This window comes from Muscardinus avellanarius (assembly GCF_963383645.1).
Source record: "Muscardinus avellanarius genome assembly, chromosome: 13".
In the NCBI taxonomy this organism is placed as follows: Eukaryota; Metazoa; Chordata; class Mammalia; order Rodentia; family Gliridae; genus Muscardinus; species Muscardinus avellanarius.
In genome coordinates, this window is record NC_137799.1 from 3,523,301 (window position 1) to 3,593,328 (window position 70,028).

Genomic DNA, 70,028 nt, shown 5'->3' on the forward strand with positions numbered 1-70,028 from the left:
AAATATCCCCAGCCCCATGCGCTCGAGGTCGATCTCAGCTCCTGCGCTAGTCATGAGACGACCCCAGTGCGCACTGGCTCCTTAATAAACCTTTTGCTTTTGCATCAAGGAAAGTCTCTCGTGTTCTCTCTGGGCGTTGCTTATCCAGAGACTTGAGTAAGGGTCTCCTCCTTGGGGGAAAAGCCTTTCAAGACCAGCATCAGCAACTTAGTAAGACCCTCAGCAACTTAAGAATATCCTGTTTCAAGATATAAAAAGTGCTGGGGTTGTAGCTTAGAGGTAGAATGCCCCTAGGTTCAATCCCAGTAAGAAAGAAAGGAAAAAGGTAGGAAGGAAGGAAGGGAAAAAGGCTAGGAATAAAATGTGCCTATACGTCAATACCAAAGAGCAAATACTCCAATGAAAGGCAAGAGGTTATCAGAGTGGCTATCTTAAAAATCAAGATCCCACCATACACTGTCTACAAGTGTATAAAGACAAAGGTTGAACACGAATGGATAAAAAGACACGCAAACGGCAAGGCTCAGGAGCTGACGCAGCTTTATTAATGTCAGAGAACACGGATTTCAAGACAGAGAGCACTGCCAAAGATAAAGGCAGGCATCTCATAAAGATAAAAGGGTCAATTCATCAGCAAGACAAAATAATCACGAGCGTATGGGAGGTGTGTGCTCACCCCAGTGTGCCTGCGTCAGAAGCTGAGAGCACACTGAGACGGGGCTGGAAGAAGGAAGAGATGGTTCCATGATGGCAGGCAAAGATTTTAACACTCCTCTCCAGCAAGTGATGGAAGAGCTAGAAGGGAAAAGTCAATGAAGTATGGAGGATGTGAACAATATTATCAATTATGTTGACATGACGGGCACATATTGATCACCATATCCAACATCCAAAAATCAGATATTCTCGGTAAGTCCCCATGGTCTGCTCACCAAGACAGTCCACATTCCAAACTGTAAAAGAAATAAAGTGAAGTGAAAAAATAAAAGTCACAGAGTATGTTTTTTTTACCCCAATAGAATTAAATTAGGAATCTGTCACAGTAGCATGTCTATGGAAACCCCAACATGCTGCCCCAACATGCAGATGTCCATGTCACTTCTAAATAACTCATGATTAAAGAGGAAGTCGCAATGGAAGTTAGGAACACTTGATATTGAATAGTAATGAACACACGACGTATGAACCTTGGCACCGTGGGCAGGGGGAAACGCATGGTTTCAAGGTGCTTGCTTCAAGGATGGATGAGGATCTAAAGTCCTCAACCCAAACTCCTCTCTTAAAAGAAGAGCACAGTAGTCATAAAAAGAAAGAAGATAATAAAGCTAGGAAAAATCAATCAAAGAATTAGGAAACCAAGAACAGCAGAGAAACAAAGCAGAAAGTCAAGGCACTGAAAAGATGAACCGGTTGGCAAAACTCTAGCTAATCTGACAAAGAAAAAATGAGACACAGATCATTCATATCAGGAATGAAAGAATGATTATTATTTCAGATGGCACAGATATCAAAAAAGATAACAAGAATAATGAATATGAATAGAAACACGTCAAAGGACTCAACATTAAAAAAGCTAACAAGAGAATGCGATGAATAACCTTATGCCAACAGATATGACAATTTCGATAAAAGGACAAATCTCGAAAAAGGCAACTTACTAAAAATTATGCTATCTGGAGAGAATACCTGAATATCTATTTAGCCATTTTTAAAACTGACTTTTTCATAAAAACAAACAGCCTTTCATGCCCAGATGATTTTACTGGCAAATACAATAAAACATTTCAGGAAGATATAGCACCAAATTTATACAAACTTTTTCAGGGAACAGGAAGAGAAAAAGATTCCCAGTGGTTTTTTTTTTTTTTTTTCTTTTTTAAATGGGACTGGCGTAACTCTAACCCCCAAACAAATGCAGATATCACAAGGATAAGAAAAACCTCACAAACGACTATTGCTTACTGTTTCCATCCGTACCCTCTCTGCCATGACCCAGTAAATCCTACCATACAACTTAGAGGAACAAAGATTTATTTGCTCACAGTTTTTGGAGATTTCAGAGGTTCAGTCCATGTCATACTGGGTCTGCAGAGCTCAGGACACAGCAGCGGAAGCAGAGAAAGGGAGAGAGCAAATGTTATGCTTTCACATCACAGAGGCCAGAAGCAAAAGAGAGAATAAGGGGAGAAAGGACCTTATACAATCCCCAAGGTAACCATGCCCACATCCAACATGGCAACCATGCCCCACCTTCAACATGGCTGCCCAATTTCCATGAGGGTTAGGGGAAAATTCTAAATCCAAACCATCGCACTCAGGAATATAGTCTTTAACAAAATAGTAACAACTCAGGAAATCTCACAACTTATAAAAAGAATAACACAATTCAAACAAGTAGGGTTTGTTTCAGAATGCCAGACTGGCTTAGCATTTGAAAAAAATCAATCAGTTAATTCACTATAGCAGCAGAATAAGGGAGCAAAAGACGCAATCATTTCAGTAGGCGCACACACAGTAAAAGAATTTGATAAAATTAGACACAATAAAATCAATCCTGCAAAAACTTGTGGGAAGCCAAGAATAGGAGGGAACTATTGAGGAATGGTTCTGTAAAACGTATAGTAACATCATGCTTAACAGTGTTGAACGCTCTTCCCAGAGGACGGAGAGAGAGACAAGGGTTTCAGCTCTTACCATGCCCAGTCAGCATTTATTGTGGGCTCTCTATATTGAAAAAGGGAAAGGAAGAAATACAACCATACATTTCTGTAAAGAAGCAAACCCGTTTCTATTTGTGTGTGAAATAATTGTATAAACGTGCTAAGAAGCCCACAAAACGGCTGCTGAAACCAATAAGTTAATTTAGCAAGGGCATGGGATACAAGGTTCCAGAAATCAATCCGAGCTGTGTACATTAGAAAACAATTAGAAAATGAAAATTTAAAAATTCCTCATATAACAGCACCAGAGTCTATAAAGGGAATGAACTTAGAAAAAAAAAAAAAAGCCTCCTCGCTGGAAACCATGGAACCCCACTGAGTGAAATTAAAGACAACCCAGGAGAATGGAAAACAGACTTATCTACGTATCAGAGACCCCAACATTGTCTAGAAGCCAGATCTTTCCAAACTGATGTATAGATTCTGTGCAACTGAAGCAGAATTTCAGCAGCCATTTCAGAGAAATTTATAGGCTGATTTTAGAATGTATGTGGAAACACAACTGATTTAGCGTGGTCATGGCAATTTTTTTAAAAAGCAAAGTTGAAGGACTTACACTATATGATTTCAAAATTCACTATGGATCGTAATCCAAGGAAAAGTTTTCGCACATAAAGGCATTTGCATAAGTTTACCCACACAAAGCAAATACCTAATAAAAAGTACAGAAATGTTCCCAAGCACATGTATATTAAATTGATTTTCAATTAAGGTGCAGTGACAATTCAAGGAAGAAGGAAAGTCATTTCAGCAAAAGCTGCTGAAACAGTGAGAGGCGTCAATGAGGGAGAATGAACATCGATCCCTACCTCACACCATACACAAAAGTGAACTCAAATGGCATAAACCCAAGACTATAACAATTCTAGAAGAAAACATAGGAGAACATCTTTCCAACTTTGAGCCAAATATTTCTTAGATTGAATGTAAAAGGCACATACCGCAATCTATAAGTTGAGAAACTGAATTTTATCAAAGATAAAACCTTCTACTTTTTTGAAACACTATTAAGCAACCAACCAAATAAAATAAACAAATAAAGAGTATGGTACCAAACGGAAGACAATATTCAAACTACATATATGTGAAAAAGAGGTGCATCCATAATAGATAAAGAGCTTTTGTAGCTTACCTCGAGAGCAAAACCTCCACTGGATAATGGGCACGGTATCTGGACGCATCACAGGAGAGAATTAATATGCAGATGGCAAGAGAGTGCCCGGAAAGAAGTTCCACAGCACTGGGGTTGGGGCAGAGGATGGGCCGGGGAGAGTGTCAGGAGGCTGCTGGGCTAGTCCTGGCTGAGGCCCATGGTGGCTCCAGCTGGCCCGACTGAAGCCCCAAGTGTGATGGTGCTGAGGCCATTCTTAGAATTCCAGAAAGGTAAGGGGCGTGCCTCAGCCACACTGGAGATAAACCCTGAGTGGCCCGGGATTCAGCAACTAAGAGAAATTCAGAGGCAAAGCTGTTCGGTCCTTTACCTGGATGGAGGTGTGTGTGTCCAGCTTTGTATGGACGTGTGAGTTGTGCAAAGTCCTGGGGTCCCACAATGATACCCGCAGTTTTGCTGCAGCCGCAAGAACGAGGGACCAGAAACCTTCACTGTTACCCCACCCCACACTTCTCATTCGTGGTGCCCCCCTACTGCTCACCAATCCATGCCTTCTGGACAAACTTCAGAATAAAATGTAAGGCTGGTTCTGGATACGTGATCTGCACTGCCATTTGTGAAAATAAAGCCCCGCTCAAGGTCACAGGGTAGGGAATGGGCAGCGGCGCCTTCCACTGGGGCCGTGGCTTCTAGAATTCCAGAAGTGCTGCTTTCAGTTTAAGTTCCATCACTACGCACACTACACATGGCCACCGGGGTCTCTAAAGAGCATCTTCATCGAAAAGAAGACAGAGAGGGATGTGGAGGTGGAGAAGCTGGGGTCGTGCCCCTCGTCACCCAAATGACCCCTCCCTGAGGCCTCCAGACAAGACCCTCTCCTCCCGCTGCCCCATAACCACTCTCCATTCTCCATAAAGAGGAAGAGTTTCTGAAATGCAAACTAGACCCCGTCACCTCCTACCTACACACCAAGAGTAGCGTTTTCATGACAGCAGAATACAGGCCTTTCCCTGCTGGCAAGGCCCTGCGTTGGCCCCCAGCACTACTACCCCGTCCTCCTCTGCACCTGCCACGCCGTCTCTCCCTCCGGGCCTCACTCTGTCTCTCCCTTTCCCCAAACATCACCAGGCCTGGCCGCCACCCTGGGCCTCGGTGTGGGATGCTGCCCCTGCTCAGCAGACCACCTTCCCCCAGGCGCCCCCACTTGTCTCCGTCCCTGCGACCTATTCATCAGCGTCACGCACTTGGCCGCGGTCGATACCTGCCTGGGTCTCATAGTATTTGCCATTTATCTTCTGTCTGTCCCTGTTGGAAATGAAAAAACAGCCCTTCGAAAGGGACCCATGTTCTGACCCCAGGACCTGGGCCCGGGCCGTGAACGGGACCTTACAGAAGAGCTCTGTGCAGATGTGGCCCAGGTGAGGGTCTCAGGATCACCCTGGCCTCTCCGAGAGGATGAAAATTCAGTCGTGAGCATCCTCGTGAGAGGGATGCGGGGAGGTGTGCCACGCGGGGGCCCCACCCCAAGGTAAGGCTAGAGCAGGTCAGAGGCACCTGCCTCGAAGCCAGAGAGATGCAGCCACAAACCAAGGGACACCTTCAACCGGCAGGACCAGGGGACACCTGGAGCCGATGGAGGGAGGGAAGACCCTCCCCTGGAGCCTCCTGTGACAGCCCTGTCCACCCCTGGATCATGGAGCTCGGGCCCTAGAACTTAGACGAAATAAATCTCTGTTAAGTCATCAGTGGTGGCATCTCGTAGCGGCTTCCACAGAACACTAACCGTCCCCCAGGACACAGACCTTACTTGTTTGGCTTTGTCTCAAGGCAGCTGGAGCAGAGAGGCAAGAAAGAATAAACGAATATATATTAAATCCAATGGTAAGAAGAGCCACGAAGAAAACATAAGAGTGGAGGGCTGGAGAAAGATAGGGGTGGGCCAAGATGTCTCAGCTTTACCCTGAGGCCAGGGGCTTCCCGCCGAAGGGCAGGCCGGCCCCCGAGGAGCTGCAGACTGTGACTGGGAGTGAATGGGGCTGGTGCAGGGGGTGCGACCAGAGCCCACCGGGGTGGAGGACATCGCCAGCTGGTGTTCCCGCCGCTCAGGAAGCCTTTGAAAGGATCAGATCTCAAGGATCAGATCTCAAAGGAGCAGCATCTCGGGGACCAGGCTGCCGCAGGGCGAGCTTGGTGGCACTGGGCTGAGAGATCAGCCACCAACTGGTAGCAGGTGCCACGTGGTTGGACAGTTTGGCTGGGGGGGGTTGCTAACAAGTTGGGTGTGGGAGTTGAAAGAAAGCTGGGAGCCAGGCCCAGCTCCTGGGTGACAAAACTGCTGCCCATTGGGGTGGGGAAGAGCAGAGTGGGGCTGAGTACATCAAGCTGGCCTGGGGGCACGCACTGCACCCTGGGATTGCCAGGTCCAGTGAGCTGTCAGGAGGCTGCAGGTCAGGCAGGGCAAGCTGGAAGTCCCAGCATGCAAATGGGGGTGGCACAGAGAGGGCCTGATGTGCTGGGCTGATCAGCGAGCCACTCAAAGCTTAAGAAAGAGACCGCAGAGGGCCAGAGAGAGGTTGAGGCGCCGGAGGCAGCCAGGGCTTCAGGGAGGGGGTGGTGACCCCTGTCCAGACACTGCAGACCTGCCTACACGAGAGGGGACATTGGTTGATGGTTGGATTTGGCTACATGGCGTGGCTGCTGGTGAACTGGCCCAGATGCTCAGAGGACGGGGGCAGGGCTGTGAGTGAAGGGCCCTGATCCGCAGAGGAGCGCGGAGGTGAGGGAAGAGGGGCTCTTTGCTGGGTGGCTGAACACTGGTGTGTTGGTGCCAGTGGAAAGGGATAGGTGTGGGCTGCTGGGGTGGGAAGGAGGGCCAGAGCTGGGGCGGGGGGCGGGATTCTGGAAGCACTTGGGCCCCCTTGGATAAGGGGTTCATGAATTAAAGTGGGACCCGTGTACACACACTGGTGTGATTCCTCCCATTTGCTCTGCTGTCCAGGAGCGAGGACAGGAAGTGGGTTTGCCATGGCTGGTGTGGCCAGGGCGATGGCGTGGCTGGGGAAGGCCAGGGTGGCGCTCGACTGTGAGAGAGTGCACGCAGGGCAGAACCTCAGCAGGGCATCTGGGAGCTGCTGGCTCCAGACACGGCTGAATGCACCCGTGACTGTGCGCACATGCCCTCCCAAAGCTCCAGGGATTTAAGAGCAAACACGCGTGAAACTCCCAGCACGCAGAGGAGCTAAGCGCTGCAGTCGATGGGGGTCAGGCTGGGCTCAGACTTCACTGCTAAGGCTCCAGCTCCCCGTGACTGCACCCAGGAGCCAAGCTGGCCGCCCTTCCCTTCCGTGATGGCTTCCAAATAGAAGCAGCTGGCTGGGTGCATGAGTCCCTGGTCCCTGCTATCAGCCCGTTCACCATCGCCCCTGGGCCAGCCTTCCCTAGACCAAAGGAAGCCCACTGTGTCTGCCCTGTCAAAATAATAGGTTCTCAATAAACACATGCCATCAGCTCAACAAAGACCATCAGGACACCCAGAGAGGCTGAGCTGGCAGGGTGGAGGCCCAGGTGGGGAGGCCCAGGTGGAGAGGCCCAGGTGGGGAGGCCGGCTGGGGTGCTCAGCTCCTGAGCCATCCAGAGGCTCTGAGCACTTGGGTCCACCCTGGACAGCTCCGTAGGTTTCAGGCCCCATTTGCTAGGAAATTCTCAGAGAGGACAGAGAGTCAGTCCCGTTGCCCTGGCAACGCTCCCTGGCATTGCATGGGGCTTGGCGGTGGAAGGAGGCCTGTCTTAAAGGAGCACAAAGCATATGGATTTCTCCGGTGTCCCGAGGAGGCTCAGCAGGAAAGTGGCCACTTCCGGGTGCCCGCTGGCCCGTTCCATCAGGAAGGCAGCAGGGGAGGGGGCGCATGGGAGCACAGCGCCTGCTCTGACCGCCAGGAGCACAGTAGCCCTGGTGGCTGGCACCCTCTGGGACCCGCCCCAGGACAGCTCAGGGTTTCAGAGCTGTGGCGGAGAGGCAAAGGTACCCCCAAAAGGGCTGGGCCCAGGGAGAAACCCAGGAGAAGCCAGGGGTGGGGTGAGAGCGGCCACTGAAGCCACCGGGATCCAGAAGGTGGTCCAGTGGCCGGGGCCCCAGGGCAGGAGTTAACACAGACATCGTAAGCCTGACCACGGGGAACCAGGCAGGGACCCGGAGGCCGACAGGGACCACACAATGCCCAGCCTCCGACTGCAGAGTGGCCGAAGCGTGGTCCTGGTGGGCCCCTGGAGCAGGTACATGTAAATGCCGGGTACCAGACGGTCTTTGCAGACTTTCTCTCCACGTGGGCAGGTCTTCCGGTGAAGATGAACAAGCTGGAGTTGGCAGCCTCCATCCTCTTTGGCATTGACATCTTCAAAGCCAGGAATAATCCAGTACGGTGGCCCTCCAAGTCTGCAGGTTCTGGATCCTTCCAGCCAACCGACAGCAGACGGGAAATATTGGGGGGGGGGATCGCAACTGTAGTGAACCTATCCTGACATTTTTAAAAATAAATTCTTGGGAGGCTGAGACAAGAGGATTATAGGTTCGAGGCCAGCCTTGGCAACCTAGCGAGGCATGTGGCAATCTGGTGAAATTCTGTTTCAGAAACAAAAACCAAAAATGTCTAAGAGTGTCACTTAGAGGTAGAACATCCCTGGGTTGCATCCCCAGCAAAACACACACACACACACACACACACACACACACACACACACACCAATAAAAATTTAAAAGTTTAAAAAGCTGAAAAGAGGAAAAGAGCAGCCAATATTTAGTAAGAAAATAGATCAATCAAGTGGGAGGCTGTGCCTGGGTTAAAGGCAAACCCTAGGCCATTCTATATAGGGGTCTGGGTCTCTGAGGATCTGGGAATCTATGGGGAGCCAGATGTTGGGGGATGACTGTTTTTGTGGGGTTTTTTTGGTCCTGGGGATGGAACCCAGGAGCATCCTACCTCCGAGCTCCACCCCCAGCCCTATTTTTTATTCTTTATTTTGAAACAGGGTCTCGCTGAGTTGCAGAGGGCCTCACTAAGTAGCTGAGGCTGCCTGTGAACCGCTATCCTCCTGTCTCAGCCTCCCAAGTGCTGGGATGACAAGTGCGTGCCGCCATGCCTGGCTGGGGATGACTGCTTCTAAGTTGGGGAGTCTGCTTGAGGGGGTCACACACTCTCCTGCCAGGGCTCACTCATCCTTTCTCCTCCCCAGCCATGGCCGCCTGCCTGGCACAGGTCTCCTCCCCAGACACGGCTGCGGATCCCTTACTCCATTTTACTCGGCATCGAGGGGTTGAGCTCCAGGACTGTGACGGCTTCTGAGGGGGCAGGGCTGGGCTTGCACCCAGGGCCCCCGTCTCAGAGACCACCGGCTCACTGTGCCCACACTCCCTCCTCCAACCACAGTCCAGAAGAATGACCGCATCAGGAGCCAGCGAGGTCAACAGCGGTTACTCTGGGCTTTTGTGGCTGTTACTACATTTTTCTTGGTATGATGTTTTTTTTTTTTTAAAGCAATGCAGTAGTAGGTCTGTGTCATTTAGAAAAACAGCTTTATTGAGTTAGAATGCAGATACCACACAATTCGCTCATGCAAGTCAACCAGCGGTCTGGGCTCTCTTCCGCTATGGTGCTTTGTGAAATTGTGGTAAACCAGGCATGCCGTGCTATGCGTTTAAGTGCAGTTTTTAGTGTGCGTTGAGGACGTTCACTCACTGCACAGCCACCCCCACCTCCCATTTTAAGCACACCCTCGTTATCACGCCGGACACAAAGGTCGCCCCTAAGCATCGCTGTTCTACCTTGGTCTTTCAGGTAGATCCAGGCACCGCGAGTCTTTCAATGACTGACTTGTTCACTAGCGTTGTGTCTTCAACATGGGCCAGAATGTCCTCCCTTTATATGGCTGAGTAATATTCCACTGGATATGGGTATGTGGACAGACCCCATTTCCCTACCCATTCCTCTGTTCACGGATGTCTGGGCACCTCCCCTTCCTGGCTACTGTGAAAAACCTGCTATGAACATGGGTTTGCAAATATCTTGTTCCAGTCCCTGCTTCCAAATACCCAAAAGTGAAATTTCTGGGTCAGATAGTCATATAATTTTAAGTGTTAAAAACACTTCTTGCTGGCTATAGTGGTGCACACCTGTAATCCCAGTACTTGGGAGGCTGAGATAGAAAAACCACAGGTACAAGGCCAGCCTCAACCATTTAGCTAGGCTCTCAGCAACTTAGTGAGACCCTGTTTCAAAATTAAAAAAAAAAAAAAAAGCTTGGGGCTACAAGCTCAGAGGTAGAATGCTGCTGGGGTTCAATCGTGTGTGTGTGTGTGTGTGTGTGTGTGTGTGTGTGTGTGAAGTCTTGCTAAAATTGGATCTCTCTGAGGAAATCAACACAACCTTCCTCCTCGACCCATAGAGGCAAAACTCCAAAGATCAGGTTGGCGCCCAGCTCCTTGAGCTGTATCTGGTGTCCCCTCTCCTGCATGGGCGCATGTGGCATCCCCCGTGTGGTGTCCCCGCGAAGGCTGAAGGAGAAACGAGAAACTGCTGTGCACTCGGGTCCTCCAGGGTCCTTTGAGTTGATAAAATGTTTACTTGTTCCCCGCTGGAGAGACAGAAGGTCCCCACATCACTCATTCCCTTTCGACAGATGGGGAAACTGAGCGCCAGGACAAGACAGCATCCCTTCAAATGGAGCATGCTTTCCAGCCCCTCCATCCCCTCTAGTGACCCCTCAGAGGCCAAGAGGCCACAGGGTTTACAAAGCATCTCCACTGCACGAAATCAGAAATCTCCGGGTAATAGAGTGGGGCGGGGGGCACAGAGACAGAATTCCCTGCGGCTCCTCCCGCTTCCTCTCGGCAGCGCCTCTGCTCACAATCACCTGTGCCACCCCTGATGACATGCCCCAGCAGTTCCAGTCCCCTTCTGGCCCCAAAGCCCAGCCGCCCTTGATCCCTGGGTGGTGGTCTTCCCACCAGGACTCTGACAACACAGGCCCCATGGCCAAACCGTCTGCTCTGCTAAAGGTACAGTGCGCGGGTGCCCCGGACACTGCCCAGCGGATGTCTCCGCAGGCACCGGGAACGGAATGGGCATCTAGACTTCCCTCTGGACCACCCTAAGGGGCCTGGATGAGTCCCACGGTGCTCAGTGAGCCCGTCTGTGGCACGGAGGTTGGACCCCGTCTCTCTGCAGCTCTGCCTCCTACACGTGGAGTCAGGGACCTGGGAGACTTTCTTTCTTTCTTTCTTTCTTTCTTTCTTTCTTTCTTTCTTTCTTTCTTTCTTTCGATGGAAGCCAGGGCCATTCTACCTCTGAACTACGCCCCCCAGCCTTATTTTTTATTCTTTATTTTGAAACAGGGTCTCGCTGAGTTGCAAAGGGCCTCACTAAGTAGCTGAGGCTGGCCACGATCCATGATCCTCCTGTTTCAGCCTCCCCAGTGCTGGGATGACAAGTGTGCGCCACCTTGCCTGGCTTGGGAGATATTCTTTATAGAGTTTGTTTCCCAAAGACTGTAGACAAAACAATGAGAACAGACAAGGGGTGCTTCTAAGTGTCACTGTAACCCGGGCTTCCCAGGAAACAGAGGCGCCTGGGGGACCCCTCCCCCAATGGAGAATCCCAGCAGGAAACAGGGCGTAAGAGGTGCTCCCCAGGGTCCAGGGCTTTGAGTACAAGTTAAAGGAAGGCGGAGGGGGCACAGAGGGGAGGAAGGGTGCATCTCACCCCAGCTGGAGGGGTTCTCGGAGTAGAGGGGATATGAAGAGGGGCCGGGCCCAGGGGGCACTGGAAGGCCCCAGGCCTGCGGAGAAAACGCTCTGGGGCCTCTGATCAGGAAAGGCATCTGGGGCAGGAGAGCTGTATCACTACCCACCAGCAAGGGCAGGACCCTCAGAGGCAGGCGCCTACCCACCCAAGGGGCACGGCACCAGCCGAGCCTGGGGAGGGGGCCGCAGCATCCCAGCACCGCAGCACCCGATTTGCTTCTGCGTCAGCTCCTTGCCGATGGGGTGGAGGACAGCTTCAAGCCCCGGGGCCCTCCACTCACCCCCGCTGCGGGCAGCATCCCTCCAGACTCCGAGCCTCAGTTTACCCCTTTGAAAGGCTGCCTCTCAGGACCGGCGCGGCTTCTCTATCTGCATCTCCCGCAGTCACCAATCGGTCCCCAGGCAGCCCGCGCCTCCGAACTCCCCCCACCCCACCCCGGCTGCCTTTCCCCTCCGGTGCCCAGGCCGGCCGCCCCTCCGACCCGCCCCAGGGCGCGGCGGCCCCCAGGCTCCCCCGGCTCGGGCCCAGGATGGAATTTTCTGCCCCAGTTGAATTTCCCCCGCCTTTTTGATGTCACATCCTGTCTCGGCCTGCTTCCCCGCGGCCGCGCCCTCCCTCCGCCCCGCGAGCGAGGAGCCGCGGGTCCCTCTGCGCCACCCGCCCCCGCCCCTCCCTCCGTCAGAAAACTTTTGGCACCCACCGCAGCCGGGCGGCGCGCCTCCGAGCTCCAGGGCGCGCCGGTCTCCGCGGGCGCGGGGCGCGGGGAGCCATTAGCCGCGGGAGAGGAGGGCGCAGCCCCCGCCCAGCCCGCCCAGCCCAGCCCGGGAGGCGCCGCGCCGGAACCCCGGCCATAAATATGCAGAGCGGAGGCTCGGCGCAGCAGAGCCCGAGCGCCGCCCGCCCCGGGTGCTGATCGCCGCCGAGCCCCAGCGCGGCCGGAGCCGAGCCCCGCCAGCCCAGCGCCGCGTCCCCGCCGCCGCCGGCCCGCAGCACCCAGGCCCCGTCGGAGGTCGCCGAGACATGCGACCGGCCCGGAAGCTCCTCAGCCTCCTCTTCCTCATCCTGATGGGCACCGAACTCACCCAAGTACGTGCATCCAACGCCATTTTCCTTCTGCCCGGCGGCTCGGGAGCCCGCAAAGTCGGGGAGCGGCTCCGCGCGCCCCCTGCCCGGCGCTGAGCCCCGGGGCCAGGGAGGGGGCTGGAGAGCCGCGGGTCAGGGGCGGAGGGAGGGGTGCCAGCTGGCCGGGGACTGGCGCCCGACCCCAGCCCTGCCCAGCGGGGCGCACAGCTGTCCCAGGACTCCCCGCCCCCACTCCAGCTGAGAAGTTGAGGCCACCCACCCAGGGGTGGGGGGTCCTTTACAGCGGCTCTCACCTACGGTGGAGGTGCAGCCGAGCCCCCCCCCCCCCCGGGCATTCTCAGAAGCAGAAGGACCTAACTCCTGCCTCCCCAGCACACACCCCTCCAGTGGCCATCTCTCCCCTTGGGCACAAGGCTGTCCCCAGCCCTGGAAGGGCCGGCAGCCGACATCCTGGGGTGTGTGGCTGGCCAGCGTGCCGGGCTTGGGGGGCTGCGGCCACAGCGCGAGCTTCCGCTCGGACAAGCGGCTCCGTGCATGTGGGGACGCTGGGCACGGCCGGCGGGCAGCTCGGCATCCCTGAACAATGTACCAGCAGAGCGTGTCCAGGGATGGTTGGTATTCTCCATCTTAAAACTGCTTCTCCAGGCGGCAGATCTGGGAGGAGCAGCACCGTCTGAGCTCCCTGCTGGGAGGCTGGCTTGGACACCGAGGTGCTGCGGCTCAGGGCTGCTGGGGAGTGACATTAAAATACCCTTTCCTTGGTGCCGCGCTCTGCGCCGGGAGGCGCTGGCTCTTGGGAGCCCGGAGTCCAAGAGGTGGATAGAGGCTGGCCCTTTGACACCAAACCCACCCTGGGACCCTCCCTGCCAGACTCAGAATAAAACGAGGAGACAAAGGAGAAAAGGGAGGGCAGGGGCTGGAGGACGCCTCGGGGAGAAGACTGGAACAAGCCTCCCTTGTCTGCCTGCAAGCCGTGTTGGCTCCCAGGCTCTGTCCAGGAAGCGAGTTCCACAGCCCCGACTCAACAGCAGGCGTCCAGCATCCCACTTCTCCCCGGCTGCCCCTGCTCCGGTCGGCCAGGCACCCGAGGCAGGTTCAGCATGGCCTCTGGGAGAGAAGTTTTCTGGGCTCCTTGGGAAGCCTGGTGAGGGGTGGCAGCTACCCACATACGGTGGATGGACACACACACACACACACACACACACACACACACACACACATCTTCCTTAGCAGCAGGCTGCTTGCAAAGGGTTGTCCCTCCACTTTATTGACACTTCTTGGCCGAGAGAAGGCTGTTCGAGGTGGGCCTGGAAGTGGCTGCCCCCAAGGGCCCTCCCGGCCTCAGTGACCTATGTCCAGGCACCCCTGAGCCTCTGTTTCCAGACCGCGAGGTTCTTTTCTTCCCCGCTGCCCTTGCTTGTCCTGTCTTCTAGAAGATCCCGTGTTCTGGGGAGAAAGTTTTGGTTCAACTTCAGTTAGAAGCTTTGTCTCAGTGATGAGCAGTTTTTCTGCCCACACTACCAGCACCGGTGTGTTGGAGCCACAGCCAGCCCCGCACAGACAGCACCTGCGCCCCCCGGTTTCCGGATCTGGGGCCAGCTGGCTGATTTCAGGACCTGGGTCAGCTCCCCAGGCACGAAATTCTTCCCTGCTGCCAGAAGGGAAATGTTTTCTTTGCCTGCCTGGGAGGTGCCTCTCTCTGAGGCTAAGAGTGGGTCTCTCTGGGGAATGTGTTCCTCGGCTCAATCCGGAGGCCCCTCTCCACCTCGCAGCACAACCCTGAACTCCCCGGGGCCGGCCTCTGAAGTTAAGCTCTTAGAACCTTGCTCTGGATATCTATTATTTCTTGCTGTGGTGGGGTTTTAGAGGGAAGACACACCAGACAAAAATCCTTCCACTGCTCTGAGGAGAGAGTAGCAGCCAGACCCTGAGGTCCTGCCTAGCCTGCTCTTGCCCTGGGCCCCATCAGGGTTGGCGCAGGCAGTTCTCACCTTTAGCAGTGACCTGGGGGATGGGGAATGGGTGTGGCTGTGCGGAATCCCAGCTCCTTAGGATGTCCCCACCCAGGAATCTTGCTTTCCTGACATCCCAAAGTATGTCAAACAGTGTCATTAACATGTATAAACCAACAAAACACCGCTGGGCTCCGGAAGGGTGACCACGTCGCCCGGCGTCTGTCTCCTACACGCACCCCAGGTACAGTGCCCCCGTAAGGCATACATACTCTGCTTTTCAGTTCTTCCAAGGGACACAGACACAAGATTCCAGGGTTGTAGAGCTTGTGGGTGAACATACGCTGGAATGGGAAGCAGAGATATATGAATCCTACCTGCTTGCAGGATTCAGGCAGACAGGTGGGCTGAGCGGAGAACGTGGCGGGCCATCTGTTCTCCCAACAGCCCACTTTTATGAGCCACTCCATCAAGTGCCAGTTACTGATTGACAGCCTACTACAGGCAGAGCCGGGGTCCACACGGACTTTGTCCTCAGACATTTAGCCTGCTCTTGCTCTGTGGTTTTTAATAAGAAGCTGGCATTGCAAGCTCCTTGAGATGCAGTGTACCGTAGCTCCCAGTGGGGTGCAGGGTCAGCTCTCAGTGCTGGGGGGAGTGGGGCAGGGCTGAGGCTCCCTGACTTCCAGGCCAGGTGCAGCCCCCCCCCAGCTTTGCATGCAGAGAGAAGCATGTCCACGAATGCTGGTAGAGAGGGGCTGGGGAACTTTGGTGATGACCTTGAACCCAGGCGCCCTTACCCAGGGTCACCCCAGGCACTGGTGAGGAACTGCGACAGACTCCCAACCTCCTGAGCCTGAATGTCCACCTTTTTAAAAGAAGGATTACACTAGGTGATCCTGTAAGATACCCCCTTGCTGCAAACCCCAGGCCCAGTCATATATCTGTTTATCTGCCCTTTCCTCTAGCCAGCCTTTCTTGGCTACCAGCTGGTTGGTTTAACCCTGTCGGATCTGGCTTACAATGCTGAGCAGATTCCAATCCTAGCCATCTGGGGTGAAATACTTTGTGGGAAGACACGAGGCTCTGCCGTGGGACTTGATTAAGTGACACGGAGCTGCCTGTACCGGGTTCTCTGGCAGGGAGTGGAAGAGTGAGTCTTGTCTTGGGGCCTGCGGAAGCTGGAGAAGGGGGCATTCGAGGAGGGCCCCAAGTTGTATTTGGGTCCATGAGTGAGGCATGGGAAGGGACAGCAGGAAAAGGAGGGAGGGGAGGACAGAAACTGGGGCTGCAGACAGAGGCTGCGGCTGGAAGGGCCGGAATCTTCGTCTCCCGTACCCAGTGCTGGGCTGGTTTTTAAGCCTAAATCGGCACTCCTAGCATTAACCATGTGTACCCCAGCCAGGCATGGCCTTTTGTTATCATTATTTTATGACACTAAGGATTGAATGCAGGGCCATTCTACCTTTGAGCTATACTCTTAGCCTAATTTTTTATTTTGAAACAAAGTCTTGCTGGGTGGATGAGCGTCCCATTACTTGCTGAGGCCGTCCTTGAACCTGTGATCCTCCTGTCTCAGCCTCCCAAGTACTGAGATTTTACAGATGTGCACCGCCACGCCCGGCATGGCCTGGCGAGGGTCAGGCATACGTGCACAGAGACCATCCCTGAGTGCCGGCCACTGCTGTGACTGTTGTTTACCTTCAGGATCTACTGAGTGACTGCTGTGTGCCTGGTCCTAGAGCTTGGCCAGTTGCTTGCCAGTCTGGGTGCCTGTGTGGAGCTGTGGACAAGCCTAGCCTGGACCTGGGGAGGTGCATGGATGGGGCAGGTGGAGACAGAGACTCACTTCCTCAGCACCACACTTAGCTCGTTCCAGAGCAGAAGACCTCTCTCAACCCACTCTCTTGAACAAATGGAAGAAGAAGAAAATGCTCTAGGTTGTGAGCGGTCCAAGCTTAGGGCTGAGCTGGGTGGTCCCATGATGCCTGGCCCTCCTGCATCCCCAGCTCCTGGCCCCTCATTGCCTTGGGCATGCTGGGAGACAGAGTATTGGAGAATTAGGTGTGTGTGTGGGGGGGCAAAACTGGGGCCTTCTCCTGCATCTGTTAATTTAGAATGCATGGAACTTATTTAGTCTTGGCTCTGAAGTTGGCCACTAGCCAGGAACCGGTGCTGCCCAGCCCAGGAGACAGCGGGGCTTGGGTACCGGGCCTGCCTGCCTGGTGGGGAGGCTCCGTGACACCGGAGACAGCACACTAAATCCTCCACACGAGGCTGCCGCTTCTTCCCTGAAGCAATTTGCCTCTCATTTTGTCGCCTTCAGCCTTCCCCAATCAAAAAGCAAGGTAATTTTCTGCCGTGGGTTGTATCTATTACTTAAGTTATCAGGCCCTGTAATCAGTATTAACAACACCGTGTAAAGTAATACCAAACTAATTACTAGCTAAACTGAATTAGATGCAACTGTGAGCGGGGCTGACAGGGAGAGGAGCCAGTTCTCATCTCTGAAAGACGCACCACGGATGCTGCTCACACCCAACGCAGCAGCCCTGGGGTCACCATGGCACAGGGCAGCTTCTACAACCTGGCGGTCCTGACCAGCATCGCAGGCAGAGAAGAGAAAGACAGAAAGTAGATGAGGAAACGCGTCCTGTGGAAATACATCTCTAGGTTTTTGAGATTACTGCACAAACAAGAAGCTCCCAGGAACTTAACGGTGCAGGATCCATGTGTCACGGGGCCCAGGGCCACCGTGCGCGTGTCAGACAGCCCACGCCTTGCCGGATCGTGGTCGCCACCCGGAAATCCTGGGCATCCGTCCTTTGGACATGAGGACACTGAGGCTGGGGGAGGAGGCCAGGTGCTCGGTGGCCCAAAGCCGTGCCAGCTCTGTCTGACACTTCAGACACCCGCACCCAGACGGTTGTTAAGACAGAGAAAGGCAGACGGCAGAGAGAACAGCCCGGTACAACGGAGCAGCAGGAAGGGGGCGCCCGGCATGTCTCGGGGTCACGCTGACCTCTGTGCAGGGAAGAGATCTTATGAGCCAGAGCCCCGCCCATGGCTTCTCCTCCACCGAGGTTTCTGCTCAGCGCGTCCCTCTTTCTTCTGTCCCCAGGGTAACTCTTGGCCACTCTTCAGGCAACGCAGGTGACGGTGGTTTCTTTGGTCTCAGTGCGCACAGACATGGGCTCAGCTACTTGTTTCTTCCACTGAGATGTCTGTCTGCTCTGATCCCCGACCGTCTATCCTCCTTATGTGTAGAGTTCAATGACAAGTTCAAGGGCATTTAAAGTCTGATAAGAGAGTGAGTGGCGGCAGAGAGAGGTGCAGCTAGAGAGAGCAAGGTAAGAGAAGGAAGATGCTAAACCCCAGCTCGGTTCCTGCGGGGTTAGCAGGTCCCCGGCCTTGGAGGTGGTCGCCTAAGGCAAGTCCGCCTGTCCAGTGGTTGGACTGGTGCACAGGCGCTCTTCCACAAGGGCTTTGACCCCTGGAATAGATTTCCCCAGCTCACACAGGAGCTCACGAGTGGGTTTGAGAAGAAATTAGCTCTTGTGAGCTCCAGGTGATGCTCTGGGTGTCTGAGGGTCGAAGGAAGGGCACCGGGGCTTTTGAATGATTTGTACATAACTTATCCCCGAGGTGCTGGTCATATACAAACAGCAGAGCAGAAAGAAATGGGGGCTGATGATTCTGCTTTCAGATATGTGAGTCCCTGCGCCCCACCCTCCACACAGCACACCTACGCCTTCCTGGGGCTGCCTGGCCTCCGAATCAGGTCCTGCTGATTCACGCCTCGATTGTGCTGTGAGTGGGAAACTGAGAGGACAGTGACTGGGTCAGGAACCTCTCTTCTGTACACAACATGGGGGATTAATAACAGATTCATGTTGATAGGTAATAATTACTAACAAATTAATTACAGATCAATGTTTCCAGGAATAGTATCTTTGTGTGTGTGTGTGTGTGTGTGTGTGTGTGTGTGTGTGTGTGTGTGAGACTAGGGATTGAACCCAGGGGCATTCTACCTCTGAGCTACATCCCCAGCCCTATTGTTTTTTTATTCTTTATTTTGAAACTGGGTCTCACTTAGAAGGGCTTAAGTAGCTGAGGCTGTCCATGAACCGTGATCCATGATCCTCCTGTTTCAGACTCCCAAGTATTGGGATTTCAAGTGTGCACTACCATGCCCAGCCCTATTTATAATTCTTTATTTTGAAACAGGGTCTCACCAAGTTGGAGAGGGCCTCGCTAAGCAGCTGAGGCTGGCTGCGAACCTGCGATCCTCCTGTCTCAGCCTCCCAAGTACTGGGATTACAAGTGTGCGCCACCACGCCCGGCTACTTTCTTCGATAAAACTTGCTAAGAAAGTTTCTGAGAAGCCGGGCGTGGTGGCGCACGCTTGTAATCCCCGCGCTTGGGAGGTGGAGACAGGAGGATTGCGCAGGTTCAAAGCCAGCCTTGCTGGCTTAAGAGACCCTATTTCCAAATAAAAATAAAAAAAAAGGTCTGGGAGTGTAGCCCAGAGGTAGAAAGGCTTCCAGGAACCCCAGTACTATCAAAAAAAGAAAAAAAGAAAGTTTCTGAGGCCAAATCCAGGCTCAGCAGCCAAAGGGTAATCAGCAGAGGGCAGAGCATGTGCTCTGGGTGAGACTGGGCTTAGGAAGCAGGTGTCCCATGGAGCAGAGATCCAGTCTGCAGAACCAGGCAACACCAGGGTCATCTGCTCTAAGCCAAGAGAGCACCTGGGTGCGTCTCCTATACATCCAGCTAGAGCCCAGGCCGACACAGAGATGTTTGTATGAGGAAACCAGACTGTTGTTCTCAGCGAGTTACAGTGAGTTTCCTCACTGTAGGAAGTAGGAAGCTAACATTTGTGGGGCCCTGGGAATCACCGTGCAGCCCAGAGGGGGGCACGCACACCCAGTTATCACACCCGTGTTCTTCAAGGTGTCGCTCCCAGAGTAGGGCGGCTGAGGGAGCACAGGGCTAGGGTGGCTTCCTACAGACTGGCATGGAGCCCATCTGAGGCCATATTTATAAAAAGCACCATGGGACATGCCAGAGGGTACAGCCAGGGCCCGGGGTGCAGAGGGCCCTGCTAGTCAGCTCTCCCTGGCTGGGACCAGCCAAGCTGGAAATGCCACGATTGGGTCTCGATGGGGAAAACCGTCTCCCCGAGACAGCTGCGTCTCCGTGGAGTGACCCCCTCTTCTTTCTCTGTCCTTCCTTCTCACTTTTTCTCTCTAACTTCTCTCTTCTTTCTCACTCTTTGTTCCCCTCAAACTCTTTGCAAAGTAGCCTCAGAAGAGTATGCGTGCTTTAAGCAGGAAAGTGGCACCCGGGTGTCCCTGTTCTTTAAGGCTGTCCCTTTGCCAGGCAGCATGGCCCTGAGACCTGCTCTTCTCTACGCGTTTCTCTGGGAACTGAGCAGGTTCTCACTTGGCCACTTCAGTTTTCTCTTTCCTTCCTTCCTTTCTTCCTTTCCTTCTTTGTGGTACCGAGGACGGAACCCAGGGGCAATCTATCTCCAAGCTACACCCCCAGTCCTATTTTTTCAGTTTTTATTTTGGAACGGAGTCTCACCAGGTTGCAGAGGGCCTCACTAGGTAGCTGAGGCTGGCTGCAAACCCGCAATCCTCCTGTCTCAGCCTCCCAAGTACTGGGATTACGAGCGTGCGCCACCACGCCTGGCCACCACCTCAGTTTTCTGGCTGCAGTGACGCTGACCAGCCTCCCAGCCCCCACATGCTGTCGCCCCCGCCCCCTTGGGTCGGGAGCACTGCATTCTTTGTGGACCACCTTTGTATATAGATTTTGCATCAGGTCTGACTTCCAGAGCTGTGAAACCCCAGGGGCTGCGGATGTCGGGATTCTCCTGCAGGGCCCACCAAGGAGACCGGCATGAGAACAGAGACCTGGACAGTCTAACTGGCCATGTCGGGTGAGTCAGCACCGCAGCGCACGCCAGGCATCGTATAAGGAGGGACGGCCTCGTGTCCTTTCTGTGGGCTGAGCGGTCAAGAGCCAAGGAATACTTGGACAGAAATGTCTCTAGTGCAGGGCCAGGGCTTCCGTGGCCATGCACGCTGTGTGGCTCCTGGGACTCAGGAGGTTTACGTGCACCATCTGAGAGGCAGGAGGGCTCTGGTGTTCATGGGCTCGGCTCTAGACACAGCGGCCTCACACGTGACCCTGGACAGGTCTTTTCAGCTCTCTGAGTCGGGGCGACTCCTCTGTGCAGGGGAGCCCACCAGCACGCCCGCACGCACGCCCCCAGCGCGGTCTAGGCGCAGCTCTAGAGTCGTGTGGGAACGGGTTCTCGTTCCTCTCCAGGAACACTTGGCGTTGGCGGATGCCAACTTCAGCGGTGCGAGGTCTGCCTTTGGCGATGTGGCGCGGCCTTCTGGATCCAGTGACACTTCCTTGGTTCTTCCGCTGGGCCTCAGGACTGCACTGGGCGCGGAGGTTGCTCTGACCAAAGCATACATTAAGACACTGGACAGAACTGTGGTTTGGAATTGGAGGAGTTGGGGGTGACTTACTCGAATCTCCCAACTCATTAGAGAATTTCACTCGGCAGGTGCAGGTGGGGTGGGGTGAGAGTAGCTCAGGCCCGGCACCATCTACGCGGCGGCCAGAGCTGTGTCCCCTCCACCCTCTCTTACCCATAGGCCTCACTGAGATAAGAACTGTGTATCTGTTGGCTCTCTGTAAACAAAGACAGAGATGACAGGGTGGAAGGTATCGGCGGGCGCGGGCTGGCCTTTCCTTCCTTCCTTCCTTCTCAAATCTTTGCACCTCCCGGGTCAGCTTAGTCCCCAGGGAGCTTAGGAATTCCAAAGCCCAGTTCTCAACCCGAGTCACCTTCAACCACACTTCAAAAGAATGCTTCTCCAGCGAGCCTCGGCCCTCTGACAGCGAGAACAGGAGAAACAGGATCCAGGGATCCCCATCTCCCGGCTGCCGCCTAATTACCAGCCCCAAGAGGGTCACGGTGTGTCCCGGGCCTGTGGGGTGAAGGCTGCTCCCGGGTGGGCTGCTGGGTGGTCTTGCCTCTGGCGGTTCTCCTGAGCAGCACTTGGCTTCATCATTGCCCAGTACGTTGATCTCATTTCCCCCCGATCAGAAGCCCGGCTGGGCCAGGCTCACTCTCCTCCGGTATCAACTGTAAATCCTAATAGGCTATAACTGGTATAAAACCAAATCAGAAGCTCTTCTACATCAGGGGAATTGTTTTTGATGATGATGGTGGTGGTGATCTGTGTCACCCAGCTGGGGCTTGGCCCTCCTAGGATAGAGCTCTGGTTGTTGGGGCCGGTTTCATATTCATCAGTACCTCCTGTGGATGGTCTTTCGCCGACAGCGGCTCTAAGGAGAGGTCGGGGCGTCTCGGGGGACACCGCCGCGCACTGTGAATCCCGGCTCTGCTGCTGAAGCACCTGTGTGCGGGCTGCGGTCCTCCCCGTCTACTTTGTCTTCTGCTAAGTGGGTGACGAAGACTGTCATCTTTGTTGAGTGCCAGCGTTGTTATTGCACCAACTCGTCTAATCCTAAAAAATAAGCCTTCGTGTGTGTGTGGGGGGGACCACCATTATTAGACCCGTTTTACAGACAGGGAACTGACCAACAGAAAGGATAATGAACTGGGCCACGGTCCCGGCCAGTCGGCCCGTGGACTGAACCATTGAGAGGCCTCTTCCGGCAAGACGTCTGCTCCTGTTGTGGGAATGCCGGCCACTGTAGCCTTTCCGTTGCTTCTGTCTGGGGTGTACCAGCGCCGTTCGTCACATCTCGCGCTTAGTAGGTGTTGCGCAAATGGGCTTCTGAGGTAGCCTGGACGTTGTGGACTGGACTGGCTTGCATCTGAAGTGGTTTCAACAAAGCAAGTGGGCTTTGTCCTTCTGTAGTGTAAAGCGGCGTGAGTGATTTCGGCAGATGTGGCTTGTGGCTCTGAGTTTGTGTTAAATATGCATGGACAGAGAGGGGGGCGGAGCCGGGTACTCTGTGAACAGGAGTCCAAAGGGCTGCGGCTCTGGTGGGCAGAGCCTGCAGTACCAGCTTGCTCTGGGAGGTGGCGCCCCTCCACAACAGTTAGAATTTGTGGGCATCCACCCCGGACCACTGCCACCAATGCCAAGCATTAACTAGAAAAACCCCGGGGGACTTCTATAGCCAGCAGGCCACATACCCAGCTCTCAGGCCAGTCATATTGGCTGTCGCTGAAGTCCTCTGCAAACGGGACCCAGAACAGAGCAAGAAAAGCCCCAGGAAGGCGCTGTGTCCCAGGAAGGCAGGCACCAGGGGCGGCTGCAGCTCCTTTATCCCGCCTGCCCTCTTTCACTCCCCCCCTCCCCCAAGGAGATTAACTCTCACACTGGCAGAAAGGGTGTAGGGAGAGATCTGGGGATTCTCTCTTTCCCCTGCGGTCAGGAAAGCTTAATGGGATGCCCGAAGGAAGCAGCTTTCATCTCAGATTAGAAGCCTGCTGCAAATTCAAAAGCTGCCAATTCAAAAGCCCTATTACGATGTTTAACCCAGCCGGGCTGCTTTTGATGAGACTTACACATGTCCTGGCACCCACGCCGCAGGGTGCAGAGAAAGGGATACCCGACGGGGTGGGAGGGCTTGTGCCAGCCTGCGTTTTCCCCTGAGCCTGGGTCCCAAGGCTGGAGAAACACGCCTCGACACACCTCCACCGCGCACCCATGGGCGTGTCCCTTAGCGTTTCCCGCCCTGGCAACACCTGCTGTCAACACCTGCTGGCCGCGGTGCACTCCCTGACACCCTGACCACTCCCAGCCCCTCCCTGCTCAGACCTACTTCCAGAAACCCACCGTGACCCTTACTGGGAATTGCCAGCCGAGTCCCTACCTCCCAAGGCCTGGCGCGCCCCTGTTTTGCGCCCCGCGAGGCCCCGGAGCTCGCCTCGGCCCTGGTCAGGCCGCGGCCCAGGCTGGCTGGGACTCTGGAGCCACCTGCCAAGAAGGGCGCGGGGACGGGGGGCGGCCGGTGGCCTCCCCGCCGGGCGTCTTGGCATCTGGGGACGGCGTTTCGTCCTCCGGGTCACCCCCACGCCGCCTCCGGCCGACTGAGGTGTGCAGACCTCGCTGCCCGCAGCCAGGGGGCGGCGGGGAGCCGGGCGCAGAGGAAGCATCCACCCATTCCTGGGCAGCCTGCGTCGGCGCCGCCCCGCGAGTCCCCGCCTCCCGGCCGCGGCCCGCGCTCGGGGCTCAGAGCGCGGCGGCCCTGCGCGGGGAGGACGCGGCGATGGCCGGGGCGGCGGCGGCGGCGGCGGGCGGGCGGCGGCGGGCCGAGGGGGCGCGGGGACGCGGGCGGGCGCCCCTGGCCGCCGCGGTGCCCGCCGCCTGAGCCCCGGGGGGAGCGGAGCCGGCGGCGCGGGCGCAGGGGCGACTGGAGGCGCGATGTCGGTGCCGCTGCTCAAGATCGGGGTTGTGCTGAGCACCATGGCCATGATCACCAACTGGATGTCCCAGACGCTGCCCTCGCTGGTGGGCCTCAACACCACCAAGCTCTCGGCGGCCGGCGGCGGGACGCTCGACCGCAGCACCGGCGTGAGTGGACCCCGGGGTCCGCGCCCGCGCGCCCTCCGCGGGGCCCCTAGGGGCGGGGGGCGCGGGCAGGGTGGGCGCCTGCAGCCCCCACTCACCGACCGTGAGTCCCTCGTCGGAGAGCTCGGGGACCCGAGAGGGGAGCCGGAGACTTGCCCAAGGTCACTCCGCAAGTCCGGGGCGGAGGCGCTGGACCCCGGGCTGGGCCGGGTCCAGCCGGGACTCGGCCCGCCCTACTTTGTAAAAGCCGGACTGGACCGGTCCGGAGTGGGGCCCGCGGCCGTGGCGGGGAGCTCCCGCGCCGCGCTGGGCTCTTGTGCCCTCGCCTGCTTTTCCAAAGTCCCAGGGCACCCTTCCCTCCCCGTCTCTATTAGAGGGTCCCCGGGGCCCCCTGGCAGCAGGGTGCAGAGGGGCTGGGTGGGGCCCCTGGAAAGCGTGCGCCTTCGGAGCCCCCTCACCGCGCCCAGCCGTCCTCCCAAGTCCTCCCTTCCGTCTGGAGCCCGGGGCGGGGTGTAGGGCAGGGCGCTTAAGGGCAGGGCTGCTGTCCAAGGTGGCTGGGGCTGGCTGAGCTGGACCCACCCACCAGCCGGGCGCACCCAGGCCCGCCCCTCTAGGTGCAGAGGGGCGGTGAAGGACATATCTCCTAGGACCCCCCCCCACACCTGGGCTCCTGGGAGGACCCCGCCTTGTGACCCCAACCGAGACCCTGCTTCAGTCCACTTCCCCGGGCTGTTTCAAAACTGTAGTGTTTCCCCCACGGAGACTGTTCCCTGCCTCTGGGTTCTGATCTCCCAGGGTTGGAAATGAATGAAATTAAATATATCACTACTATAGGCCCCCCCCAACTCTCCTCCCCATCCCCATCTAAAAATAGCAGGGACTTGACCGGATGCCAGGGACCGGGCTTGGAGAGGTCGGCAGCCAGGCCAGCGGGGAATTGTGGGATGAAAGCTGGGGGTACCTGGGGCCTGTCGTATGCTGTGTGTACCTGGAGGTCAGGGTCACTGCCGGGGGGGCCACGCAGATCACGTTTCTTGGTGGTCTCTGGGCAGACCTCAGGGCCGGGGTGGGGGGGTGACCCCTGCATAACATGTCACTAGCAGTTTGGTAACATCTGCCAAATGGCTGGTGGGCGGGAGCCCACATGGAATTGGCAGCTCGGGCGTCTGTCCGCGGCTGCCGGCAGGAAGATGCTCTGGCTGGGGGCTGCTGCAGCTTGGGGCTTATGTGCTGCTGACCTGGGGCCATGGCTGAGGGAGCTTGCTGTCCAAGAAGCAGCAGTGGCAGGGCTGAGCTGGGCTGTGCCCGCCGCCCTGCTTGGGTACCGGGAGGGGAGCATGAGGTTGTCATGAGTCATCCCGCTCGCGCTCCGCGGGGCGTCTGCCCGCCCTCCCGCCCGCCCGCCCATCTACCTGAAGCTTCAGTTTGGTCAGATGTCAAAAGTCCAGCCCACCCTCAGGTTGAATTTTTAAAACTTTAAAAGAGTTATGTGTGCTTGACTTCCTTCAGACCCGGGCACCCTGACCGGAGACAGGGGTCTCTGTTCCCAGGGACCCCTTCCTTCCACCTTGGGGTCTGTACCCATCCTTGGACCGTTTCCTGTGCCTTCTCCCTGGCGGTGGAAGCGGACAATCCGTGGTCGCTGCCTCTCACACCTGACTGCGCGCTCTCCCTTTCTCTCCTCCCCTCTCTCGTCCCACCTGCCCCTCCAGGTGTTGCCCACCAACCCTGAGGAGAGCTGGCAGGTGTACAGTTCTGCCCAGGACAGCGAGGGCAGGTGTATCTGCACAGTGGTTGCCCCGCAGCAGACCATGTGTTCTCGGGATGCCCGCACAAAGCAGCTGCGGCAGCTACTGGAGAAGGTGAGTCTGGGGCGGGGAGGGGCTCGTGGGGGCCCTGTGCCCACGTCAGCTCCAGGGCCTGGCTGGACTGCAGGGCCCGGCCAGACCTCTCCTGGCTGTCCCCACTCGAGTATTTGTGAATGGATGGATGGAAGGATGGATGGGCAGGTGAGTGGATGGAGGTGCCTCCTGACCCCTGCAGGCTCCAATGAGAAGCCAGGAGGGTAGGAAGGCAGGATGCAGGGCTCCTCCACCACCGACATCTGAGTGATGCTCGCAATCGGCAGTCCAGGGCTCAGAGCTGCCGCCAGGGATACAGTGCCTCTGCACCCAGGACTGCGTGTCCCTCGGGTTTCGCTCAGGAGGGGTGAGTGCTTGGACCTGGCTGGCCCAGGCACTCGCCACTGTGGGTGCTTCCTGGGTAAAAGCGCGACCTGGCCACCCTCATAAGCCACATGGAAACAGTATAGCTCCCCACTCTATTTTCTCTCTTAATTCTCAGGAGAATCATGTAGAACCCGTGGGGCTTTTTTTTTTTTCCTTCCTTTTCCGGGCGGGAAAATTTGAGTCCCAAGTGGAGGACTGACCTGCTTTAGACCAAACGGCTCTTGTCAGGGAAGCGAGCAGACCTCAGGCTTCCCTGGCCCGGCTCCCTACCTCCCACGGAGGGAGGGCACCTCTAACCTCAGCCCCTCCCCCTAGCCTAAGCACCCGAAGTGGGGTGGCCCCTCCGGGCAGGGACCCTTCCCAGCCTGGGTCACAGCACCTGGAGAAGGTGAGTCTGGGGTGGGGGAGGGGCTCGTGTCAACACACACACACACACACACACACACACACACACACACACACACACACACACACACACACCAGTAAAGCCATTCGCCTTCCTGCAGATTGGCTTTGGACTTTCCCAAATGAACAGCAGCCTAGAAGCCCGAGAAGCAGTCTCTGGGAGTGGGGATGGGGTCTTCTGTGACTGGGGGACACCCCCCTTTTGCTGCACCCCACATGCAAAGGTCGAGTGGCAGTGGGAGTCCAGCTCCCCACCCACCAGCACCCCCTCCCACCGCAGTGGGCAAAGCAGGTCCCCTTCCTTGGACTTGGCTGCAGAGGGCGGAGGCAGGGGAGACCTGGGGCCCAGCTCTTCCCCTGTTCTTCTGAGACTTCCCAGTGTCCCGGCCTTCCCTCTGGAAGGGGCGGGGCACCCATTTCCTCGGGTGGCGCCTGCACGCGGTGGGTGGATTGCAGTGCCCCCCCCCCCCGAAGGGTAAAGAGTGCTGTTTTTCTGCCATCTCTACCCTTCTCAGTAAACCACTGGAAGAAAGTTAAAAACAAATGCATTTAGCCAATTCCACAAACATTTATTAACACCAAACTAGACCAGAGGAGCCTCGCTGTGCCTTGAATTGTGCAGAACTGCAGAGGAGGGAGGCGGAGCTCGGAGGGGCCTGGGGACCGCTGGGCAGGGCCTGGGGACCCCTGGGAGGAGACGCTGGTGGCGGCAGGGCAGAGAGTTGGGAAATGGGTTCCAGAAAGCTCTGCGAACCTTAGGGAATGAGGCCGTGGAGGTTTCCTTTCTGCCTACGCAGGCCCCAGCGTTACTGCTTAAAAATTTAAAGCCCCATTTCGTGCTTGCTGGCGCTATTTTGGGCGGGCATGGGCCATTGGTTGAAAGAGAGGTCCAGCTCCTAAGAGTGCCTACATTTAAAGGACCTGCACCTCCCCTGCTTCCTCTTTGCCTGCCTGCGCAGTTCTTCCTGCCTCCTCTCCTCCCTTCTTCCCTGGCCTGTGGGGGAGGGGCAGGGTGAGGCACAGATTGCCCCCCCATAGGAAGAAGCAGGGAGCCGGCTGCAGAACCCCAGGTCACGTGCTGTGTGCCCCTGGGGCTGGGGTGCAGCTGAGCCTCTTCTAGCTAACTCGGTGTTTCTGCAGCCTGGCTTTGTGTAAAACCTCCTGGTGAGATTGCAGAGGTGCAGAATCCCAGGACCTAACCCAGAGGGTCTAGTTTCCGGTGGCCCGCAATCCTTGCCTGGGGCCGGGCATCTGGGCGGAGGGTCCGTCTTTGTGCAGAGGGCAGGCGGGTTGGGGACCCTGTGGTGCTGGGAGAGCGTCACTCTTGAGTGTGAGCAGAGAGGCGTAAACCGGCTGTGGGATTGTAGCAAGTGGCTCAATTCCTCTGCGCTGTGTGTGTGTGTGTGTGTGTGTGTGTGTGTGTGTGTGTGTGTGTAAAACGGGACTTGGAAGACTTCACCTCTCAGAATTGTGTAAAGATCAAATGAGATAAATAATGTAATAGGCTCAGCCCAAGGCTTGGACCGTGGGAGATGTTCAATAAATAGGAACAATTGGCCGTGCCCGGGAGGCGGGGCTGGCTGCCTCGTGCCCAGGGTGGCCCTTCCCTCGCTCCTTTGCACCTGCGGCCACGCTGGCCAGGGCTGGCTGGCTTCGTGACCTTGAGCGCATGCATACGCTCCTTGGCCTCTCAGAGACAGCCTCGAGGCGAGAGAGTGCTCACGCCCAGGCAGGGGGCTGTGGACACGGGTGCCGAGAAGAGAGATGGGAAGAGAGTGGCCCTGACCAGAGACTTAGCTCAGAGAGTGACCAGAGGCCTTTATTCTTATTTGGGGTTGGAACTTGGTTTATTTTCAGGAGCCGAGTAGCCTGGCATCTTTAAATCTTGTGTTTAAACTTAAAGTCTGTCTTTAACAGGTGTTAAAAGCATCCCTGCCCTGGGGACCAGAATGCCCAGGCCCGAGTGTGGGTGGTGTTTAGTCAGCCTGCCGGCCCTCGGGGGGAGCAGTAAGAACCGGTCACCATGTTGCCTCTTCCTCCCGACTGTGTGGCTGCTGGGGCTCCTTGCATGGGGCGGACTGGACCTGGAGCAGGGTGACAGGTGTGGACCATGCCTAGGCCCTTCCCTCCAGGAGTTTTTTCCCCAGCAAGGGAGACAAAGGGAGCCTTGCCCCTGGGCAGGCGCTACACATACAGTGCTGCTTCCGGGTAGAATTGGGTACCGGTTTTCTGTCATCTGAGCTCATCAGAAAAGACTCCCTGGAGGTGTCGGCCCTTAAGCTGGACCCTGATGAAAACCCCAAACTTTACAATATCTCCTGAAAGAAGTGCTGCGGTTATTCAAAGGGCCAGAACTAGACCCCTGAGGGAGGGTAGAGGCACGCGGTAGAACAGAGATCTCCCTGCTTCCCCCGGTCGATGTCTAAAGAGACAGGACCAGTTGAGGTCAAAGTCACCCCGCGCCCGTCGTTTTACACCCTTGCGCTTCCAAAGCCAAGTTGTGTGTGTTACTTCCAAATAACCAGCCATAAAATTCCATCCATTCTTAAACGGGGAGACAAGCAGCACTGGTCTTCCTTCTGCTGCGAAGGCTCTCATTTGTCTTTTAATTCTATTTTCTTTGCTGGTGTGGAGGGTTTACAGGAAAAGCTGGGACCCCACCCACCCCGCCCCACCCCCGTCATCTGTTCTGTTCCCTGAAGGGCGAGAGCTAAGCCTCATACCCAAATGAGTTTTTTCCTAGAAGGGAGAATATTTTCAAATTCAGCAAAAAGCCAGAAATGAAGATTTGCTGTTATGGAGGCTCTGTTCTCCTTGGTAATTGGATTAGATTCTAGAAAATGACCCCCACACCGCCGCAGACATCCCAGCCCCGTTTCACCTTCCTGGCCGCCCAGAGCACATCTGCTGCGAGCACGCACTGGCTTCCTGGAAGCAAGCGGCGCTAGCAGGTGCTGCACGAAAACTGTTTTTCTTTTAAGCTCTCTGGAATCCCGTTGAATATTAAAGTCCCATCTCGAGGCTAGACTCCAGTCAGATCTGCCTGTAAAGGTGTAAGACAGCGATTCTTCATTTGCTGGGTGATTGATTCCTGACTCTCTGTTCTGATGGCGCATGTTTGCCGAGCAGTCATCTGCCTATGATATTGTGGGGCTTGATGGATGGCGCGGGGTGGGGAGTCCCTGTTCCTTCCCTCCGCGCTTAGCGATCCATCCACCTCCACAGCCAGTCGCTCAGGGCGGTTTCGGGGGAAGGGGCTGCCCATCTCTGCTATTTGGGTTGGTCTGTCATCCTGTGAAACATAAAGAGAATAGAAACAGCCCCTCCCCCCGGCAGAAACAAAGCTAGATTGCCCAAAATTTGATGCCTGAGGCCCCGCCAGTGAGATTCTCCAAGCCCTACCCCCTGCCACACATACACATACACACACACACACACACACACACACACACACACACACACACACACTCTTTCATCCCCGAGTGTGGGAGTCTGGCTTGAAGATGGCAGAGGGAGTGTTTACCCAGCCAATTTGCAGTGTTTGGGGAGTTCGTGTTCCTAACAGTCCTGAAGCCGCTGATTAGCTGGTAAATCACGCCTGGGCCGCTGCGGCCCCACCGTGGCGGCGGCAAAGGCCAGGCGGGCATGCGAGTGGGAGGAGGAGATGGACCGGCACTTGCTGCTGCTCTCGCCTTGAACCTGTTGCCCTTTTGACAGGTGCAAAACATGTCTCAATCCATAGAGGTCTTGGACAGGCGGACCCAGAGAGACCTGCAATATGTGGAGAAGATGGAGAATCAGATGAAGGGACTGGAGTCCAAGTTCAAACAGGTGGAGGAGAGTCATAAGCAACATCTGGCCAGGCAGTTCAAGGTACGTATGTCCCTCCCGGTCCTCCTTCTCCCTCCTCCTCCCAGGCTGGATATGTTACCCTGACAACTTCCTCTTTCCCTGCAGAAATAGTGATCGGAGGGGTGGGTAGGCCACACGGCAAGGGCTGCTCCTTGGCCTTGCAGGGAACTTCTGCCCTCAGTAGTAGCGGGCCCAGGTTTGGCAAGAGACACCTGGAAAGGGGCGGGCCCGAGGGGCTCCCGACCCTCCACCCACCTGGCAGGAAGCCAGGGTGCCAGCCCCCGCCGCTCCGCCAGCCAGAGCGTGTGAGCTGGGAAGGAGCATCGTCATTACGGGCTCTTGTCATTCTGCAGCTGTTGCAGGTAAATCACATTAGCCGAGGATTAGCTTAATTGATTGGAGCTGTTTCTGGGCAGGGATCGCTCAGGGCAGTTTTTCATATCTGACCTAATTTAGCTGTGACAAGGCGCACTGTACACGCAGGGAAAAAGAGAGAGAGAGAGAGAGAGAGAGAAAGAGAGGGACCAGTGTCTCTCTCAGCTCACAGGGTGAGTGTCTCACATGTCCAGGTGACGCTGGACATTCAAACCACAGCTCCTTTGACTGGAAATTATATATACATACGTCCAAGTATGTATATATACACCTCCCAGACACTGCGGTTCAACTGAGAAATTATATGTGACCTTAATTAAGGTATACATGCATGTTAATTAGCAATGGACCCTGGATGCAAATGACCAGGTCAAATTGCACAGCCCTGCTTGGCTGGAAATTGCAGATGTGCCTGTCTCTGTCTTCCTGTCCTTTTATGCTAATGTTTTCCTTTGATGTGCTCCCTGCATGAAGCAAGAACTAATTCTCCCTTAAAAGCGATCCATTAGATAGACGGAACGGCAAGCTAATGAAGTTATAAATCTATATTATAAATAAAATAATAGCACGCCCGATCCTGCTGAGGCGAAATGAGCCCCGTCGCTCTCGTCCGAGGCGGATTGAACATTTTGTCCTTGTTTCTGACGTGTCATCGTGAATTATCTTGGAGAGAGATTTTGACCTTTCTGACCAAAGAGAGTTTCTGTGTCTCCGTGGAGGGCCAGCACACCCTCTTGTCTGTGCTCGGCAGACTGTTCTAAAGATGGGTGTCTTCAGCAATCGCCAGACACTGTCCACAGAGACGTCTCTCTCCGCGTTCCCAAATTCGGGGCAGCGTATAGTTCTGGGGGAAGAAAAGCCCTTGCCTTTTACAGGGCTTCCATTTCCGTGAGGAGTTCCAGCAAGTCTAAATCATTACGAAAGCAGTTTGTGTGCCTAGCATTAAAGTGTGATTTTTTTTTTCGAAGTGACCATGCAAATATTTGTCTCTTAATGGCTATCTGTTTAAGGCAGGCTAGCAAGCTAGTTTTTCAACGGTGTTTCATTTTCTTGCTTGCAGGGCTAACTTAAAAGAGTTTTTTCAATGCTGCATTGAGTGAAGAAGCAACCCACTCCCATGTAACCATGAAAGAGAGCCAGAGAGATTTTTGCACCATGCATTTTTACCTTTCCAATACTTAGCACCATATCACTAAGGAATCTTGAATCCAACCAGGATCCTTCTTTGCATGCGACTCTCTAGATGCATTCCATGAATAGTTTGAACCCTTGTCAATGCATTTTTTTTTTTTTTTTGGAAAAGGAAAGAAAAAAAAAAAACAAAAGAACTTTGTGTATGTGACTTAAAAGCATGTAACCTTAAGATACTGCATTCTAAACTGACAATAAAGACCTTTCCCAAATGTGCTGGTGTTCTGAGGACTGTTTAATACACTCTCCTAACTCAATGGGACCAGAATAAATAAATGCCTAACTAAAGCGGGAGCGTGCGTATCTTCCCTCGCAGGTGGAGCCGGCCCAGGCAGGGTGTTAGGAGTTCTTGCAGGCACCGCACTGAACCCAGCTTATTTTAACCTTGCAGGCGATAAAAGCGAAAATGGATGAACTTAGGCCTTTGATACCTGTCTTGGAAGAGTACAAGGCCGATGCCAAATTGGTTTTGCAGTTTAAGGAGGAGGTCCAGAATCTGACGTCAGTACTTAACGAGCTGCAAGAGGAAATTGGCGCCTATGACTACGATGAACTTCAGAGCAGAGTGTCCAATCTTGAAGAAAGGCTCCGTGCATGCATGCAAAAACTAGGTAGGCCCAGCACCCTGCGGGTGTGGCGCTGCACGCCCACCGCACACCCACAGGCTTAGGGAGCTGTGCTGAAGGGAGCCGCTGGCTGCAGCAGGCGAGGCCTGCCTTAGGGCCCCGGGTAGGGCTGCCCGGAGAGACCGCAGTAGAGTGTAGGCCACTCCGGGGCATTGGCCATGTCCAAGCCGATGCCAAGGCTGGCCCTGGACCCTGCTGAGTTGTACATCTGGAAAAGGAATAGGCTGGTGTTAGAGGACACTTACTATCCGACCCGTGTGAGTGTGCGCACAAGTGCACGCTTTGGAGTGTGTCATCTCCAATCCCTCCATGTGGAGAGGAGGCAGACGAGCTCCTTGAGGGAGCAAGTCGTGCTTACTTTGAATAGAAAAGAATGTTCAAGCCGGACGTGGTGGCGCACGCTTGTAATCCCAGGAGGCTGAGACAGGAAGATCCAGGTTCTTAGACAGCCTCAGCTACTTAGTGAGGCCCTCTGCAACTCATTGAGACCCTGTTTCATAATAAAGAATAAACCAGGCGTGGTGGCGCACGCTTGTAATCCCTGAGCTTGGGAGGCTGAGACTGGAGGATCAAGGTTCGAAGCCAGCCTCAGCTACTTAGTGAGGCTCTCAGCAATTAGCGAGACCCTGTTTCCAAATCAAGTATAAAATAGGGCTGGGAGTATAGCCCGGAGGTAGAAAGCCCTGGGTTCTATCCCCAGTACCACAAAAAAAAAAAAAAGAAAAAATTGGGCTGAGAGTGTAGCTCAGAGGTAGAATGCCCCTAGATTAAATTCCCAGTACCACAAAAAAGAAAGAAGGAAGGAAGGAAGGAAGGAAACAGAGAGAGAGAAAGAAAGAAAGCTCAGTCATATCACAGCAGAAGAGGTAGCAACCCTGGCAGGTTTGGGAGCCCCTTAGCTACCTGGAAGAAGCGGACCCCAGGAGCATGCCAGGTCCTCTCATGGCCGTGGTCTCTTGGAACATGGTCTCCTGTGTTGTTTTCCTCGTAACGTACCTCACGGAACCCCAACCCCGGGCTGGCAGCCTTCAACAGTCAGGAGACCCAAGATGGATGCCACCCTGTCACTGCCCTGGGGCTAGCCGAGGTTAGCCTGAGTGGGTGCAGCTGAGCGCAGCCACTTGACTGCTCCACCGGGTGTGGTGTTGGGTTCCTGCCCACCTCGGCCCGGAGCCACCATCCCCGCTCTCCTGGTCTGGACACTTCCACAGGAGTCCAGAGGAGCATGCTTCTGGGGTTTTTTAAAATTTTTCCCCCTAAACAATATTACCCCCCAATATGAGGCTGGGTCTACCTAGGAGAAACTAAGAGAAAACCTCCGTGTTGTGCAGTTCAGGAATGGAGAGAGCCCTGGGTGTGGTGGCACACACCTGTGATCCCAGTACTCGGGAGGCTGAGATGGGAGGATCACAGGTCTGGGGCAATTTAGCAGGACTCTCAGCGACCGAGTGAGAACCAATTTCCAAACCGTAAAATTTGGTGGTACTGGGAATTGAATCCAGGGTCATTCTACCTCTGAGATACACCCTTAGTCCTATTTTTATTCTTTTTTTTGAAACAGAGTCTTACTATGTTGTGGAGGGCCTCAGTAAGTAGCTGAGGCTGGCTGCAAACCTACGATCCTCCTGTCTCAGCCTCCCAAATACCAGGATTGCAAGTGTGCGCCACCACGCCCAGCTACAAAAAAGTTCTAAAAGAGGCTGGGGGTATAGCTCAGAAGTAAATGCCCCTGAGTCCTCATTAATGAACACACACACACACACACACATACATACACACACACATACTCTCTCTCTCTCTCTCTCTAGAGGGTACACAAGGCCCCTAGTAGCACACACCTGTAATCCGAGTATTTGAGAGGCTAAGATGGGAAGATTGCAAGTTCAAGGCCAGCTTCAGCAACTTGGCAAGACCTTGAGCCATTCAGTGAGACCCTGTTTTAATATAAATAAGAAAAAGGGCTGGGGATATAGCTCAGGTAGAATGCCCCCCGGGTTCAATCCCCAGTACCGTAAAAAGTGAGGGAGAGAGCAAACTGTAAGCTCGGAGTGAGGTTTCACAGTGCTCAGGAGCTGTGGGCCTTGAGGTGGAGATGGGGGCATGGCCAAGTAAGTGTGCCCCCCACATTCTCAGTAGCCTGAGTTCACCTTACATCGTAGGATGTTGGGTTTTACTCCTGGTCCTCTTGGGCTGCTGAACCACTGAGCTGGGGTCTTGGAGGCCGTGTGCCCCTGGCCCTCATGTGCAGCAGTCAGGTGTCACCTCCGCTTGTGGTTCTCAGAAGGGCTGCGATGCTCAGAGCCACTGCAGGTGGGGCCGCCATCTGTTTTCAGGCCACTCTCTGCAGGTTCTGGTGCACGGCCAACAGGTCTGGGACAGCCCTGGGGGGTGAAGCAGGGAGTGCCACTCGATAGCCCTGTCGCTCTCGTGAGCATTTACCCACTCACTCAGGTTCCAGCCACCGCCTCCCCTGTAGCAGGGCGTCTCTGGCCCTGGGGTCACGGTGAGAATTCACAAATGCCATTCCTGTCCCTACCTGGCTCAGAGAAGGTGGGGGGGGGGGTCACTAAGAAGGTAGTTAGATATGGAGGTGATGGAGGTGGATGTAGGATGGACAGGTAGATAGGCAAGTAGGTAGGTGGATGGACAAATGGATGGATAGCTAGATAATTGATAGTTGATGGACGGATGGATAGACACATGGATCATAGAGAGAGATGGAGATGGCTGAGTGAGTCATGGGGGTACACAGGGGGATAGAGATAGGCGATCGTGATTGGTTGATTGATGATTGACAGGAATACAGATAAGTCTAGCAGCTGCCGCCTCCCCTCCTCCCCCTTCCCAGGCTTTCTTTAGCTCAGTAACTGAAGGACCCAACGAGTACCCCGTGTCTGCTTAATTTAGTCTGTTTTAGCTTTGCGAGGAGGCAGCTGTCTCTGGACCATCCCAGTCCCTCCCCCTCCCCTGCCCGTGGGTGCCTTTGCTCAGTGGTTGGGGGGAGGGCTGTGCCTCGCCTGCATTCACTGCTGGCCCCCAGGTGGGTAGGACTCTGCAAGATGTTACAGCTCAGCGGCCGGCACATCCCTCCTCATCCCCACAGCTCCTTGGCTCCTCGGTCAGCCTGCTGCCTCTGTGGGCCTCTTGAGGGCTGACGGTGGGCCCCTTGGCCTAGTGAGCAAAGCCCCCTCCCCTCCTGGCTGACAGGGGAAGCGGGGTTGGCCTGCATCTCTCAGGAGTCCTCTCAATTAGATCAGCTTCCTCCTCTTCAAGGCGATGTTGCTAACGATTCCTGGCCCTGAGCACACACAGAGGAAAGTCCAGAGAGGACCGAGGTTCCAGTAGCTTTTGGATTCCCTGTCTCCATGGGATTGCTTTTTTTTTTCTAATGGCCCAGCCAGGAACTTGAATCTGAAACTCACATTCTGGTCTAGATTGAGCCCAGCATCTCGCTGGCCTCTGGAATGAAGGCCATTTGTCACCGTTGCTCCTGGAACAAGTCTTGTCCCCAGGCTGGGAGATGCAGTGCCACCTTGACACCCAACCTCGCCCCCGAGCCGAGCCAGGGCCTAGGTGTTCTTGGAGGGTAGCTAAGCCGATGGAGCCAGAGCGTGACACTGCTGGGACGCAGCCCTGTGCCCGGGCCTGTGGCGCCACGTGAGCCAGGCAGGCCTCACAGTCCTCCATGAAGTGTGGGTCGCACTGACTCGGGGCTCCCCCAGGGAGAAGATAAAGTCCCAGCACTGATGGTCAGGACATTGGTAGTTTCTTTTGTTAGAGGATGGGTAGGAAGTCCCCAGAGGCTCAGGATCAGCCGGGGGACTTTTTGTTCCCCCAGGGCCGTCTTAGCACAGCCTTTTGGCTCCAGCTGCGGATGCCCCTCAGATGGTGTCTGGGTCTGAGTCCGAGCACCCACGCCATCATGGCCAGGGAAGGCCAACCCATGCTGCTGGCTCTGGTGCCTGCCCGACTCCCTCTGCCTGGAGACAAGTCCGAAGGCTCCTTCTTGTCCCTGCCTCTGGAGCCGTCAGGAAGGGTCGCTTGCTCCCTCCCACCCAGGGCTCTGGACGGGGCTGGACCAGTGAGGGCTGGCAGGGGCAGGGGCCGGGTGGTGCACTCAGTCAGGGATTGCTTAACCTGAGAAGCCTCTAGAAGGACTGGGAGGGAGGAGCCAAGCTACAGTGGTCCCCATAGCACCTCCTTGGGCGGGACCCTGGCCTAAGGGGTCCTTCCAGGAAGTCCTCAGGTGGTGTGCGCAGAGAGGTCTCCAGAGGCCTGGCGTCTCACTGCCAGGGTGGGACCTGAAAAGAGAGTCCTCGGCGACCTCTCTCAGTGCTGCCCTGGTCTGAGAGCAGGCCTGGGCGGGGGCTGCCCCCCCACATCTACATGTTGGACCTCTGCTTGTCCCCCCCCCCCCGACATCCCACAAACTCGTGACTCTCCTAGTCCTTACGGGATGTAGGCCGGGAATGCTTTGGGGCCCTTAGTCCCCTTTAATGGGCTGGGCCGCTGCCCAGAGACCCTCTGTCTTAGCCTGAGCACCCGGTAATGTCTCTCCCTGGGCCTGTCTCCCCAGGTGGCCCAGGGAGAGACATTCAGAGCAGCCCCTTCCCTGGAACAGCAGGGCCCCCGTGCTTGTGCTTTACTTCTGCAGGGCAGCAGGCTTAGCCAGGCTCCAGGACCCTCCCAGCTGGGGCACGCCCCTCCTTGCTCGGTCAGCTCCAGCTTCCCTGGGATGGGCCTCCTCCTGAGCCCCCAGTGCCACCATCCCCGTAGGCTCCCCTCTCCTGCCCTGCCACCCGTCCTCCTGAGCGCGCGTGATCAGAGGGACACTCTCCCAAACTAAATGTGCCAAGATTCGCTGAGGCTCTGCCGCGGACTTTTTTAGATCCCGTCAGTTCCTGAGGTCTTGGCAGAACCAGTCTGGACAGAGAACCAAAAATAGCTTCCTGACTCAAGGAGGGCGGGCAGCTCCAGCCCCGTGGGCCCGGGGAGCCGGGCTGCTGCTGGCAGCTAGGAGAGCGGGCGCACGGGCCGCTGCACCTCCCTGCCCCCCTTGGCCACAGGCTGGCTCCAATGGGCAGTATGTGTGTGTGTGGAAGGAAGGAGCTGGTGGAGGATTGCCTGGCCCCGCAGGGCTGCCCAAAGCCGCCCTGAGTTCACGGTGCCATGATGGAGCGCCTGCTCTGCGGTGCGCACACTCTGGGAGGACCAGTCCTCCGTCCATCCGTTACCTGCTGGAGTGCTCACCCTCTGGCACAGGGCCCCTCCTCCTGACAGAGGCTCCCCTTCCTGCCCTCTGCTGGGTAAGAAGGTAAAGCCTTAGATTTAGGAGGATTTCCTGAGAGGAGAGCCATTCATTCATTTGTTCCTTTGTTCATTCATTCATTACTTCATTCATGTTTGGGGGTCCAGGGTGAGTGCAGGAACGGCAGGCATTACACAGATGTCTGGAGCTCAAGGTTCCTGCAGCTCCCAGGTCAGATGGACAGGTAGGGTGGAGCAGGAAGGGCTATCTCCATAGAGACGCGGCCTGGGTCTGGATTCAGCCCGAGAAGCTGGGCAGGAAGGCGGGCTGGCATTCAGACAGAGGGAACAGGGTGGGCCGCCTCTGCCGCCTGACTGCAATGTGCAGGCAGGCTTGAGTTCCCCCCGGGAAGGCTGCCCAGAAGACAGCTCTTGTGTGAGTCCCATGTGGGGTGGCCAGAGCCACGGGCCACTGAGTTAAACACAGCAGCAGGGCTCCCCCAACCCAGTCCCCAGCCCGACACCCTGGGGGTGATGGCTCCCCCACATCCCCCCTACAGGCAGCTAACTGCCGGGCATGGTGGCGCACTGGTGGCGCACTCTTGGAATCCCACATTTGGGAGGCTGAGACAGGAAGATCGCGGTTCGTGGCCAGCCTCAGCTACTTAGTGAGGTCCTTTGCAATTCACTGAGATCCTGTTTCAAAATAAAGATTAAAAACTAGGGCTGGGGGTGTAGCTCACAGGTAGAATGCCCCCGGGCTCCATCACAGAAATCCATCCCGCGTGGGAGACCTTCCAGGGGAAACTGGCAGGGGGCGAGATGCTGTGTTAGCGGACGCTGGCGGCTGGATGGCAGGGAGAGCTGAAGGGGTGTGCTCAGTGCAAGTGGCCCCTCCTGGCTTCTCCTGTCTCCCCGGCCACACTGGACCCAGCCTCCAGGGCCACAGGAGCACAGGGAGAGGGCTGAGCTTGTGGACTGGAGGCGGCCTGGGCTCCTAACCCGGGCCCTGCCCTCCCCAGTCACCCAGAGCGCACCGGTGAGAAGCAGGGCCAGGCTCTCATGGAAAACGATCCCCCCTGAGATCTCCTTCCTCCCAGAAGTGGGAGCAGCAGGGAGAGCAGATGTGGTGTTTCTTTTTCTTTGTGGGCGGACGCATGGCTCTGAGACTTTGGTGTACTGGGCACAGCACTGGGCTTGCTTAAGCTTAAGCTTACAGTCATTTTTGGGGGGAGAGTGGGGTACTGGGAACTGAGCCCCCCGGGGCATTCTGTCTTTGAGCTGCACCCCTAGCCTTTTTTAATTTTTATTTTGAAACAGGGTCTTGCCAAGTTACTGAGGGTTTTGCTGAATTGCCGTGGTTGGCCTCGTACCTGTGATCCCCCCCCACCCCCACCCCCCCGCCGCCTCGGCCTCCTGAGGACGGGGATTACAGCTTTGGCAGTTGGCTCTGAGTTTCACCAAGCTGCCTGCCATCCAGGGGCTCTGCAGACAGCTTTCGGGGCCAGGGTTGGTGGGCTCATCTTTCCGGGTCTTAGATGACCCTGTTGTGGATATGTTCACCTCGCTTGAGGTTTGGGGAGAGTAGAGGATACCCTGAAACTCTCCTGAGTGGGAGAGGCTGGGCTGCAGGAGGGCCTGGGGCCTAAGCGGCCCTCCTCTCTTTTCAGGATTATCCTGGCTTCCCTGTGGTCCTGAGTTAAGCCACTGGACAATCTTCCATAAGCCAGGGATCTTCTCTGAACTTTGTAGACAGCTGTGTACATATGCTAACGCCGTGGCCCTCGAGGGCTCAGGGTGGCCTTAGGAGGTCACCCACAGGCCTGGCCTGCAGGAAAAGGGGAGGGTGCAGAGGGGGCTCCTTGTCTGCCTTGCAGGAGAGCAACCACCACCTTCCCCAGCAGTGGTTAGCCCTGCCATTCCTTTTGAGGTGGGCGTAATATTCTGGCAGAGCTCTATGGCTGCAGACAGTCCGGCTTCCAGGTGGGAGGGATGGCATTTCTGAGCAGTGTGGCGGCCACCTGTCCCCAGGACTGTGAGAGGGGAACAGGCTGGGTGGGGAGCAACACTGGCCCAGCCTGAGTTGGTCCAAGTGAAGGGTGGCCCTGAGCATGGCCCTCCCCATCTCTAGCTGCCCTCTGTGACGTGGGAGGGCTCTGAAGTCATATCCAAGATCTCAGTGACCCGGAGCTCGAGCCCAGCCCTCCTGCCTTCCTTCCTTTAGAGGACCAGAGCAGCTCAGGAGCGGGGGCAGGGGGGCACCCGGGCCTCGCCTGGGGCTGCCGGGTGGTCTGGCTGCTGCTTCGTGGGGCAAGCCCTGCCTTGGCCTGGTGCCTGGCACCCACTTGATGACCGGGCCAGTCCCATGTCTTATCTCCGGTGGACTTAGGCTGAGCTGCTGCTGTTCCCATTTCTCAGAGGAGAAAACTGAGTCTTTCCAAGACCGAAGCCTACCCCAGAGGTGCTGCTCTCCCATCCCCAGACCGGCCAAGCCTGGCTCTTCCAGGAGGGACAGGCCCCAGGAGGGTGACCACTAGTGCTCCTCCCAGCCTGCCCTAGGGCAGTGCTGCGCTTTAGGGAGGAGAGCCTGCTCTGTCCCTGGGGCTAGTCCATGGGAAGGCAGGTATGTGCCCTGGCTGGCAGCGTCCAGGCCTGAGGGCAGCGGCTGAGCTTCAGGCAGGCTGGGCAGGGCTGCTGCGGTGGGGACCCTGGACCTCCTTGTCTGATCCCTGTGCGCTGTGTTCCAGCTTGCGGCAAGCTGACGGGCATTAGTGACCCCGTGACCATCAAGACCTCTGGCTCGAGGTTCGGGTCCTGGATGACAGACCCTCTGGCCCCGGAAGGTGATAACAGGGTGAGTATCCCTTTGCTTTGTTACGTGGACGGGGTGCTCTCCTGGGACAGTGCAGGCCTGATCTTCATCGCTAGGCCCAGTTCCAGCCCTGCCCACCTCCCAGGCAGCCCTCTGCAGGCAGAGTTGGGTCTGCAGAGGTTTCTTCTTGGGAAGACGTTGGGAAGGGACCCAGGTTCCCTGGGCCAGCCTAGAACCGTGGACCGGTGGCGAGGGAGGGCGTAGGAGCTTAGGACGGGGTGTTGGTGACTAGGGCCAGCAGCTGCCCCTCGGCACCCCTTCCGGGCCGGCTGGGCTGAGCCCCTCGCCTCTCTCTTGTAGGAAAGCAGGCGCAGCCCAGGCTGTTCTTGCCGCTGCCTCCGCTTCAGGGGGAGAACTCATTAGGCCTTTCTTGTTTTAATGATATCTCATTTGTATTTCATTTGCCATTCCTTTCAAGGCTGATGGAAGCTCGTGTTCCTTTTTGATTTCGGGAAGAGGCCCGGGTTCTTTTTTCTTGAGTGTTTCCCCCTGGGCCAACCTCAGAGAAGGAGAAAGAACCAGGCACTAGGGTCCTCTTGCCTGGGGCCTGGGTGACTGGCTGAGCCTTTGGGGAACTGGGAGGTGAGGCGGCCGCGGGAGGGGGAGGGCGCCTGTCCGGTTCATGGCCACTGGGACATTCCTCCTGGAGTGGAGGAGGCAGAGGCCTGGGTCTCCCCACTATCCTAAGACACTGATTTCTGAGTCCACGGTGAGCCCCTCAGGGGATTGGGGGGTTCATCCTCACCCTCTCCTTCAGAGCTCTGCGGGACATTTAGAAAACAAGGACTTTTAATGCTCTGCTCCTCCTTGGGCGGAGGGAGAAGGGACTTTGAAATCTGAGATCCTCTGGGCTCTCTCTGGAGAATCTGGGATGGGAATGAGGGTTTTTATTCCCTGCTCTGAGATTTCTGATTTTACCTTTCTGCTGGTAGAATGTGGAATAAGACAAAGTCTCGAACTGGGAAGATGCTGTCCTTTGGGGGAGACAGGCAGGGTCCAGGGTGTACAGAGCCTCTGCGCCTATACATTGTAGTATCCAGCAGCGCCAGTGTGGGGGGCATCCCATGCCCGGGTGCCCCCTGGGCAGCATCGCCCTGCCCCTCGCTCCAGCCTTTCCTGTGGCAGTTCTGGAGGGGTGGCGAGGCCACACACCTGGGATATGGTTGGGGTCTCATATCTGTAAGGGAAACAGGCTGCTTTCAGGGTCCTCTTACTGCAAATGTGGTAGCTGCTGATACAGGAATACAATCAGGACAGCAGGAACAAGTGCTTAGAGAGCAGGCCCCCCGTGTCAGGCCCTGTTCCAAGCAATTCAAGAGCTGTCTAGATGTCAGCGCCATGCCCAGCAGAGGAAGTGGCAGTGGTGCCTCCCCGAACACTCTGGTGCGAGTGGCAGGGTCCTGGTCCTTCAGTGTTGATGAGAAAACCATCCTTGCCACCCTGGCAGGAGGCCAGGTCTCAGGGAGGCTGGTCCCCGGCTTCTCTGAAGCCATGTCTGGCAGGCACTGACAGTCCAGGTTCCAGATGCCGCGCCCAGGACATTCCCCTCCCCTTGCCCATCCCACTGCGCAGTCAGGAAACCCGCCTGCAGACCTGCGCAGCCCGCTGGGTTCTGTGAGCACCAGGGCCCATGTGGCGTGCTCTGCCCATATCTGACTCCAGGGACAGTGCTGTTCTCTGGACCACCGAGGGCACCAGGCAGTCTTTATCCAGATATGAAGGAGCGGAGTGCCAGCTCCTGAAAGCACAGGCTGTTTGCACAGCACAGGGTGAAGGTTCACAGAGCTGTCGAGGTGCCCGAGGTGCTTTTGATAATTAGACATCTATTTTCCACTGCATGGTTCCATCGCCCTCTGGGAGAGGAGGCTCTGGTAGCAGACAGTGCCAAGAAGGATCTGCCCGCAGGAGGAGGGAGGGGAGCACTGGAGCCAGCAGCAGGCACGTGGCCTTGGTGCCTGCCCTGGGCATTCTGGGCTCCAGCCACCCTGGGCCACCTGTCCTGCACTGCAGCCCACGTCTCCCCAGCCTGCCAAGTGACGCGTGGCCCGGCTCTGCCAAGGATACAGACCAGCAGTGTTTTGATCTTTTCCAATCTCCCATTCGATTTTGATCACACATACACACTGAAGACCAATAGCTCGCCCCCAAACAAAAAAGCAATCGATGGCAGCTGCCCAGGAAGGCAGTGTAAGGGGGCGGGGACCCCTGAGGAGGCAGGGCCTGGGGCATCACTGTAGACCCCTAGTGGGGAGCCCTGCGCTCCCAGGAGGGACTGTGCTGAGCCAGCCCACAGGTCCTGCCTGCCTTCTGAGCTGTTAGAACCAGCATAGCCTGGGACATCTGTGCATCGGTCAGTCCTCAGTCCCCTTATTAGCAGCAGCGGTGTGCTGGGTGCTGTGCTGAGCGCTTGGTCTCTACCACTGCTCTCCCAGAGGAGAGCTTCTTGCAGCCAGCAGCTCCCAGCAGAGGCCTGGCCCATTTCACGGCATTAGGAGGAAAGGGCTTCGCCGGGGTTGGCTGAGCTTTCCACCTGACACAGGAATTCCTTGGCAGCCTGTGCCCCCGGCCCAGGAGACTGCAGGAGCTCAGGCGCCCTGGTCCCTACTCTGAGCCTCACACCCCGCCTTCCCTCTTGCCGGTCTGCTTCTGCCACAGAAGTCCCAAGCCAGCTCTCACCAGACCTCAGATAGGGGGCCAGCGCAGTCCTCCCCCTGCCACGCCCAGGAGGCTCTTGTTCAAAGGCGGGCGGTGTCATTACCAAAGCACTGTCATGTTACAAGCAGCTTAGCTTCAGTGTAAGCCATCCACACCCTTCTCCAGGATCCTGGAATCCTGGAGGTGGAATCATCCAGAAGGCCCTGGATCACGCAGATGTTCTCAGGGGTCAGCCAGTGCCTGTGGGCCCTTCTACGTGGGCACCCCTCTTTATCTCTCAGCAGCAGCAGCAGCGGGGACGTTCTCAGAACTGCTGTCTTCTCTCTGCTCCCTTCCGAAACGGCCTCCTTCAGAGCATCTTCTCCAGCCCCGGGCTCCTGATGTAGAGGAGGGCCCGTGTAGAGGGAGGCCAGTGTAGAGGGAGGGCCCGTGACAGCTGCTGGCCAAACTGAAGGGGAGAACGGACAGGAAAGTCACTAAGAAAGGCCCTTTAAATAGCACGGGCTCTGTATCTCCGCGTGCGCCACCTCGGACGCGCTTCTAAAGGAGGCGGGGGATTTGTACTGCCGTGGACAGCCCTCCCCTCTGCAGAGCCGCTGGAAATAGCCCTGGCAGTTAGGAAAGCCCGAGTTCTCCATGCACTTGACCATATGGCCTGAACACCGCGGAGATGTGGGGAGACCCAGTTTCTCTTCTGTGGGCCGCAGCCTCGGCGATGGCGAAGCCTCGTGTTCTGGAAGCGGGGTGGGCGCAGATGCGCGAGGACTCACATGTGCCAGCCAGCGTTTTATTTTCTCTTCTCTGGCAAAGGACTTTGTGGGCAGGGCAAGGGATGGGGCCCCTTAAGGCAGGCAGGGACAAAGGGCAGAGTGCAGAGCCAGACGCTTCCAGAGTCACTTGGAGGGAGTGGCTCTGGGACCCTGTCAGCGGCTGCAGTCGAGAAGGGCTGGCTGGAGCCCCTGGGAGGGTGTGGCTGTGGCTACTGGGCTAGGAAGGACAGCTGATTCAGACACTATGGCTGTGTACTGAGAGATCTGGATTCCATCTCTGGCCTTCTGCCACTTTAAGATCCCGGGGCCGGGCCAGTCCTGGTCCTCTGCAGCCATCAGGGTGTATCAGCGGGTGTCCCTGCATGGGTCCCAGTGGGCAGTAAGGCCCACAGCTGGGCACTGAGGCTGGGACATGAGCCTGGGTTCCCTGTTGCTGTTACCTACTCTGTGACCTCTGGGGCACTCTTGGCTGGGGGCTGGGATGGCTGGCAGAGGCTGCAGCCAGAGGCAAAACAAAGTCTGGGAGGAGTGGACAGTCCCTGAGGGCCGCCTTGAGGATCTGATGGGAGAGCCCTTGGCTAGGGCCAGCACAGGGAGGCCATGTGTGCTGTATGAGACGCTGGTAGGTAGAAACAGAACAGGTGGCAGCTGGCCACTGCCAACTCTGTGACCCCAAGAGATGCCTTCTTTCTCTCTGGCCTCCCTGGAATAGGGGTCTGGAGGTGGGGGTTTCAGGGACCCCGGTCCTCCCTGCCAGGCCATTCGATAGAAGTACCCTGGCCTGTCTGTCGCTGGCCCCAAGGCAGAGTTAGCTGTGGTCTCCATCTTCAGAAGAGCTGGTCCCCTCTGTCGCGTCCCCACAGGTACCTCAAAGCCTCTTCCTTCCTGCTGTGTGTGGCCCGGTGCACCCCAGCAGGCTCCCAAGGGCCATTTCTAGCCCACTCAGAACCATCCATTCCTTCTGTTCTGGGCAAGAAGCCACGGCTAGCTTTTGTTGGACAAGTACAGGTGGCGGATCCTAATACAGCCTGTTCTGCAGCCAAGGAAACTGAGGCAGAGATAAGGCAAAGGCCGGGGTGCCCTGCTGATGTGCTGGGGCCCTGACCCAGGCAGGCTGGCTGTGCAGGTGTCCAGGTACTAGCACCCAGCCAGGGACCAGCCCATGTTCACACAGGGAGTCGTGCTGAGTGGGCACAGCGCCCTAGTGACCACCGAGTAACTTTCCCTTCCCTCTAGGCTGGGGGCCACTGCAGAAGACAGGCGGGAAGGTCCTGGGACATGCAGATGACATGGGTGTAGAATCTAATATTCCTGGCCCAGGGCTACTTACAGATCTCTGAGACCAAGGAACTGCAAAGAACAGGCATGCATCCTCTTTCTGGCTCAGGAAAAGCCAGCGACCAGGTGTGGCCAGGACCCACTCCCCGAAGGCTCCGAGGGAGTCTTTCTTTCCTCTTCCGGAAGCCCTGTGCATTCCTTGGCCTGTGGCCACATGGCCCCAGGCTGGGCCTCTGTCCTCACACAGCCGTCTCCTCCGACCTTGAAGTGGCTGTAGGGCCCACCTTGATCTACGGTGAGACTCATCTGAAGACCCTCAGCGTATTGCATCTGCCAGTTCTCAATGCATTTCTCATCTGCCTTATTTCTCCAAATCAGGTCTGCGGGTTGCAGGCTGTGTGCATAGCTCTGGGGGCCACTTTCCAGTTAACCAGGAGCCTTGACAGCACCTGGGCGGGGGCGCTTAGGAAATGTCTCCTGAGCAGGTGCCTGGGGCCTGGCGGCAGGCGGGTGTGGTGCTGGGAGCAGTCCCTGCACCAGGCCGCGTTCCACATTGCGACTGTCTCCCAGTTGCTGGGGCAGCCCTGGTGCACAGGCCAGGCTTGGGGTGGCGTGGGGACGCGGGGCGGTGAACAGAGATCAGTGGGCCCAGGAGTCCATGTCAGGCTCGGGCCCTCCGGCCTTCCCCTGGCATGTGGGATTGGTGGTTCCGTGTTGCAGGGTGTCCTGTGCACTGCAGAATGGCTAGCAGCCTCCCTGGCCTCTGCCCCTGGATGCCAGAACCCACCTCCCCCAACTTGTGCCAACCCAGACTGTCCCCAGGCACAAGCCTGGTCCCCCAGCCAGTGATGCTTTCAAGCTCCTGGCTCTAGAGGGCCACCAGACCTCCCTGGACTCCATTTTGTAGTCCAAAAATGGGCAAAGAAGCCGCCGAGCCTGGTGATGCCCAATTGTAATCTCAGGACTTGGGAGGCTGAGACAGGAGGACCTCAGGTTTGAAGCCAGCCTCAGCAAGTAGTGAGGCTCTCATCAACCCAGCAAGACCCCTGGGTTCAATTCCCAGAACTGCATAAAAAGGGGGGCTAAGAAAGCCATGTTGATGCTTGGGCCAATGGGTGGATTGGAGGCTAGCATCGTCTCGAGACACACACAAGTACCCAGCATCCTGCCCCTGCACTGCCCACCACCGGAGCTGGCCGCTGGAAAGGACGCTAGGTCCTTCAGAGCACAGGAGCCGCATCTCCCTGGAAGCCAGCACTGTCCTTGGGGGCCACCTCCCCAGAGACAAAGCTGGCCGGTATCGGCAGGATTCGATCTGTGCCTCGGGCCCTGGATAAGACAGACAGGGAGGTCACAGTGATCAGAGTCTGACGAGGAGAGCACCCCGGTGAAAACCTCTGGGTTCTGATTACATGGCTCTCTTCTGCAGAGAGCGGCTTCTCTTGGGTAACGGGCTTGGGGCGTTTGCACCATAGACCTCCGGGACAGCCCTTCCTGAGCCGTTGAACACGGGGAGCTAGTGCTGGTTTCAGAAGTATCATATCCTGAGTCTAATTTGCCAGTGTATGGAAGAATAAGCCACTTAAAATTTATTAGTAATTGGATAGTGGGGCCACCTGGTTCTGCTCATGGGAAGAGGATGCTGGACCCGGGGGTACAGGCTCGAGTCACCGGGTCCCCGCTATCGTGGCCCCCTCTTGAGGAAGGCTGGTGTGCAAACATACTTGAAAGCCTTCTCCATGCTGCCAGAGAGCGGTGTTTGCTTTTGAGGTGGGTTGGAGAAGGTCACTGGAGCTGAGGGCGGGAGGAAGTGCTAAACTCCCCGTCCCACGAAGACGCAAGGTGGAGCGGTGGGCCAACAGACCTCTGTGGGGCAGTGTGATGGAGGGTTTGTGCACATGGCCCTGGTGACCTCCGACACCCCTCCCGGTTCTAATCTGTGACCCACATGGTTGAGGGCTGGTCTGCGGGCGGCAAAAAATAATAACAGCTTCAAAGGAGACCGGTTAAAAAAATCTCATTAAAAACAAAAAGCATATCTGCCTCTAAGCATCTGACTGGATGTCTCAGAAACGAGGTTTTTTTTTTTTTTTTTCATTTTTAACGCATGTGTCACGCCAAGTCTGAAAGCTTCCAAATCCTAATCTCTGGCCGGCAGCTAGCAGAGCTCTTGATGGATAAAGCAGTTGTCGTATTGCCAGACAGATGTGCGGGGAACGGCATTAGCCTGCTGGATTTCCTCTGCTAACAGCGCTGCCTTCTCGTTCGCTCCCGTATTAGTTGAAAATGACCAAGGCGGTTTTCCAGAGTCGAGAGCACTTCCCAGGTCAACTGGCATCAAAGCAATTAGAAATCTCCCTCAGTAACCCCAAAACTTGGGCCCCTACTGGGTGTGTTATCTTGGTTGATTCTGACAACTGGAGATTTCCGTGAGGTCCTCATTGTTGTCTTGGAGAAACGCTTTCCCAGACTAGGTGTGACCCTGGCTGATTACGCTCGCGGCCTCCCAGAGGCCGAGCTAATGACGTTCTGCCTGGCAGACGGGATGATTCAGCTCGCACCACGGTGACAGCCCGGCAGGGCTGGATTGGCGTCGCGCACGGCGTTCCTTTAGCTGACATGAGATAGCTCTTCCTGGTGACCTTGAGAATCAGTTGCCACCGCAGACAGCAGCTACTCCGTGCGGCGGGCTTGTCCGCACTCACCGCTGGCAGCGGTACCCTTTCTGTGCCATTCTGATGGCCTTGGGGGTTCCCACACTGACAGAGTCTCCTTTTTCCCACAACTGAGAGTGGCCAGGGTCAGGCACTTGGTCAGCAATATGGCAGGACACCAGTGTGACCGCTGCCCCATAGCAAACTGGACCTGGGGCCGTGCGAGTTGGCAGTGCCGGCCATTGCTGTGAGTGGCATAGGTTGGCTCCCCTCCACGGGGGGAGTGAGAGCTGGTGGTGGACCCTGACTGCCCGGCCCCATACCCGCCCTCCCCGATCCCTCGCCCCGCACTAGTTTTTCTCTGGTGGGAACCAGCCCTGTTCCTTTTGGAAAGTCCTGTGGGTTGAAAAGAGGGACGTGGCGCCTCTTACTCTGAGCCACCCGCTCCTGATTCTTTCAGCTCCTTTTCTCGCACATCACTGGCGGGAGGACCGTCCCCTGCGGCCCCGCTTCGGGAGTGCTGACCTTGTCTGCTCTCTCCCCAGGTCTGGTACATGGACGGCTATCACAACAACCGCTTTGTCCGCGAGTACAAGTCCATGGTCGACTTCATGAACACGGACAACTTCACCTCCCACCGCCTCCCGCACCCCTGGTCGGGCACGGGGCAGGTGGTGTACAACGGCTCCATCTACTTCAACAAGTTCCAGAGTCACATCATCATGAGGTTCGACCTGAAGACCGAGACGATCCTCAAGACACGGAGCCTGGACTACGCCGGCTACAACAACATGTATCACTACGCCTGGGGCGGCCACTCGGACATCGACCTCATGGTGGACGAGAACGGCCTCTGGGCCGTCTACGCCACCAACCAGAACGCCGGCAACATCGTGATCAGCAAGCTGGACCCCGTGTCCCTGCAGGTCCTGCAGACCTGGAACACCAGCTACCCCAAACGCAGCGCCGGGGAGGCCTTCATCATCTGCGGGACACTCTACGTCACCAACGGCTACTCTGGGGGTACCAAAGTGCACTACGCCTACCAGACCAACGCCTCCACCTACGAGTACATCGACATCCCCTTCCAGAACAAATACTCCCACATCTCCATGTTGGACTACAACCCCAAGGACCGCGCGCTTTACGCCTGGAACAACGGCCACCAGACCCTCTACAACGTCACCCTCTTCCACGTCATCCGCTCCGATGAGTTGTAGCTCCCTCTGTCGGAAGCGTGGAGTCCACGTCCTCCCCTGAGGACGCTCCAGGGAAACAGCTGCCAAAAAAGGATACTAACAATACTAGTAATACAATACTAATTTTGACGAATCATCAGCAATGATTTTGACGTTGAAGGATGGCCTCACCTCCGTGGTCCTCCCCCTCGAGCCAGCGGGCGACAGATTTCGGAAGAAACCCCTGTATTTGCAGCTGGAACTGCAGCCCAAGGCACCTGACCTCCCTCCTCCACCCCATCCCTCTCTGGTCAAATAAACATACTAAAGAAGAAAGGCGTGACTGTTGGCCAATCTCACCCGAGAACAACCCTCTGTTAGGATCGCATGGACATCTTAGGTCGTGGTCAGCACCGACGGACGTGGCTGTCCGGCCTCTCGAGAGTCCCGGCCCGGCCGGCGCTCGGCGAAGGCTGGCTGGACTCACACCCCGTCTCAGTTGCAGTTTGTTGGCTGTTTTGTTCCCTTTTAGATTACTGTGCTGAGATGCAAGTAGCTCCCGGACCCGTGTCTAGTACTTCCTGAAGCAGTGATCGGCGTGTGGAGAGTGAAGTCGCCATACCCACGTAGCTGGGACTCGCGTGCCCCGTAGACCTGTCGTGCCGTGTCTGTCTGTTGTTTGCTTGAGGTGATCATTTCGTGCGTTCGGTTCGTGCAATGGATGTTTGTAAATGCAATGCTGTAGTTTGGATCGATAAGTGGACGGTTTTTGTTCCTAAAGAGAAAACAAAAATCAGTGTTCACCCCTATAGACATAGTCAAGTTCATGTTGCTAATAATCAAAGGAATTATTCTCTTCTTGTTAAATTATCTGAACCCTGTAACGTGGTTGGGAAGGGCTTGTCTTGGGAAACTCCGGTTTCCGGTGGGAAGGAAGTCCAAGAGGGCAGTGGTTTGCAGAAGGTTCTCTTTTTAGGTAGAAAAGAGGGAAACTTTGTACTATCCAGTTATCTAAGGAACAATAAAAATATTAGATGCTGTCTTGCTTTGCCTGTCATTTCTGAGGATTTTAACGGTGAGGGGAGAGATCTCTGGACCCCTGTACATGCATTCCAGGGCATGGGTGACCTTGCAGGAAAGAGAGAGGGTATTTCCTTTGGGAACAGGGGTGTAGACACTGTCCCCAGGGGATCCCAATCTCCCTTCTCGAAATCAGAACTTAACCGTCAACTTTGTGCCCCACCCCACCCCAGGCCAATCCTCGGTGCAGTTCAGACTCGGGGACTGTGCCTGGCAGTCCCACCCTGATTCCCGATCCCAAGCTTCCTCCCAGGCTCCCTCAGGGTACAACTGGGCGGAACCTAGAGCCGCACCGACTTTGGCTGGCTCTGCTGCATTAGGTGGTTGCCAGTGTAGACCCCACTAAAGAGTCCGTGAAGCCTCTTGCCCTTGCCCTTGGGCCCCGCAGCAGTTCTGGGAGGTAGTGGCTGGCCTTCCCTGGGCCCCCAAGGCCACGCCCCTTGGCAACCCCAAGTGCTGTGCAAGCCTAGCCAGGCCCTGCATCTCAGGGCTCTGAGGTCCCTGCAGCTCGCCATCCAGAGCCTCTCTGGAATGCCCAGGGTGTCAGGCTGGCCAGAGGACGACCGTGTCAAAGTAACTCTCCCTGTACAAGGTGATGTCTGGCCCCAACTTACAGAAGAGGCTGCTGGTGGGTTGTGTGGTGTGGCTTAGGGTGTGGGGGCTCCCTGACTCCCCTCCCCTTCACAGGCGGATGGCAGGGCAGTGGCAGGCATGCGCCCTACCCTGTGAGAAAGGAGCCTCCAGCCATCTTTTCTGGGAAGGCAGCCGAGGTGGGACCCAGGCAGGGAACAGATGGCGCTTGGACAGGAGGAAGCTGATGTCCAAGGTGCTGGTGCTTGCTAGACCACGGAGTCAAAAGTCTGAGCACGCCTGAGACCCTGGGGTGCCAGCCCTGTGTCCACGTGGCAGCTAAGGCTGCTGACTTGGTGAGGAGGGAAGGAAGCACCTGTGGGCGTCTGGGAACCACGTCTAGTGTGGCTGCCATGTTTTTACCTGGACAACAGTGGGAAGACATGGGCTAGGGGACCCTCGACAGCTAGGGGCTGGAGTGGGCAAGAGGTCAGCGGAGAAGCCCTGGGAAGGGCGCCCTCCGGGGCCGACGCACATTCCCACGGCCGCAGGCCACTCACAGGCCCCAGTCTGGTCCCGCTCTCTTCTTCACTGAGTTGGGGGCCCCATGAAGCCCCCTGCAGGCCACATTCCCTCTCTTCTCAGCCAGCTCTCCTTCCTGCGTGCTACCAGACTTGATCCCCACCCCCACCCCACCCCACACCTTTAGGACCCTTCCCTGCCTCCAATGAGAATTGTCTTTCCTCTCAGGGCCTGCTGGTCCTGGGACCCCTCCTTCCCTGCATCTATGGCTCCTTCACATCCGGTGTTCTTTCCGGGTTTGGGGGGAAGGCTTTTTGGTACCCAAACTAGGTAATAATCCAAACCCAAGAAAAGAAAGAAGAAAAAATTCTTCTTAGGCCAGGGAACTTGGTGACCTTGGGGGGGGGGGAGGGGCGGAGACCAGCGAGTCCCAATCACAGCCTCATTGGCTGAGATCCTCCTGCTCGCTGCGCACTCCAGGGTAGGGCGGGCTTCAAATCACAACTTTTAGAAGGGGGAGGCGTTCTCAGGCTTTCAGGTTTTCAAATTGTCTCCGAGTGAGGCGGCCTACAAATTCTCCCCCATGAGACAGAGGAGCTGGTAATTAATCTCAAAGCCTTCAGTTTCAGTAAAGCCCTAAGTCAGGTCTGCAGGGCCACCGCCTTGGCCCCTAGTGTGAGGAAACCCATCGGGCGCACAGTGGGATAGGATTGTTCTGTAATTACAGGCTGCGATTAGGGGCTGATTTCATCGGAGTTTCCCCATGACGACATAATAAAAAACAAAGACACAAATACCTGCTCCTGGAGTCGCCCAGAGACAACATGACGGCCTGCAGGGTCCAGCATGGATTTGCTGTCTCCCACTGAGTATTTGCTAGGGAAAATATTCCACTGGGAGATTAAAAACGCAAGAAAAATGGTTCCATCCAGAGAGCAAATAAAACAACCACCTGCCACTAAATCTCCCGGATTCCAATAACTGCATATATTGGCTGATGGCGGAACATCTGTGGGCGAATTTTCTTTATTAAAAGTTTGGCCTGGAATCAAAATCCAGCAGTTCTTCGTGGAGCTTGAAGATCAAAGGATGAGACTTGGGGTTCTGTTGGCGGTGGGGTCTGGCATTTTCCAGATTCCCATAGGTTCCTTTCCCTGAAGGTCGCCCCTGCCTTGTGACACCCCCACCCCAGGTACCCCTGGCTCCAGCAGTCCCAGGGCCTTGTTTCCTTCTGCAGAATTGTGAGAGAAAATAAAATAGCCAGGGGTTTTAGGCTGGCAGGTGGAGGGGTGGCTTCTCGACCGTCCACGCCCATACCTGAGCTGCCACAAGGCAGCTGCTGGAGATCAGTCTCTGGGGCTCTTGGAAGTGCAGGCGGACAGCAAGGTGCGCCATCTTCGGACAGGTGTGGGGACACCATCACTTTGAGCAGCAGGAGGACTGAGCGAGCCTTTCTGGTGACACTGTTCTCGAGGAACTTCCAGTTCACCTGTTCATTTCCTTTGTAAAACGCCTTATGCCTGGGAGAAGTTAGCCTCCTGTGATTCCGAGATACATGTTGTGAATGTGTCTGTTTGGTTTACCGTTCATCTCTTGATTTTTGTTACGGTGAGGTTTTCGTTTGTTTGCTTGTCTGAATGGAGTCAAAGTGGTCAGTTGGCCTTTGAATGCCTTTGACTTTTGTCTCACGTGTGGACAGTCCCCACACTCGGGCTCTGCAGGGCTTCCCCGTGAGTCCCCGGGAGCCGCGGGCGGCCCCGTCATGTTAGGACTGTGGGCTCCTGCGGAGCAGAGTGCGGGCCGGTGTTGTGTCCAAAGCCCGCCGCTGTCCTGGTAGCGTGTTGAGTGGACCAAAGTTTCCCCACTGAATCCTATGTACTTAGGGCTGTGTCTGGGCTCTTCTCTTCCTGAATTTATTTGCTGCTGTCCTTGAGAATTTCACCCCAAGGCTCCAGAGCACGTTCACACAAACAGGGCAGGACCTGCCCTGAAGGCCCGTGGCCGGAATCCCTATGACCCAAGTGCCTCCTCCCTGACTTTTAAAGTGTGTGTGTGTGTGTGTGTGTGTGTGTGTGTGTGTGTGTGTGTGTTACTGGGTATTGATCCCAGAGACATTCTACCTCTGAGCGCTACCCCAGCCCTATTTATTTTTATTTTTTGTGGTACTAGGGATGGAACCCAGGAGCATTCTACCTCTGAGCTACATCCCCAGCCCCCCCCTTTTTTTATTATTATTCTTTATTTTGAAACAGGGTCTCACTGAGTTGCAAAGGATCTCGCTAAGTAGTAGCTGAGCCTGGCTGCGAACCACCATCCTCCTGTCTCTGCCCCCCAAATGCTAGGATTACAATTGTGTTCCACCATGCCTGGCTATTTTTTCTTTTTTCTTTTGAAATAGGATCTTGCTAAGTTGCTGAAGCTGGCCTCGAACCTGTGATCCTCCTGTCTGAGCCTCCCAAGTACTAGGATTGCAGGCATGTGCCACCATGCCTGACTTTAGAGCCATCTTTGAGGAGGTTATGCATGGTGCCTGCCACTGTGAAGTCTCAACCTGGAAATAGTTATGGAACCTGAGCAGGATTTTCTGCCTTCAGTGGCCTTGTTGGGTCTGTATGGACTGAAGTGATTCACAGATGGTATCTCTGAAATAGTTCTTTGTCCTTCTAAAACAAGTGCCGAGGTCCCGAGGCCAGTGGGATCTAAGGCGGGCAAGGTCTGTCCCTTGACAGACTTCTCAGGAATATCCTTGGCCAGTGTGGCCTCATCTCCACTCTGCAGAAACACACACGGGGCGGAAGCCACAGCCCGGTGCCCTGCTGGAAGGTGGAGGCTGGCCAGGACCGGGGTACCCGGCCTGGGCTGCCCGCGCTGGCCTGCGGGTGCTCACGCATCCTCCTGCCGGTGAGTCAGGCTGCTTAATCATCATGCAGCAGGCAGCAGAAGGTGCTAGAGCAGCATGCGGGCAAGGATCAGGGCTCGTCCTCACCCCGCCCGAGTCACCGTGTCTGGGTGCTGGGTAGGGCCACAGAGGGAGGGTCGGCCTGGCCAGGGCAGGCCGGAGCCCAGAGCCAAGGGACTGGCTCTGCCAACCCTTCCTCTCTTGGGCTCAACTGGCTTTGGCCTCAGTTTCCTTTGCAGGGAAGGCCAGCAATTATCTCTCTCAAACACACACACACACACACACACACACACACACACACACACACGTGCGCACGTACACACTGGCTAAGCATTCTACCCGACACAAAGCAGGTGCATGCTAACAAGCAGGCCAGGAAAGCTGACTTCACCCTCTCTGAGGGCATTCTTTCCTTGCAACATGGGAGCAGGTGTGCCCCGCCTGTTTCTGTGGCCTCCCCGCCTGCTCTAGGCTCCGGGTCCTGCCAGCCTGTCCGGAGTCCTGCGTGACTCCGCAGGGAGCTGCAAGCCCTGGGAAGGGGGTTGGTCACCCAGATCCGGGCCCGACTGTCTGATTCTCCTTTGCCCACCACCCTGCTCTGTCCACAGTCTCCTGGGATGGCTCCGGTCCAACACTGGGGATGCCAGTGTTGGCTCTTGGGCTGTTTCGGGGGAGCCCTCCACTTCATGGAGGGGCAGCCATAGACTTCAGGACATGTCTACCAGGCTGGCAGAAGCCGCGCTTATTTGCTGGCTTGAACTAAAAATGACTTCAGAGTTGAGCCCTCGCAGGCTCGGAGGCAGAGGCTCTTTGCCAGGCAAATTGCCCAGATCTGAGAATCTCCAAGAGCTTCTTCTGAGGTGATCGCCCAATCACCCGAATCCCTGCTCAGCAGGTAAAGATTCAGAAGCCCAGAGAGACTAGTTATCGCCTGGATCAGTTAGCACCGCTAGTTAGTGGCAAACCCAAGACAGAACCTAAGTCCCGGGACACCTCCCTCGGGCTCTTATCGGAGAAACTGGCGCAAGGTGGCACAAGGGCTCCTAATTGGTCTGAGTTTCCGGAGTCCCTGGGGGTCAGAAGCTGCTGTATCTCTCCGGGGTTGTTTTCTTCCTCCCCAGTTAGACCCGCGGGAAGGCTGCAGCGAGCAGGGCTTCCAGCGGCTGACTCGGAGAGAAGGAAGAGTGATTTCCGCTAAGGGCTGGAAAATAAGGTCGCCAAGAACGCTGCTGTTGCTGTTTGCGCCTGGCTATTTTGTTTTGTTTATTGAATCCTCGCGCAGCTCCTGGAGGACCCTGCCCCGCCCTGGCCACAGCTCCCTGCTTCTAGGTCACCGCGGCCTGCGGGGACCAGCGAGACACCTCCCTCTCCTCGCTGTCGGGTCACAGTGGAGACTCGCAGATGCCCATCTGCCCGCCCGCATTACAGGGCCCCTTCTTCGAGCCCGGTGGATGCCGCCTTCTTTAATTAGCGGGCGGGCTCTCCTCTCAGCTCCTGGGCTGTTTTTCTCGCTTGGGCGGGTGCCCGCTGTCCCTGTTAAATTGGTGGTGGCATGCCGTAATAAAAAGAAACTGCCGCTGCGTCGGGTCATTCAGAGGGCTGCTGTTAGCTCAGGAAGGGCCGGAGAGACTCGGTTAACCTTTCCTGCAGCTCAGCAGCCCCCGGGCCTGGCCCGCAGGCCCTGCAGCTGGGCTGAGGCTCAGAAATGACCGAGGGTCACAGGAGCTTCCCAGTGGCTCCTTCCTCCCAGAAGCCACCTTCTGCAGTGGCCGGGAGGCTGGGCCGGGCTGAGAGTGGCCCTGCGGGAGACCAGAAGCTTGGTTCTGGGAATGTTTCCCACGCACTGAGCTTCCTGCTATGCCTTCAAAGGAGCCCCCTGGCTCTGTAGGCACCCTGACAGCCAGGAGAGAGACAGAAAACTCCAGAAGGTGCTCCTGAGTCTCTAGGACTTGGTTATGAAACCAGCAGCTAATTTTGCTTATAAAACAGAATAGCCGGGCGTGGTGGCGCACGCTTTTAATCCCCGCGCTTGGGAGGCGGAGACAGGAGGATCGCTCAGGTTCGAAGACAGCCTCGTTGGCTTAAGAAACCCTGTTTCCAGATTTAAAAACAAAACAAAACATAAAATATGTCTGGGAGTATAGCCCGGAATTAGAAGGGTTTCCAGGAACCCCAGTACCCCCCCCCACACACACACAAAAACACAATTAAAAAAAGAGCAATTTAGATGGCTTCAATGGAAGAGGGTCATCTACAGGGGGGTTCCTGGGTCAGACCCTCCATGTTCTCTTTAGGGGGTCCTGTTCCCAGAAAGGAAGCTTAAAGTAATTTAGCACCAAGAGGGATTCTGGGTACCCTGGAGTGGAGGGTGAAGGCGGAGAGCTGCTAAGAGGGGGCAGAGTCTCTGCCGCACACAGGTGGGCCCTGACTGCATGGTCCATACCATAAATGTAGAACAAAGAAACCGAGACCGTCATTGGGGCTGCCATACCTTCACGTGAGGCGGCCATCCTCTCAGCTGGGCACAACACGACAGCAGCCCCTGTTGGCTCACAGACCCCTACATATGGTGACCGCAGGTACAGGCACAAGAATCTGTGGGGTAATCTTACACTTAGCCAGTTACAGAGGACACTTCCTTTATTGGAAACAGGGGAGAGAGGGTGGGCTGCCCTTTCAGTTTTGCGGGCTTTCTGAACAAAGGAACAGCTCAGAGTATTTCAGTCCACTGACCCATGGGGGCCTCAAGGTCAAATCTGTAAAACAGAATTCCCATGGACCCCACCATGTGGACCACCCCGCGGGGGCCTGGGCCAACCCTTGAAACAGTAAGGCAGGAGATGGCCGTGGCAGCAGGGCTCAGTGGATGGGCTGGGGACAGTGGGGACCTGGCTGGAGCATCCCGAGGCTCTCGGGGGAGGGGGCTGCGGTGGCCAGCTGTGCCTCGGTGACGTCACTAAGCACAGCGCACCAGGCTCGGCGCTAAGCTCCTGATGGCCCCGGCTAGCTTCATCAACAATCTCCTTTCTCAGATTGGAAACGAAGCCTGGGAGTCCTCGGATGACCTCCACCCACCTCACTGCGCTGATGGGCAGGGCCCTTGAACCCTCAGCCCATCCGACAGAGCCGCGGCCACCATGCCGCCACAGGCCAGGCGGGAAGAGGAAGCGGCAGGTGTCAGGCGGGCTGGGCTCGCTGCTCCCTGGCCCTAACCAGAGGCTCATGCCCTTCTCCTCCGCCTGCAGGGTAGCTGGGGTCCCCTGAACACTTGGTCTAAGGATGCCACTTCCCGTCACCCTCTAGCCCATCCTCCCCTTCTGAATGTTTATTTATCCAGATCTGGACATTCAGTCCTATTCACTCTGATTGCCTCAGGGCCCAACTGAGTGCCTGGCATGGCGGGCATGCCAGCCCACCATTCCAGGCCCCCCGATGGACGACTGAGACCTCAGATGACGGTGAAGCCCGTGTGCGCTGTGGTTGTTTCTGCCTGTCCCCATGTTTTATGTTCCAGTATCTCCTTCACTTTACAACCCCTGGCCTTTGGGGCCATTATTAAGTAGCCTAAGCACACTTCACCACATGCACTGCGATACCGTCACAGCTGATACAATAGCCAAGATGGTTGCCGGGTGGCTAACGGGAAGGTAGCTTATACCGCGTGGATACTCTGGACCGTGGGATCAGGCGCGTCCTAGGCAGGACAGACTGGGTTGGTATGAGTCTTCATCACACTTCTCAGAATAGCAAGCCATTAAAACTTTGAAGTTATTTCTGGAATTTTCCATTTAATGTTGCAGGACCATGAGTAACTCAACTGTAGAAACCGAAACCGTGGAAAAGGGGGAACTACTGTAAGTGTGCGTTAAGTAGAGACACAGTGGGCGTGCCCCTCGTGCCGGGGAACGCAGAGGAAACACACTGGTTCGCACCGGGAATGGGCCCTTGTTTGCTGATCAAAATCTGGCGGTAGTCACTGCCTGGCTTCTAGAGTGTTCCATATCTTCATTCCAATTTAACAAGTGTTTCCAGAGCCCATTGGTGTGAGAGCTGGTGGAGATGAGCAGACACAGCTCGCCCTCCCTCCGGGCAGACGCTGGGCACGGTCTTCTCAGAGTCCTGGTGTGTTTGGCTGTTTCCATGAGGCCCAGACTGGTGCACACCTGCCCTCGTTCCTGAGTGCTGGATTGTGGAAGAAAGAGAGGCGCCCAGGAAGCTCGGGTCCCTGGAGGGGCGCCCAGTCCGGCAGCCCGCTGTCTCTGGCTTCCCCTCTTAGTCACCCAGGCCTTCCTCAGGGAAGGCGGGAGGCAGCTAGCTCCGGCCCCAGTCCGGAGGCGCAGGCTCCCCCGCTGAGACCCAGGCAGCAGGACCAAGAAGCAATTTGGTGTGTGTGAATTATTCAGAGCAGCCAGACAGGAATGGAGAATGGAGGCAAACGTGAAGAGATAGGAGAACAGAAAATAGATCCCAACTTACAGAAACCAGAGGGTTGATCCCGAAAGCAAATCAGCGGTGAGTTGCAGACAACCTTGTTTGATTCGGTGCAACTGGCTGTTTCAAGAACAATCCTCAAACGTTGTTCTCCAAACAGCTTCCCTCTGCACTGTTCCGCGGCATGGACGCCCCTCTCCTGGGGGCCCCGCTTTATCCCCTGACTCCAAGAGGACCGAGCCCCATGGAGTAACTCTGCGGCTGCACCCTGCAGGTGCTGGCCGAGGTGGGGAGTGGTCACCCATGCCGCAGAGGTAGCAGTGGAAGCTGGCGGTGGGCAGCTTCCGGAGAGAAACCCTCCGGTGTCGAGAGTGGAAGAGAACAGGGGGATTGGCCAGACACCGGAGCGCTGTCTGCAGGAGGTGGGAGGGCCTCCAGGGCAGGGGCTGGGTCTGTGGACGGCAGAGCTGGACTGAGGGCCTCCACTGCAGGATTCGGGGAGGAAGTACGTTCAGAGAGGTGCATGGGGTGGAATTCTCAAGGCGCCTCGGGCAGAGCAGGAGGGTGGGTGCGGGGCCGTGGCCATCAGCACCGCCGCACCATCTGGGGTCACCACAGACCTGCTCTTGCGTGTCCTGGTGTTTCAGAGGTGAAGGGTGGAAGGGGTCCCTGGGGTGGGCCACCGGGAACAGGTGGCAAGATAGGGCCTGGGGTCTCTGCTGTGGCGGTGCCAGTCTGACCCAGACACTGGGCCGAGCAGGGTGGGCACAGCTTCTCTCCCTTCTCAGTGGTGGTGTGGGGCGGGGTCTGCAGGCGGGGGGCGAGGGCAGAGCAGACCAAACCCCATACCCCGAGTGACGGGCCTCACATGGGAGGCCAGAGCCGCCCCTTCACTGCCCATCCTTCCAACAGCGACACAGAGCCTAACTGTGCCAGACCTTGCACCCAGGGTCGATGTGCCCAGGGCACAGGGACCCTGTGAACCAGGAGCTTCATCAGTCGTGGACACATGCCCACATGCTTGCACATGCATGCACAGACACATGTGCCCACATGCAAGTACCACAGAGACACAAAGTGGCTGCCCATGCACCGTCCCGAAAGAGAGCACAGCCAGGCCCTCAGTGGGGCTGGGAAATGGAGGGTGGCCAGAGAGAATGATGCGGGAGAAGTGGAAACCGGGCACCCAAAGGCCAGAGGCAGGTGATTTTTCCCTTTGGTACTCAGGATGGAACCCATGGGCATTACACCCCAGCTTTTTTTTTTTTTTTTTTTTTTTTTTGCGGTATGGAGATGGAACCCAGGAGCATTTTACCTCTGAACTCCACTTCCAGCCCTATTTTTTATTCTTTATTTAAAAACAGGGTCTCACTGAGTTGCAAAGGGCCTCACAAAGTAGCTGAGGCTGTGCGCGAACCGCGATCCTCCTATCTCAGCCTCCCAAATGCTGGGATTACAAGCATGCGCCTCCACACCTGGCTCACTCCCAGCCTTTGGTTTTATTTTATTTATTTTGAAACAGGGTCTTGCTAAGTTGCCATGGCTGCCTCACAGCTGCAATCCTCCCATCTCAGCCTCGCAGTGACAGGAATGTGCCCTCCTGCCTGGCTCCGGGCAGGCACATCTGAAGGGTAAGGAAGCTGCTAAGGGCCCACATTTGGTGTGATGGAGGGCGCCGTGGCACAGGGCTGGGCCAGGGGGTGAGCGGGGCCCTTGCACTGGCTGTGGGAGCAGCTGCGGCCTCCACTTCTGAATGGGGCCAGAGAAGATCTGCTCCTTCAGCTTTAAGCCACAAGGCTCCTTCCTAGCAGGAGGCACGGGGGGGGGGGGGGGAGGCTCCTGCCACGGGAAGGAAGAGCCTTGACAGTGCTGAGCCCTCCATTCCTGGTGGTAGGCAAGCAGAGGCGTGAGGATCTCCCTGGGGTGGTGCTGAGAAGATTTCCTCAGTCAGTGCAGAGTAAAGGCAGGCCGGGATTGGATGCCCTCTGGCTCCCTGCCACCCGCCCGCCCCACGGGGTATAGATCTGAGCCCCCCTCCCCCAGCAGCCTCGGCTCACTGAGTTTCATTAACAGCACCGGCAGAGTCGGGTAATTTCCCCAGCACCGCTCCACCCCGAGACCATCTGTTTGTGCACAGCGCCAGATCGTTTTCCATACCTCAGCAGCTGAGCTGAGATGCTCCCCGGGCCGCCCCACCCGCTCCACTCGGCAGCCAGAGCACGCCCCGCAGATGACATTTCAACCTCCTTCTCAAAGTCAGCAGAATATGATTTTATTGATTGGGGGCGCTGGGCGCGTCGATTTCCTACGTGAGGAAAAGCATGCGTTTTCCTGTCTCCTTCTTAAACAAGTCGTAAACTGGATTGTGCCTATAAAAGGGACGACATAAAACACTAGCCCCGTTGAGATCTTTGTGAGATCGTCGTCGAATCGCTGACTTTATAAATCAGGGCGGTGAGTTTCAGAGATGCCTCCTTCTCCCTCTCTGGGTGTGAAATGGTTCACTTCAGAATTGGGAGAGAATTCAGCCCACCGGTCCGCAAGGCCGCCAGAGGGCACAGGAATGTGGACCTGAGGGGGAGACTGGTTTCTGAAAGATACATACTTGCCAGGGCCCAGGCGGGATGGCGGCCCTCGAGGCCGGCCTGGAGTGCGCGGGGCTCCTGCCTCTCTGGGAGGTGCAGGGCTTGGCACTGGTGCTAAAATGTCACCTCCAGAAACCCGCCATTTCTAGCTGCTGTGCTGTGCTGCTACTTCCAAGAGAGAAGGCCAGACAGACAGACAGACACACGCGCATGCCCACTCCATCTTGACGCCTCATCTTAGCAACAAGTACCTCTGACTCCAGGGCTTGATGAGTTATATGCTTCCCTGAGACCTTACAATCAGCACCAGTGCATTAGTCCCCCAGGCCTCCTCCTCCTCTCCGCTCTCTTCCACGAGCACCCCAGGGATCCGGGCAGCTCTAGGAGCCTCTCAGGGCTTCCCAGGAAGGGCTTTCATTGGCTGGAGCTGGTCACATGACCGCAGCCTGCTTGCAGAGGAGGCTGGGAGATGTAGCTTCCTGGATCCTGGGAAGCAGGAGAGAGGAAGGGAGGAGTCCTTGCTGAGGTAGGTTAGGAGAAATAAAATATTAGGTAGAAAGGAGACAAACTGCAAAGAAAAGAAAACATACAGTTTTATTTATTTATTTTTGGTCGTACTGGAATTCCTGGAAGCCCTTCTACCTCCGGGCTACACTACACAGACCTACTTTATATATATTTTTGGAAACAGGGTCTCTTAAGCCAGCGAGGCTGGCTTCAAACCCGTGTGATTCTCCTGTCTCCGCCTCCCAAGTGCAGGGATTACAAGCGTGCGCCACCACGCCCGGCTCCCCGACCTTCTTAAATAAACCTCTGTCTTTGTCTCCGACTGATACATGCTAAAAATCTTTTCTGTCACAGAAGCCAAAGACCTCACCAATTCTGAGTTCCTGAGGTGATAAACGGACCCTTTACCTCGTGACACCTGCCACCATTATTATAATTTTTTTAAAAAACGGACCTCTGTATACTTCCAGGGCTACACCTAGAAAATGCTGTCTTTGACTTTAGAGAGGCTGGGGTGCAGTGCTGGGCGACCTTGGCAGTATACAGCTTGCTGCCTGCGTTAAGATGTGTGGTCTTGCCCGGCATGGTGGCACACACCTGTTATCCCAGAGACTCGGGAGGCTGAGGCAGGAGGATCACGAGTTCAAGGCCAGCCTGGGCAATTGAGTGAGACCCTGTCTCCAAGGAAAGGATCTAAAGGGCTGGGGATGTAGTTCAGTGGTAGAGCAGCCCTGGGTTCAATCCCCAGCACTGAATACATATATATATTTACATAAATATATAATTTAATATAAATTCAAAATCTGGGCGTGGTGGCGCACACTTGTAATCCCAGTACTTGGGAGGCTGAGACAGAAGGATCGCAGGTTCGCAGCCAGCCTCAGCTACTTAGGCCCTCTGCAACTTAGTGAGACCCTGTTTCCAAATAAGGAATAAAAAATAGGGCTGGGGGTGTAGCTTGGAGGTAGAATGCCTCTGGGTTCAATCTCTAATACCGCAAACATATATATATATATATATATATATATATATATATATATATTCAATTTAATATTTAAGTATAAGCAAACTTATTATATTTAAATAAATTTAAAATATTTAAATAAATTTAGCTGGGCGTGGTGGTGCACGCTTGTAATCCCTGCGCTTGGGAGGTGGAGACAGGAGGATTGCGCAGGTTTGAAGCCAGCCACACTGGCTTAAGAGACCCTGTTTCTAAATAAAAAAGTATAAAATAGGTCTGAGAGTGCAGCCCGGAGGTAGAATGGCTTCCAGGAACCCCAGTACCACCAAAAACAAACAAACAAACAAAATATTTAAATAAATTTAATATAAATATAACTTAGTATATAATATAAATTTATATATGGATAACATACATATATATTTTATACATATTTTAATATGCCTTATATATGTCATATATATGTGCATGTATGTTTGAACTCACAAATAGAGGAGCCAGCTGAGTGACTAGCTCCAGTCAGGAGCCTTAAAGCGGATGAACAGGGAAACTCATATCTGTGCAGTCAGGGGCTTCCTTCGGGTTACACGCCACGTGTGCAGGGCCAGCGGGGTGGCCGTCCTTCCCTGCTGCAGACTGCAGCCCCGATGCCCTCAAGTCTGTGAGAAGCTGCTCTCCTGTGGGCTGACCTGGAGGCAGCGTGGGCCGCTGAGGGGTCTGAGCAGGGGAGACCACGCTGGCAGGGTCAGTAGAAGACAGGTCCAGGGAAGACTCCAATTGCCACCTAGAAACCCCAAATGGAGTGTCTTGTTACATGCAAATTAGAGAGGCTGAGGCAAGCCCATGGGCTCTTCCCTGGGGCTGGAGCAACTGAGAGGGTGGGGAGGGGCCTGGAGGAGAGCTGGGACTCCAGGCCCAGGGACCTCTGATGGGCAAGTGGATTTGAGCTTCTGCCTGGGTAGCACCTGCGCTAAGATCGCGGCCTGTTTCAGACATCTGGCCATTTTATTTAGTTGCCTAATGATAGCAGGAGTAATCACCCATGTTAACGTGTAATTTATTCTTCATCCGTAATTATGTTTCCCGCCAGTAATGACTGAGCACAGCACTCTGGCCTCCGGAAGCAAGCCGGCCTCTGGGAGGGAGCTTCCAGGCACCTGGATGAGCTGCCTCTCCAGGCTCCAGTCTCAGGCTGAGATGGGGCTGGGGGAGGGGGTCAGGCCACCAGGGCCTAGGGACCCCCCCCCCCCCAGTTTACAGCCAGGCGGCAAAGCCACCCGGGGCACAGGCCGGCGACCCACAAAGGGCCACCCAAAATGGAGGGAGCGAGCCAGATCAGAAGGACAGCCCCCCAGAGAGGTCCTGTCCTCACCCCCGATTACTGACTATGTCACCTGACAGCTAGGGACTGCAGACCTGACTAAATGCAGGGTCTGAATGGGCTGGTGATCTTGGGTTACTGGGGTGGGCCTCCCGTAATCTCAGGTCCTGCTAAGAGGAGCTGGGGGGACAGACAGAAGAGGACGGAGGAGAGGGACAGTGCTGCGCTGGGGCCTTGACGAAGGAGGAGGGGGGCTGGAGCCAGGAGGGGTGATCCTGGAGGCCGGACAGGAAAAAAGGGATGGCTCCCCAAGTCCTGCAGGCCCTGAGCTGCAGACCTCCAGGAAGTGAGAGGAAATGGGTGTCCTTGTGAGCTGAGCTGTGCACACCGGCTGGCTGTCGCAGTGAAGGAACGTGGGCTCTGTCCAGAGGCAAAGACCCCTCCCTCGGCCCAGGCACCTGCCTCGGGCACCCCACCAGAGCCACGCCCCTGGCCAGGTGGAGGGAGGAGGGCGGGAGCTTCCAGGGAGCTGGGGAGGGGCTGGTGCTGGGAGAGGCGCCAGGTCAGGCCTGGGGAAGTGGGCGGGAGAGCCGGGGAGGAGGGAGGACCCCAGGAGGCGGAGGAGGAGGGAGAAGAGGAGGAGGAGCTCCGGGCTCTGACCCCAGCCAAGGGCGCAGGTGAATCACGGACCTCTGCTGTCCACGCAGGGGGCGCCCGGCTGCTCTGTGGTGAATCAGGACACAGGGACGGTTGCCCTTGACGCCCAGAGAGCCCGGGCGCGGCTCTGCGGGCCTTCAGGGCTGGTGCCCGAGTCGAGACGATCTATCGATAGCAGACGATGACCTTGTTTTTAACTCCAGCAGCTGGGGACTGAGGCTGCAGCTGGAGCCGGGGCCGGGGCGGGGCTCGCCCGGCGGAGGGGGGGCGGAGCGCAGCCGGCGGTCGCCTTCCAGCCCTGACTTCATCGCCCCAGGACCGGCTAAGAGACACCTGGGGAATCAGCGGCAGATTTAGACCAAGTGCGAGGGTGCTGAGTCACGCCTTGCCTGTTTAGAAAACCGCGAGCTAATTAAGTTACGGCGGGGAGCGAGCGGCCGCGGGAGGAGGCAGTGGAAAAAACCTGTGCGCCTCAGGCTGGCAGAGAATCGGGAATCGCTGCCCGAGGGCAGCCCTGCATCCTCCATCCTTGAAGCCTGGCCTTCCGGGCACCAGGCAGAGGCGCCGCTGGACCCGGCCTGGCAGGGCTTTCCCGGGGGCCAGGGGTCCCAGGGTGCCCCTGTGTATTACAGACACTGAGGATGGCTCCCTGAGGCCCCCAAGAGCCTGGAACCCCACAGAACCCCAGAGGCTGCTGCCTGGCCGCCTGGGAGGGCCAAGCCCCTCTCCAGGGCTCCCAGCCCCTCCCCACCCCTGCCTTCAGGACCACGCATCCCCGAGCCCCTGCCCTTTAGTGCCGCCATAGAGACACACCTGAGCGGCACAGTGGTACCAGTGAAACCCAGGCTCCCGAGATGGGGGAGGTCCTTCCAGGATACACCAGAGGGATGCTCAGAGCCCGCCCCAAATGTGCTCTGAGAGCCAGGCCTTTGCTCCGGCTAGCTACCCCTCAGCCAGGAGTGCTTCCTCTGCTCTGGACCACCTGGCTCTTCCTGTCCTCTGGTCTCAAGTGCGAGGTCACATCCTCAGGGACACTCTCTGGCGTGGGCAGCCCAGGCATCAGGTCCTGGAGCTTTTCAGCCTCCACTCTGCCATCTGTATGGCCTAGAATGGCGGCTAGAGCACCGGTCATCACATGCTGGTTCCAAGGAAGACAGAGGACAGAACAAAGAAGGAGACACAGGGTGCTCACCCTGCCTCCTAGGGGCGGATCCAGACACTGCCATGTGACGGATGCTTCTGCTTATACCATTGGCCGATACATGCCTGTTGCAGACCATCAAGGGTTAGATTTCTGAGGTCAATTAGACAGTCTCAGCAGCACACCCGGTAAGCTGTGAAGAGAATTCCTGCACACAGGGCTGTCTCAAGGTCCCGATGTCAGGCATAAGCCCACAGCCCAGGTGCCTCAGGGCCAGGCTGCCTCCGAGGGCCCTTCCTGCCTCTCCCAGCTCCTGCTGGCTCTGGCGGCCCCTTGGCCGTGGCCCTATCCCTCAGCCTTCCAGCTGCACACACGCAGCCCCTCCTCTGTCCTCCTTCCCTCCTCTCTCAAGGACGCTTGTCATTGGATTTTGGTACCACTTGATGGAGGATGATCTCATCTGTAGGTTCTTAACTGAATTACATCTGCAAAGGCAACTTGCAAGTAAGGTCACTTGCTAGCGATCAGAGTGTGGGTGGTGTGTCCGACCCACTCTACTCCAGGGTCCATTTTTTCCCCATTTTCTAGCATTTCAGAAGCCACAAAAGGTTGACCTAGCCTCTTTTTTTTTGGGGGGGGGAGGTAACTGGGAATTGAACCCAGCAGTATTTTTTTCCCCAATCTGGGTGTGTGCTTATTTAATACAGGCCCAGTGCCCAACCTTCTTCCAAAAGTGGCTAAGCTGGGAAACAAAATAAATAAAGGCCGCTGAGGTGTGTATAGCACCTGGGGGGCTGGCCTGGGCTGGGGGTGTACATGAGACATTGGCCCCAGCCTCAGCTGTCCACCCCAGCCCCATTCCAGCAGGCTTGGGGGCCAGCAGAGGTGCCCGCGAGGAGTGGGTGCTGGACATTGTGCCACCCCCAGCCCCTCTTCCTTTCTGCCCTCTCCTTCCTAAGGCAGGTGCAGAGGCCAAGCTCTCCCCGGCGGGGAGGTAGGAAGGAAGAGAGGGAACTACTGTCCAGGGCCCAGGCCACAGGGACCCAGCAGTATGCTACCTCCAAGCTACACCCTCCAGCCCTTTTTTATTTTTTATTTTGCTGAGGCTGGCCTCAAACTGTGGCCTCCTGTCTCAGCCTCCTAAATCCTGGGACTACAGGTGTTTGCCGCCTTCATCTTTCAGGAAGGCAGTGTGGTGTCTGTTCCCCCTGGTGTCCCTGTGCCTGAGGCAGGTAGACGCCTCATAAATACTTACGCTTTCTTCTGTGCCATCTTAGGCAGGGTGTTGATGGCAAACGGGAGTCCTCCCTGGGTCTCAGGGCCCAGGTATAAACAGAGACGATGGGCCAGTCGGAGCTCAGTGTTGTAGGGGCCAGAGACTTTGCTCATCCTGTGTCCCACTGGGGCCTGTAAGACAACAGAAAGGCGAAAGGTCAGACTTCTGGCCTCCCTGGGACTGTGTACACAGCTGCCTGTCTGCCCCTCAGGAGCTGCCAGCCGGCCTTGGAATGCGGAGACGAACCAGTCCCAGAGGTGGCGCGCCTGCGGGCTCTTCCTCCAGCCGGTCCTTGGCAGTGGCTCGCCACGGCCATGGGCTTTGCAGGAAGTGGTCGAGGGGGAGACTTCACGGCGGTGGCCAGGCGTGTGCTTAGATCCGATTCATCATTATTTTACAGAAGTTCAAAAATGAGAGGAAGCAAATGTGTGACCCAGTTCTGGTGGCTGGCGGGCACCGCGCCGGCAGGGCGCCATGGCAACCAGACGCAGGCTCAATTACACGAGCGCTGGTGAGATCAGCTGGACTCAGCAGAGGACAGTGGAGCGGCCTGCTCACCTCTGCGCTCCTGTGCACACTGCCCTCCCCAGCAAGGTGTGCCAGGAGCCTGGCCGCCAACGGCCAGCGCCAGGCTGTGTGAGCCGTTCCTGGCTCTCAAGGGGCTGTGCCCATGGCGCTGTGCTCATACGTGGCCGATGGGGACCGGCCAGCAGAGCTAGCCGTCCCCAGGGACGTCTACCTGGACACAAACCCCTGGGCGGTCCCAGGGGTGCTCCTGCTCAGCCTACAGACAGAAGAGCGGAGAGCCCAGAGGTAGGGAAGTCCCTCTCCTCAGCCGCCATTCAGCCAATGGATGACGAGACCCACTCCTGCTTGTCACTACCCCATGAGGCTCAGCAGGAGACCTGAATTTCAGGCCAGGCATTCCCTTGGATCTGACTTCTTTGAGTGTGTGTGTGTATATGTGTGTGCATGTGTGTATGTGTACATGCATGCATGTGCTAGGGGTTGAACCCAGGGGTGTTATATCTCCAAGCTACACCTCATCCCTTTTTTAAAATTTTTATTTTGAAACAAGGTCTCACTAAGTTGCTGAGGGCCTCACGATGTTGCTGAGGCTTGTCCTCGAGCCTGTGATCCTCCTGTCTCAATCTCCCAAGTACTGGGATTACAGGCATGCGCCTTCCAGGAGTCCTAGAACCAGGAAGGCGGCTGGAGGGAAAACATTCCAGACAGAGGGAAGAGCTAGAAGCCAGGGTAGGGCAGGGCTGAGAGGAGGGGAGGGCAGGCAGGGGCCCCCGCAAGGGCTGGAGAGCCTCTCACCGTACCTGGCTGTTATGGTGGTGTGTGTGTGTGTGTGTGTGTGTGTGTGTGTGTGTGTGTTGCTGGGGATGGAATCCATTGTATCTCTGAACTACTCACCCAGCCCTATTTTATTTTTATTTTGAAACAGGGTCTTGCTAAGTTGTTGAGAACCAGGCTAAGTTGCAGAGCCTGGCTTTGAAGCTGCGTTCCTCTCCTTAGCTTCCCAAGTGCTGGGATTACAGGTGTGCACCGTCATGCCCAGCTGCTGTCAGGATGATCACAATTCCCAGAGGACTCCGGTGGGAGGCTGGAGGCTGGTCTCTCCCACCCACCCCCCAGCCCGCCCTCCACCCACCTGCACCAGAGCCCTCCTCCCATGTGGACTCGGTCCTTCCCCACCGAGGACGCCTGAGGGGCAGCTCCGCGCACTTTCTCCCAGTGTGAACTGAGATGGGCCCAGGCTTGGCTCTGAGCCCGGGGAAGGTGGGGGACCCCCAGGGAAGAGGTGAAGCCTGTCAGAATTCAGCGTTCTCTCTCCTGCCTACAGGGGGTTTGATCAGGAGAGTTTTGGCACCCTGAAGAGCCCCCAGACCGTCATGGTGCGGGGACTTCCAAGTTCAAGGTCCTCGTGTTTCTTTTGAACTTGTTGCGAGGTAACCCACAGAGACACCAGACTCCAAGGTGCCAGAGAGGTCGCTTTATTTACCGGCCAGCCAGGGCCAACAGCACCCTCTGTACTGCTACCCAGAGTGTCAGTTTCAGCCACCTTTTCTACTTCTTGGTTACAGAGTTGGGGGATATGGAAAAGTCAGGTTTTCCTGGTTATAAAAATCATAACATCGTTTGACAAACACCAGGTGTTCATTTAGAACAGACAACATATTTTACTCGGATGCTATCTCGCGGCCAAGACAGCTTCCCCATGCCATGCGAAGCAGATGATAGCAGTCAAAATTCCTTTCCACGTCCTGGTTTAGTTATGGGATGCCCCACTGACCTTTAGTCAAGGGCGCCAAGAGCACTTGCCTAGGGCTTCTGCCTGAAAGGAGCACGCCACCGCACAGGTCCAGCTCCCCATGGGCTCTGCTGTCTTCTGTGATGGCCGGGTTCCTGTGAAGCCCGATGGTGAACTCCTCACCCAGAGATAAGTGTGCTACCGCTCGTCCTGCATCTGTGGACAGAATTGGCCACACCTGCGGGGG

General features: G+C 56.3%; 1 protein-coding gene across 2 annotated transcripts; it reads left to right on the forward strand.

The window, feature by feature from the left end:
• Positions 1-12,647: 12,647 nt before the first annotated feature.
• OLFM1 (olfactomedin 1) lies at positions 12,648-49,610 on the forward strand (the record flags this gene model as incomplete). Of its 2 annotated transcripts, none has more annotated exons than XM_080708773.1 (6): positions 12,648-12,713; positions 25,950-26,099; positions 30,588-30,743; positions 32,680-32,899; positions 40,909-41,015; positions 48,936-49,610. In XM_080708773.1, 6 exons carry the CDS (start codon positions 12,648-12,650, stop codon positions 49,608-49,610), a joined length of 1,374 nt encoding a protein of 457 aa, XP_080564899.1. The 2 variants fall into 2 exon arrangements, with proteins under 2 accessions (XP_080564899.1, XP_080564898.1); XM_080708772.1 differs by lacking the exon at positions 12,648-12,713 and adding an exon at positions 24,091-24,240.
• Between the last annotated feature and the right edge of the window lie 20,418 nt (positions 49,611-70,028).